The 72,089-nt window shown below is 36.1% G+C and overlaps 2 long non-coding RNA genes and 1 other non-coding gene across 61 annotated transcripts; 2 read left to right on the forward strand and 1 right to left on the reverse strand.

The window, feature by feature from the left end:
• Positions 1 to 11,578: 11,578 nt before the first annotated feature.
• LOC124460637 lies at positions 11,579 to 15,132 on the forward strand. Its single transcript, XR_006954590.1, has 3 exons — positions 11,579 to 12,180; positions 12,265 to 12,476; positions 14,952 to 15,132. It is a non-coding gene; the product is annotated as an uncharacterized LOC124460637 (long non-coding RNA).
• A 23,047-nt stretch (positions 15,133 to 38,179) lies between these two features.
• LOC111519700 lies at positions 38,180 to 53,202 on the reverse strand. 50 transcript variants are annotated; one of them, XR_006954536.1, is made up of 67 exons: positions 53,071 to 53,202; positions 52,862 to 53,006; positions 52,742 to 52,795; positions 52,542 to 52,677; positions 52,005 to 52,154; positions 51,805 to 51,948; positions 51,199 to 51,348; positions 50,999 to 51,142; positions 50,799 to 50,934; positions 50,599 to 50,742; positions 50,400 to 50,535; positions 50,194 to 50,343; positions 49,994 to 50,137; positions 49,792 to 49,929; positions 49,583 to 49,727; positions 49,463 to 49,516; positions 49,263 to 49,406; positions 49,061 to 49,198; positions 48,863 to 48,996; positions 48,460 to 48,609; positions 48,260 to 48,403; positions 48,060 to 48,195; positions 47,860 to 47,995; positions 47,654 to 47,803; positions 47,325 to 47,589; positions 47,125 to 47,268; positions 46,926 to 47,061; positions 46,720 to 46,869; positions 46,520 to 46,663; positions 46,318 to 46,455; positions 45,989 to 46,253; positions 45,789 to 45,932; positions 45,587 to 45,724; positions 45,389 to 45,522; positions 45,189 to 45,332; positions 44,989 to 45,124; positions 44,789 to 44,924; positions 44,583 to 44,732; positions 44,254 to 44,449; positions 44,054 to 44,197; positions 43,854 to 43,989; positions 43,652 to 43,789; positions 43,452 to 43,587; positions 43,049 to 43,198; positions 42,849 to 42,992; positions 42,649 to 42,784; positions 42,449 to 42,584; positions 42,243 to 42,392; positions 42,043 to 42,186; positions 41,843 to 41,978; positions 41,637 to 41,786; positions 41,437 to 41,580; positions 41,238 to 41,373; positions 41,032 to 41,181; positions 40,835 to 40,968; positions 40,635 to 40,778; positions 40,438 to 40,571; positions 40,238 to 40,381; positions 40,035 to 40,181; positions 39,835 to 39,970; positions 39,629 to 39,778; positions 39,429 to 39,564; positions 39,223 to 39,372; positions 39,022 to 39,159; positions 38,822 to 38,965; positions 38,500 to 38,757; positions 38,180 to 38,444 (listed from the first exon to the last, which is right to left on the reverse strand). It is a non-coding gene; the product is annotated as an uncharacterized LOC111519700 (transcript). The 50 variants fall into 50 exon arrangements; XR_006954537.1 differs by having other exon boundaries at positions 47,325 to 47,378; positions 47,445 to 47,589; positions 49,463 to 49,727; XR_006954534.1 differs by having other exon boundaries at positions 45,989 to 46,042; positions 46,109 to 46,253; positions 49,463 to 49,727.
• An 11,960-nt stretch (positions 53,203 to 65,162) lies between these two features.
• Positions 65,163 to 67,186, forward strand: LOC111518962. 10 transcript variants are annotated; one of them, XR_006954511.1, is made up of 9 exons: positions 65,163 to 65,235; positions 65,306 to 65,444; positions 65,501 to 65,644; positions 65,709 to 65,974; positions 66,031 to 66,174; positions 66,239 to 66,504; positions 66,569 to 66,734; positions 66,812 to 66,827; positions 66,883 to 67,186. It is a non-coding gene; the product is annotated as an uncharacterized LOC111518962 (long non-coding RNA). The 10 variants fall into 10 exon arrangements; XR_002724174.2 differs by having other exon boundaries at positions 66,239 to 66,383; positions 66,451 to 66,504; positions 66,569 to 66,827; XR_002724173.2 differs by having other exon boundaries at positions 65,709 to 65,853; positions 65,921 to 65,974; positions 66,569 to 66,827.
• The last annotated feature ends 4,903 nt before the right edge of the window (positions 67,187 to 72,089 follow it).

Consider the following 72,089-nt stretch of genomic DNA (forward strand, 5'->3'; position numbering starts at 1 on the left):
ATGTTAGATGACGTTGCGAGCGCCACAAATTGCGGCAAAATGCATTTTTTCTTTTACATTTTACGGCAATTTTTTTCCTCCTTTGGTGTTTTTTTTTGTTTTTTTTTTTTTTGAGGGCAGAGGCAGATGCAGGACTATAAAGAGAGATGCAATCTCAAGTGGTTATCTCTCAGTACTTGCACCCCGAGGACTCGAGGGACTAGGCGCAGAAGCTGGAGCAGGACTAGGAGCTGGAACCAGAGAACCCAAAGCAAAGTCAACATCAAAGTTCACGCCGACAAAGCGTTGAGAGTAAATGTTTAATGAGCGAAGCATGTAGTTTGTTAAAGGAAAATGTAGGAGTAAAGGATCAGAGGAGCAAGCACAACTCCTTCAAAAGCCCAGGCGCAAGCCAATTAAAACAAAAGCCAAAAAACAAATGCACTTGAAGCACCAGGCAAGCCATCAGTGGAGGAAGGGGGAGGAAGCTGAAGCAGAAAGGGTTGGCAAACTGGGAGCACGTTTGACAGTGTCAAAGGCGAGCCTACCACGTGAAGTGTTTGGCAACATTGTTGGGTAGCTGTGCACCCACCGTACCACCCACACACCGCCACCAGCACCACCACCACAACCATTGCTTACCCCTTACTCCACGGAGTACGCACTCCAAGCAACAGTTCTTCTCTTCTTTGAAGTCAAAAGGATTTCCTTTTCCTTTTTTTTTTTTGTCCCCTCGTACCAAAAAGGAACGGCTCGACCATGGACTGAGGCACAAGGCACAGTAAATTAGCTACACTTGATGACAAATAGAAGGGAGTGACGATGGTCAGCTGGGAAGGGGTGAACTGCAATAATGCCAGAAAGTGACAGCTGCTTAATGTCAAAGTCGGTAATGCAAAGGAAACGGTAAGAGGCTATCCAAGAAGTAGGAATAAACTAATGGGATAAGAGTTAACATATTTTCTTTTTTTAATATAAATTTCTTGGATATTATTTTTGTTTTCACGAGTATTTCTAAATTTTTTCAATACCCTAATTCGGTTGCATTCTATAAATATGTTGTACGATCTTCTAAATATTCTTCGCTTTGAAATTCTATTTCAGTTTTATGTGAATTTTATTTCGAATCAAAAGTAAACCTTTATGGTCCAAGACTTGAAAATTAAAATTTATGAAATAAATAATTGAAATTTGATAGTTTAGGGGGGTTTCAGGTCTAATCAAGGACTTTAGCTCTAAAATTTCGATATACAACAAACGATTTTTCCTCAAAATGTCTGATTTTTCTCCCTAAATGTTTTTTTCTCCCACCAACTTCATAAGCTAGATCCGTTTTGAGTTCTTTTCACCGTAGTTTCATTAGCTCTTGGCATAGGGAACGATGGATACTCTGTTTGTTGTGGTAACATTTCCTCTATTTAATTCAAAATTATGTAAATTGAATCATTAATTTTCAAGATATGCCTAAATATTGACATGAATCTCCAAGGGAAGAAGGTGTTTTTGCCTGTAGAAGGATATTAAGGGATGTCACGACAATTCCGACTATATAGGTTTTTTTGGTTTGTCGAAAGATTCCAAATTCATTAGGTTTTGAATAAAATTGACAATTGTTTCACACTGATCGATTTGTTCAATATAATGAGTAACGTGACGCAAAAAAGTGCTCAAAGTTTTAAGGATAAGATAAATTAGAATTCAAGCAAGAGAACATAAAGTGTTTGAGTTCAAGTCTTGATCAAGTTTTCTTCACACATTTGGTAAATTTTTGGAAAATAAATCTTACCATATTCCTGCCTTAGAATATAAGCCATTAATACACAAATATAGTGAAGAACTGAAATAGAAACACCATGAGAATAGAGATATATTTTGAGCCCTAACTAACATAAATTGTACAAACATGAATAATAATACTTATTTATATTAAACTACTCTACTCTACAAATGCATTTGTTTTATTTGGTATCTATAACAGTTTGTAATGTTCGTGACTTGAGAGTGCTTGTGAATGTGAAGTTGTTTCTTTTACTTAATGGCCAGCCCAATTAACGGCCAAGGGACATTTGTACTTGGAATACTTGCAAGAGTTCTCTAAAGCACAAATTGCAGTTGGCATGAGAAACGAAAATCCAAAAAAAAAAAAGAAACGACAACAACAACAATAATAACAGAAAACAAAAACAATCAAAATTAAAACGCACATGTGATAAATCAAAGGATTTTTGCTGCCTCTAACGAAACGGATGCCACACAATGACTGCCTCTCCTCCATTATGATGAAGTCTCTGTGGCAATTCACTTACCTACCTCTACCTGGGAGCACCATAACTCCACACATACAGAGCAAAGCAAACCAAACTAAACCACACCACACCACACCGCACCACTTCACTTTACTCCACCCCATCTAAACGAAGCCAGTTCCACTTGGCATCGTTTATCCAGCTATTCAGAATGCAACTACCTGTATTTATGGGCCTCGTCCTGGTCCTGGTGAGCATGTTGGGTTTGGGTTTGGGTTTGGGCCTGGGTCCTGGGCTTTTATCTGCCAACGGTAGTTACATTCCATTCATAAATATTTTTCATTCACTTACGACTCTCTCTCTCTCTCTCTATCTCTCTTTCTCTCTCTTTCGCTCTGTCTCTATCCCTCTTTCCCTCTCTTTCTCAATGCATTTTACCTGAAGTTCTGCCATTTGTTAGTGTTGTTATGCCGCGACTCGTTTGGAGTTTCGAGTTCTCCATATTTTTCTTCTTTTTTTTTTTTTGAGTTTTTTGTATTTTTGCATTTTAAGCGTTCCGGGGAAAGGCATCTATGGGACTCTCTATTGTTTGGGGCATATGTTTCGTCATTTTCCCTTTGATCTTTTGCCAAGTGAAAGCGATGGCATCCTTTTTACCAGAGAGTTAGATGATAGTCAAGCTCTCTTCATATTCTCTCTTTGCCTTGTTCAAAGTTAATTGCAAAAAATAAAAACAAAAATAATAATAAATGAAAATATTATATAAGAATATGCCGACTTCTAATTAAAAAAAATATATATACATATTTTTGTGCAATTAAAATGCAAATGTTAAAAAAATAAAACGAGGCCTAGGCCTTGTCAGAACTAATTAGAGCTTGCAATTTATTCGAGGGTTAAAGCAAAATTGAAGGACATGACCCTTCCACCAAGAAAAAAATAAATGAAAACCACAAAGACCCTGAAGTTAATTTGCTTGTGAGTTTTAAAGCATATCAATAGAAAATCAAGAACCTGCTATAATAATAAACTTATCGGATCACGACTAATCACAGTCTAAAAAACATGACATTAGGATGGGAATCCGCTCTACAAACCGCAGACCGTAGAAAATCCAGTTACTGAAATATTTAGAGAGAAGTTTTTGAATACATTTTCGAAAATGTGCTAAAATACAAATAGCAGATAGCTGGAGCTAATATCTGCCGTGCCTTAGTTTATATATTTTAATTTCCTCCGAAGAGAGACGAATAAGAGACGAATTGATAAAAATTTGCCCGAACTATATGTAGATTGTGCATAAGTTAATAACCTACTTTGGCTAAAAGTGCTTCTGACCAAAAATATTTTTTTAATCATTTGATTTTTATGAAATTTAGCGTCAAGTTATTGATAATTGTAACTGACTTCTTAAGTTCTTTCTTAACAAAAGTCACTGCTTTTGACCGATCGTTCTTTTTGGGAGCTATTTAACAAAGTCACCTGATTTTAATAAAATTTTGAACAGTCATTAAACTGAGAAATATTAATTTGTATTGAAATGATTGAAAGAATACCAAAGTTATTGACAAAAGTCGTTGTTAGTTACGTTGCCGTTTTTATGGACGGACTTAGAATTTAATTTTCGCTTAGAAAATTTAGTCATTTTTTTGTTAGACTAAGAATTCATTTAATTTGGACGACCACTTGGAAGACTCACTAGTTAGGGATATAAGGAGATGAAAAAAGCTTAAGATTCTTCCAAATATTATTATCCCCAGCTGTCCCCTGCCTGAATCCGTACATGATAGGAGCTATATGATTTTCTTGTCTGATCCAACTGAATCCGCGACACAGAAAACTTGCAATTTATTGAAAATGGCATAGAAAATTTCAGCGTTGATCAGACATTGCATTGAAACAGACCGGACAGACCAATAGATAGAAATGGCTATATGAACTGGTCTTGTGTGCTGATTAAGAATCAAGCATATACATATATCCTTTACATGGTCGAAGATGAAAAATTAATATAGCCTTTAAGAAAGGGTATGAAAAGTGGTCTAAGTTTGCATTGTTTTACTCATCTCCAAAGTGAGGCCTATCACTCATGTAGATTAGATATTATATTATTTTCATGATCTTGATTCCGATTCCAAAAATATTTGAATATTAAAAATAAAGAATTCGGAAACGAAATATTTGAACATATTTCAATATTTTCAAAGTGAATGGAAAACTGAATTTGGCATTAGAATTTACTTAAATATTATTGTTACACAGAAAACGAATATTCAATTTAATTTTCTATTTTATTTTTATTTCATGTGGGTTTAGTGTTAGTGTTTCTGCAAATTATACGTACATACATACATATGTATGTATGTATGTATTCGTTTTAAATGAAAATTGGCACAAAGACCATAAAATATTGAATTGAAATCAAGGCAAATTATGTTAATTCTGCTAGCAAAGCCTAGGGATTTTCCAATCTATTATACATAAATCCATCTACCCACCTCCTATTCTCTCTCTCTCTCTCTTTCTCTCTCTACTAAAACAGACTAATCACATTTTAAGCCATAGTGTTTTTTGTTTTTAACCGATTTCCCACACACACACACACACACACAGAGCGAAAGAGATAAACTCATCGGTAAAGCCAAAACGCTTTTTAGCTTATGCAATGAAATATTTTTGTATTGCCTTCAATTTTTTTTTTTAACTTGTACTTTAAATACTCGAGATGCTAATAGAACATTAATGAGATGGCGCAGGCTTACTAAATCATTTATGCAGACCTTATAAATTTTCATTAAAGTTTAATAAAATCTCGTTGGCTCAACGTTGGCAACGTTGGCAGCAACATCAGCAGATGTTGAGAGAGTTCTTTGGCGCAAGGATTTTTGGCCCAGGAGCTGATGTTGTTGAGATTGAGGTTCCTGTTGTTCTGCTGTTGTGTCTGTCAGTGATTATGTAAATATTTCAACACAAATTAAAATCAAAATTAAAATTACAAAAAGCTGCCACAGGCTGCCACATGTTGTTGTTGGTTGTTGGTGGAACCATTCGCCCTCACTTCTCTCAATGCTTTGCGCCTCGTCCTTGCCTTAACCGTCACTTGATACTTTTTGCTTAGGAGGAGCCTTAACTATATACATACATATACACTTTGCCTCATCACCCTCGGCCATGTGTGTCTTATGGGAAATTTAAATAAAGTCAGCAGGCAATTTATTTGCATTAACATGTGTCTGTCTATGCACACACACATACACCCCTATGTTTGTGTGCGTGTGTTTGAGTGTGTGTATTTCCTGTCTGTGTCAATGCAAATTTTCTGCGCCTGCTGTCAGTTTTGTCGCTGGTCGCTTCATTGAATAAAATTGTTTAAAAATTGCATTGAGTGGGGCCCATTTTGACCAATTTCTGATTTATTGCCCAGCCTGTCGACAGCCGCCCCCAAAAAAGTATGCTATGCTTTTTATTTTCTGAGTGAGTGAGTCAGTGTGTATTCGTGTGTTGCCTCTTCCATGCATTTCCCACTATAAATCAAACAACACAATTTTGTTGTTGTTGTTGCTGTCCTTGTTATTGTAGTTGTCAATGTTGTTGCAGCACTTTTATTGTATGCACATCCCGACGAGCTATGTTTAATCATTAACAGTTTTTTTTTTTTTGTTGTTTGTACTTTACTTCTCCAAATTTTTTTATATGTGTTGTCATACAATTTTTATTGTTATTAATTAATCAGTGGAAATTGTTGGCGAACAAATCGAAAATTCATTTCATTTCCAACATAATTGCACATGTCAATACTCTATGATTTTATCGTCAAACAATCTTAATACGAGGTCTTAATTAAATCATTTCTGTTTTAAGAGGACAACTTTCTTTTCTGTAAATGTATTACCTACTACATATATAACTAAGAGTCCGATCATGGGCATTTGGAATTTGTAATATATAAGAAAGAATTGCATTTACATATATTTCTGATCTAAGAATAACAAGCCAAGCCAATGGCCTTTTGTCCGTCTGCTTCAATGAATCTCGCGCCCTCAATTAAAAAGTTATTGGTATGAAGATTGCCTTTAATCCTTTGGCACACAGGAGTGCGTTGAGGCACTTATCGGTAATTTATTAAACTATTAATACTGAGCCATTTTTTAATCATTTGAGTAATTAATTTAAGTTAAGAATTTACAATTGTCTATTCCAAACATAAGTAAATTTCCAAATTTGTGAATCTTTAATTTAAAGACGTGTTTGGAATATTCTGATATCCAGGATACATAAAAACTGACAAGACTTTGAGGCTAAATGCTAAGTAAAGGACTTGAGTTGGCTAGATCAGATCAGCCAACATGTTTTTGCTTTTTATGTTTTCAGGTTTTGGGTTTTTCTTTTTTTTTGTTTTTTCAATTTTTGGTTGAAACCAATCTACATATACCTAACTCACATAGAAGCAATCAGAAAAAACAGTTTCGATGAGAAAAACATATTTCTTTGCTACTAAATTTGTCATTAAGATTGTTAAACATGTGAAAAAATGGTTGGTTATCTCGAGGTCAGTTTTTCAGTTTCGTTTAATGAGAAAATTGAAAGAAAAAACTGAATAATATAAAATAAATGTCTTGTCTGTCCGTATAGACAAGACATTATATATATACATAGGTCTCACCTGGTAAGGGTTTTCCACAGCTCATTTGTCGTTTTGCAAACTGTTTTCAAATTTCAATGAAAATGGATCAATACGATTTGCCAAACTACAAAAATTGTAATTTTATGCTTGTGAATCACTAATGTATTTACATATATAGAATAATCTAATGGCAAGAAACGGTGAAAAACGATTCGCAAAGTTAATGTTTTTTCAGAATTTTCAACATAAATTTTTGGTTAGTTTGCCTTTTTTCAGTCTGTAAAAGTTATATCACAATTTACAATATATTTTAAAATCAAACATCAAACAATTTGATTTTTAAAAAAATTTCATCTTAGATCTCATTTATGAAAAAATCATGATATATCACAATTTTTTATAAATTTTGTGAAAAAAAATTTAGTTCTTGAGACTTTAATAGAGATTGACAATATTCTAACTTGAAAATAAAGACATGAATTTTACAATTTTTTGAAGAAATACCCAAATTAGAGCTTCTATATTGGAATATTGGCTTTTTTTGTCTCGCCCGCAAAGATAACTTTATTATTAGAGTAAATTACAATATTCCAATTCAAAATCAATGAATTAAAAGCATTGAAATAAGATATCACTTTCAAAAATCGCAAAAAAATTTGCCTTAAGTACAAAGAAAAGATTTTAAAAGAATTTGGAGGATTTTTTAAGTGAAATTTTTGCCATTTTACTATATTTCAATAAATGAATGAATATTGAATTACTTTTCAGTGACCATGCAACATTCTAACAACGCTCTGATCCTTAGCAATTCCTAATCCTGCACTGCTGATTTCCCTCACCAAAATAAAAAGCTTGAAAAGAGCATTAAAACTCCTTAGTTGGATTCTTGTGATATTTTATTTTACTAGTACTGTGATTAAAATTCCATAAAACATTACTTAAAGAATGATGAGCGAAAGATTTATTATGAGAGCGTTTTTAAGTTAACTGGCCCCTTATAAAAGTGCACATACTCCAGTTTCTGTGCTCTGTTATTAATATGCAGGTCCGTATATACACAATTTTTATATATGTATGTAAGTATAAATAAAATCTGACTTTCAATTGTCATTTCGCCTACATATGACGGCTTATATGTATGTACGTATGTATGTATATATATTTATACATCTGTGTGTGTCGACATTGAAAGCGCTAAAGTAAACACTTCGTTCAGCTGATGTATGTATGTGCATATAAACACATTGTTTATTGTTTATAATTTTTGTAATTTTTAATTAAATATCTCGTCATTATGTTGTCTCTCAATCTACCTCTCCCACTACTCTCATTTATTGTGTACTTGGTTATTGTTGTTGCTGTTAATGTATTTTTGTTTAATTAAAACCTCTAGAACTGATGGCTCACTTAGCCAAGTGAGGAGCTGTTGCCCCTCATCAGTTTCAATTTGGTGACAAATAAAGCGTTTCCTTTCATCAAGATGAAATTGCATACATCATGAGTGAAATAGGGAGAGAAGAGAGATTGTGTGTGTGTTTGTATGTGTGTGCGGGACCATTCCAACTTTCAACTTGACAAATGTCAAATGACATTTAACGGCATTTGCACAAATCATTTGCGATTAAACAAATGAAATGTGGGTGGGGATGTCCCTTGAACTAAACGAATATGAAATGTTTGAGAATGAAGGAATTTAGGTAGGGGAAGGCATGATTGAGAGTCCACTTCCCATTCGGAGGCACTTTATTTAGATTCTTGTTTACCTCGAATAATAAAGAAAACCAGAGAGCCAAGAGCTATACCCTTACTCGACCGCTGGGAGAAGCTCTCTTACTTAGTCATTTGATTTGGCTTCATCAGCAAATACTGCAATTATACAAAAAATGTGAAATTCGAATTCAAAAATAACCAAATAAATCGATTGGGAATGACAAATTAATCAAGTTATGGGCCACAAGCAATATACCCGTTTGTATAGAGTATAAACATAAAATATCTTGCAAGCTGCTTTCAATTCACTTCAGAAGCGCCTCATAAAAATGGCAAATTGAGTGCCGCCCCCGTTGAGTCGGACAGACAGACATACTACAGCTAGCACCTCCAATTTTCAACCCAACCCCTTAGCCCACCCAACTCCACCCCACCCCTCCACACTCTGGGTTAGTTGTTTTTCTATTCATTTTCTTTTTTAACTAATTGCCAAAACACGCATACGCATGCCATAATTTTTGGCTCATAGTCCACTCGGGTGGCAGCAGGTAAACAAATGCCTCTTTACCCATAAAATAGCGTGTGGTATAGAAGAAAAAGAAACCAAACACATACATATATATATATAGATGTATGTACAAACATATATCCTACAGATACGTGTATCCAGATACCAAAATTCCTAAAGAATTCACTCACCCACCCACTCAGTCACTCATTCATTCAATCGCTGACTTCTGGCAGCAGCTGCAGAGGCAGAAGCAGAAGCAGAACCAGCGGGGGGAAAACAACATTTTTCTAATTGCAATGAAAACACATTTCCATGCACTGCAGGTGTTCCACGAAAATTGCATGGATGAAATTAATTGTTGGAAAAATATTGTGCCACTGGCGATTGATACATGAGGATAGGCAAAATATAAATACAATAGATAAATGACTTAAGTGTAGATGATGTTAGACTGAATAGATAATGACGTAGATCTAGACGTACTCGGATGACTAATAAAAATTACAAATAAAGTACAGGCCAAAGGTATTGGCCAGGTATAGTCAGTCAGTCAGTTTTCCTCTTTCATAAACTTTATGAGAAATTGCAAAATTTTCCATAGAAAGCAATAATAAAGTTTAGGTAAATAGGAAATAAAGGCGCTTCCGGTTAAGGGTTCAAAGAACAAAAATCTATCATAATTTGATCAAGAAATATATAGTTTATTAATTGTTTTTCAAGCCTGCATAGTGCAAGCGAAGCAACACGTTTAACCACATGGTATTTTCACCCCTCCGCCAAACCAGAAATTGCATCATAACATTTGTCAAAATTTTGGTCCCCCTTTATGCCATCGAATCACTAGAGAAGCCACTTGGGGGCTGACCATCATATCACCGCACACACACACACACAGACACACAGTTGGAGACCGGCCGGCCGGCAGCGTCAGTTTCTTGTATCTTGGTCTTCAACTGCCATTAGCAATATACACTTAACACCCCCCAATGGCTAACCCCCAAATATTGTCAGGACTTCAGCAACCACTGTTGAGGATAGCACGCTTTTGTTTTTATATACTAACAGGAGAGTTAAACGCCAAAGAGAGCGGGAGACAGAATAAGAGAGAAATTGAGAGAGAGAAATTTCTTACACAATATCTGGAAAGCCGACAATTTTATACCTCATATGGAGTGAAAATTTCTTTCTAATCCAATTCAGCAAACGAATTTAAGTTGTTTTAACCTAAATATTTGACAAATTATATAATTAAATGTAATAAAAGTTCTAAAAAGTTTTCAGAAGAAACAAAACGTTAAGACATTGTTGTTTAGGTCATATATATTTTTTTTAGGTCATATACTTTCTGAAAATGTTAAAAGGATTTGTCTTTGCAATAATAACAAGTAATTATAATCAGTGGCGGATTCTCGGGGCTGTGAAATGATTGAAATTACGCGCCCTAAACCAGTTTACCTCTAAAATTGTTCAAATATAAATAAGAATTGAATGATGAAAATTCTTTTCTCAAAATGACAGATTTCTATCCCGAATTGATTGAAATTATGAGCTGGATCCGGCAATGTAATAATAAAGCAAAAGACGCTTTAAAATGTCCTACACTATGGAAATTTGTCAGTAAAAATAAAATAAAATACCGTCAAATACTAAAATTTGCGCCCTAAAGTGCATACTTGCATAAGAAATGGATAATTTAAACATTCTTTTGTTTAAACTTTAAAGAATTCTTGAATGTACTGTACATAAGAATTACTTCTTTAAGAAATGTTTTGCAGTAAGGATCTTTACTCAGCAACATGATATAGTAAAAGCTCAAACTATTAAATTCTTTAAATGGGTGTTGCATAACTTAAGGGTTAATTTACTTCCAAATGAAATATAAAGATTGGCTACTGAATACTCAACAAAATGTGCTTAAAGGATTCATGCAAATTATTTGTGTTTATCTCATATTATTTATATATAATTACCATTTTACCTTTTGTAAAATAAATTGTTGTGAATTTAATGGATCTAGTCTTATTGTTTCATAAAAAGATTCGTTTCCCGATATGCACACAGTACGAATGAAAAGTGGTTCATATAATTGTGTATATTTTGTTTATTTGCAAATTGCAACGCCCTCATATTCCCTTTTATGGCCAAGTCAAAGGGTATTTCAATTTAGAGAGCACGTGAGACACATGCGCATTAAAAGGATTTCAAAAATAATTTTTGTACTGAATTTATTTAAAATCATTTCAAATCGAACAGATATAAATTAAGTAAGTCATTAATTGAATAAAACAAAAATATTTCCATATGGAATGTAATGTAAAATTTGCATTTAAGCCGCCTCTTTTCGTCACAATTTCAAATGTAACGTACTTTCGGCGCTACGTTTTGCGAGTATACGTTACGTTATAACGTTTCGCAAGCTTTTCCGCTCTCCGTAATGCATGGCTTACGCTCTTTTACTCTCTTTTTGGCTTTGTGTGCGTGTGCGAGTGTGTGCGTTGTGTTGTGTTTTGTGTTAAGACGCGCGCGCGAGGGTGGACGCCGTTTTGGACGCTTGGAAAATTCGCCAGAAAAGTCAGTTAGCAAGTGGAAATCACCGGAAAAACTACATAACGCGGCGACGGCAACGGCAATAACCAACAACGAACCAAAAACCAAATCACATCAAACCAAACAGACATTACAAATTGAGAGCCAAAAGAAAGAAAAAAAAAATCGCAACAGCAGCAAACAAACGCCAGCAGCGACGGCGACGCCGAAGCCGACGCCGACGCTTTTAGCAAACTGATAACATAAAGCGTGCGGTTCATAACAATAACAAAACAGTAACAACAACAACAACAAAAATAGTGAAATAAAAACGCAAGAACAACAAGCGAGAGCGTTTAATTAACGAAGAGAGGAACTGGCAACGTCGCGACATCCCACATCATCCCACATTATCTCACATGCCACAACCGACATACATACATATATATGTATATGCATATGTATAACAGAGTAGTATAAATTGCATTTGCATTGCAATTTCGGCGGCATTTTCGTATCAAACGCCGGCAAAGGAACGTGTAGAAGAAAGAAAGAGAAATCAATAAGCAGAGCAAAACACAACGGTAATAAGCGGTGTCGTCGTTGTTGTTGGTTATTTTTTATGCTTTCATTTCCATCGTTTTTTTTTTTTGTTTTTTTTTTTCAAGTGTTTCGCTCTTTATGTGTGCGTGCGTGAACCTTGTGGGTAAATCGTCGTGTGTGTGTGTTTGAGAGTGTGTATATCTACAATACAAGACGGGCAGCTGTTGATGTGAAAGTGAAGAGGAGAAACAGCAGCAAAGCCAAAGAAGAAAATCATTCAACATTTTTCCTAGCCTGAACTGGTTGGCGAAAAATTGTGAAGTAAACACAAAAGAGAGTGAGCAAGAACAATGGGCGACGATAACAAGTGAGCAGGAGAGAGAGAGATAGACAGAGAGCGATAAAGCGACAGACAGAGATAGCAAGAGACGAGACGCCAAGTTGTTGTTTTTGTCTTTTTGTTTTATTATGTTCAACAACAATAAAAACAAATCCAACTTTTTTGGTTGTCATTTTGAAAATTGCTCGACAAATAAGGATATTCAAGTTATTCATAAAACTATTGCATACATTTATGAGCATTTAGTGAAATTCTTTGTTGTGAATTTTGTTAGTGAATTTCTTTGTTGTTGTTTTCTTTCTTAACAATTTCTTTAAACATTTTTTAGTATTTCTTAGCTAAACTTTTTTCTAGTCGTCTTGGCGAAAATCATTCTCATTCAAATGAATTTTAATTTTTATTAGTTTGATATTTTTTATTTTTCATGATGATTTTAGTTCATGAACTTTAGTTTGAAAAAGTTTTGAACAGTTTTTTATACGTTACAACTGGTTGGATCGAAAATCTTTTGCTTTAATCTATTTATCTATCTATTTAATCTAAATACAAAACAATTAAAGAAATACAATAATTATTTATAGAAAATCAATTTGAAATGTCTCTCCAGGGCATCATTGAAAAAAATTATGCAATTGAACTCTATTAGACATTAGAATAGGACCTTATGTCTAAGTGTCTAATATTTGTATCACATTTGGTTTAAAATCAACTGTTTCGAAAGAGTATCTTTAAGTCGTTGTATTTGTTTAAGCCCAGTTTGAAAGTTGTTTGTTGTTATATGCTAGTGACTCGACGTTTGCTTTAATTTTTTCCCATAAAAGATTTTATTTCTATATATGTATATAAACTAAAAGGTTTTTTTTAAATTTATTTATTTATATAAAATTTCTTTTATTTTTATCTTTCCTTTTTTTGCTGTTGCTTTCTATTCTCTTGGTGTTTTGTTGATGTTGTTGGTGCAAGTGCTTTTTATTCGCATGTTGTCTGCCAGTCAACAACAACTACAACAACAACAACAACATTCAACTTTCTGTCTGCCTTCCCTAATTGAGTTAGTCTGGGGCCCACGCATGGCATGGCAAAGGGTCCGACTAGAGACTGAGGACTTCTTAGCTATAGAAGTTTGTCAAATAACCTAGACGACAAGTCATTACTTTTGTTCTATTGATGGCATTTACTGATAAATTATGAAAACTATTCAAATCGCTTGTCCATTAAAAAGCTGTCAAAGATGCTACCTTTTCTCTCTCTCTCTCTCTCTCTCTCTCTCTCTCTTTCTGACTTGTTTTGTTTTTATCTAGAAGATGATTTCAAATGAAGTCTAAATTTAGTTTGAATAACTATTTTAATACATGCAGTTGTGTTATTCTTGAAGTTAGTTCTTCAGCGAATTATAGGCGACACCTGGCGGTTGTTTTTCTTTGCTACACATAGTTTTCTATATTCTATATTTTTGCTGCCTTATTTATAAATAATTTCTAGAAAATATTCATTCCCAAGTTCAATTTGTTATATTCAAACCATTTAAAGATCAAGATTCCAGATCTTTAATTATTCTTTTAACTTCGAGATATGTTAATAGTATTTTCGAATGTTTGAGCTTTAAATTCGCTTTTGGTTAGCCAAAAACTAAAGCCAAAAAAAAAGCAACAAACTTTACCTTCAAACAATTGTTGCCAAAAACTGTAAAGTTTTTCTTTTTGTTGTTTTTGGTATATTTAAAGTTTTCAAAGTCTTTGTTTTGTTTCTGGTTTTTTCATATCTTGCTTGATTTTTTATTTTGTTGCCAAGAATTGTTGTTATCATTGCCTTTTTTTTAAAGGGTTAACACAGACACAGCAGAACAAGCATGACAAACTTTTTGTTTGTTGTTGTTGCCATACGTAGGCCGTAGGTTTTTCTTTTTTTTTTTTGGCCCCGCCATCTCCCTTGGTTCAGAAATTTTTGGCATTTTTTGTATTAAATTGTCAGTGAAACGAGCTAGCAAGCGAACGCAACTCCATTCTCCTTCTTGGTGGGCATGGCAACAATTCAAAAACGTGAAACTGCCACTAAAACATGCCAAAAATCTGCGCATTTAAAATATTTGCCCCAGAGCCCATTGAGAGGGCGAGACAACCGGGCACCGGGCATTGGGACACACACAAACACACACGCAGATGGTTTTGGCTGGCACTTGGCTGCGATTTGATTTAGTTGTTGTTGGGCCCAGAGTGGAGACACTCCACTACCCCTTTCCTATGTATGTACACCTGCTTCTCTATCCTCTTCTAGTCACTTGTTTTCTGTTGTTCTTTGTTGTTGCCACGTGCATCGTCTGCTGCCTCTTTTCCTATTTTTTTTTTCTATTTACTTTTGTTCCTGCTCTCCTACTCTCTGTGTGCCTTTGCTCTGATTTTCTCCGCCAGTTTTGACTCTTTCGACGGCTTTTGTTTTAATTGTTGTCCTTTACGCCAATCAATATCTTTATAGATCCAACACTACAATAATGTAAAATCAACGAAGCAAAAAAGCAAATGAAAAAAGCACAAACGAAAACCGAAAAAATAATGTAAGAAAAATGCCATAGAGTATATTGTAACCATTCCGTTCCGTAATCGTGCTAATGCAAAACGTATACGACCTTCAAAAAACGTAAAATAATAAATCAAATATATATAAATATAAAATGCAACTTACATATGTACATCTATCTAATCAACAATATACATATGCAATAAATAACATTAACAATTAAAGCGAAAGTGCTACAACGGTAAAGATACAAAAATCAACAAAAGGTAAGTTTACTTTTCATTTTACACTTTTTATTTTAATACGAATTGAAGTTATCCTTTTTTGGCTGCATGTAAAATGTCAAAAAATAAACTCAAGTTTAATTCATTTTGGACCGAGGTATTTGGATTTCTAAGAGGTATCTTAATAATATAATTAAAATAGGCACAGATGGGCTTAGAAAAGCCTTTCACGGTTCTTTGTTTGTAGTTTGTGACATTATTATTTTAAACATTTATAAAGTTTTCTCTCAATTAATGTTGATGACCTTTTTCTAAAAGAAAAGATGTTTTTCCAAGAGTTTATATCTTTAACTTGAAGCTCTTAACTTGGTAATTGTTATTAACAATAATGAAATTGTAAAAAAAAGAAAGATACGACTGTTTTGATCTATGAAAAATGTTGATCACATTAGAAAGGTTAACAAAATTCTCAGAGTTCGAATAGAATTCTTAGAGTTTATAGATGGACCTAAATTAAATAGTAAGGTTAACAAATCTGAGCTTAATGAAATCTGAAATTGTGATATAGAATATTATTGTTATTCTTCATCCTCTGTAATAGATCTGATGAAATGACATATAAGAAGTCTAAACTCTGAAATGTATATAGCTAGCTTTAAGCTAAATATAAGGATACCTTATTTCCTTATCATGAAATGAAATGATATAAAGACTAACTAAAGGAACAACTGGATTTAAGAATTCAAGAACATTCTGAACCAATGATCTTTTAAACATCAATTAAATACCCAAAGTATTTAAATGAGAAAGATGATATGAGAATGAGAATCCATTTCTCTTAAAAGAAAATAAATATTATTGCTCTTGAGAAGATTAAAAACTTGTCCAACGCTTGAGTTTAGATTTTTAGCAATTGTCACTAGTTTTTGTATCGATTTGTATGTTTTTTTTGTGTTTTTCGTTTATTGATGGTTTATCAAGGCTTTGGTCTCTGTTTATTCTTTTTTTTTTTGTGGGGGGGGGGGGGGGGGGGGGGAGGCGGAGGGAAATTGCATTGTACATTGCCATGAAATCATTTCGAGCAAACTCTTTCAGCACTTAACTTCCTCTTAAATTCGTCGTCTCTGTATATGTATACATATATGTATAGGTATAGATTTGGGCATGTTGATTGCCCATGCTTTTGCCTTGCTTTTATTTATTTTTTTCTGCCTGCCTTTTCTGGCCCTGGCCTTCTGTTTATCGACTTCAATTTGCTTTCAAACACTGAACCCGAAACTCAATTGGAAGCTAGACAACAGAGAGGGTGAGGTGATACAAGAAGAGAGAGCGAGAGAAGAGTGAGAGAGAGGGCGAGGACGGGGGTACGAAAGGAGAAAGGAATGGGGCACAGGAGTGTATAATCCCAAACACCATTCAAGGGCAACTTTCACCAGCAGCAACAGCAACAGCAGAAGCTACCCGCCTCCTCCTTGGGTTTCATTTTTCCGCAGCTGCCGCAGTGGTCGGCCACATTGGCAGGACGGCCCAGGACCCATGCGGCCCTTGTCTCCCCCACACAATATCCCCATTTCCCCTCTTATATGCAGGACTCAGACCGAGACCGAGACCCAGAGAGTCCGGACATACATCAAGACCAAGTTCAAATTTCCCACTACCACATCTACTACTTTTACTATTACTACGACTACTGCTGCTGCTGCTGCTGCTGCTTCTTCTTCTCGTCTTTTTTTATGAGTGGCAAAATTGTTGTTATTTTTCCCCAAAAAAAGAAGAAAAGGAAGTCGGAGAGAGAAAAAAAATGAGTAAAAGAAAGAAAAATAAAGCAGGAAAATTTTTGAAAATTCCTGTCAGAAGCCGCCTGGCCTAGCTTGGTAGTAGCCTGGCCTAGCCATGGCAAGGACATGGAGTGAAAACAGTCGTCGCACCTTCCATTCCAACCACCCCCAAAAGGCAACCAGGCAGCCCGGCAGGCAGGCAGGCAGGCAACAAAAGGCGGCACATCCAAGTCCGTCGACCCGGGGCCCACATAACGATGCAGGCAACAACAACAACAACAACAACACCACCCACAACAGCAACATCAACAACGTTTTCAACAATTTCCACATTTTATCTAACCACCCCCGAAGTGTCGACTGTCGACTGCCGACTAAAGGGAAAATCCTGGGAGCGTAATAAAAACACATACACAGAGAGACCTAAAAGAGAGAAAGAATGAGAGAATAGAGTAACAGAGAAAGAATGAGAAAGAGAGAAACACACACACACACGCACTCATCGACAGAGTGATAGAGTGATAGAGAGTTTTCTTTTTTTTTTAAGGAGGTGAACGCTTGTGGGGGGCGGGGAATAGACGCTGCTGCCAGACATAACCTTGGCAAAAAGGGTGGCAGGCGGTAGTGAAGAAAAAGTCACAACTTTGTTGTGACGTTTGAAATTTCATAGAAAAAGCTCAGATATTTAAAACTAATGTTTGCCTTTTTTGTCCTCTCGTCCTCATTGTCCTACGTCCTAGACTATACGAAGGAGTTTTAATGTTGTCGAGATTTTTGGCAAGGTTTATTATACTTACGAATGAGGACTTTTTGGAGACTTTATGAATTGTTTGGAACAATGATTTTAAAACAAGTCCATCTGAATGAGCTACGAATGTCAAGACTCTTATCTCATTGCCTGATTTTTTCTTATACATAGTTCAAATTCAATTTTATTTTTGTATTAGTTAGCTATAGCCTAGTAGAGCAACTTAAACTTAAGAGCTCTTAAAGCATTTGATCACAAAAATCTATAATCAATAATACAAATATCAATAATGCCATTAGCATAAACTCTTGTCAAATTGTAATTTTTTAAACTGTTGAACAAATTACAAAATGTTAGACAAGGACATGTGGTTTAGTTTAACAAGGATTAAACTCGAGCTTTAGAATATTGCATCCTTAAAAAAGTCTAAATAAATATTACTTGTTCCCTTAAACAATAGTTGTAATTCAAGATATTTTTATGAAATATATCGGGTTAGTGTCCTTAAATGAAAACCAAAACAGAGTATAGCAAAATTTCAAGGTCAGTAACAAAGCAAACCAGCAAAACTAATCAGATGCATAAGGAATTCCTTCCTTCGGTTAATATCAGATAATCTGCCTGGTATCAGCAATTATTGGTGAGATTTTTGCTGAATAAAAACTAGATAAAACACAAAAAAAATAATATAAAAATAAATAAAATAATATGAAAATAAATAGTTGATCAGTTTTCGAATATATCACAGTTCTAGATTTGGCCAAATGTTGACAAAATACATGTTCTTTACATTCGGTTGCTATTTTTTGATCATAAAGTGTAAGAAAACTTATGTAAATAAATATTAAATGGTATAATGGTAGCTGTTAGCAAATATTTTTGAGAAAATCTAATGAAAAAAGATATTTCGATGTGAAGTTAGGTATCTTGATAAATTTTATATTCTTGAATATCCTAAAAACAAAAGCTCAACCACAAAAACTTAGACCATTTTTTGAATAATCGCCCTCAAATTACCCTTGAAATGAATATCAGAACATCGCTGCATTTTGGTTTAGATTTAGATTTAGATAAAAAAAAACTATTGTTTCTAGAAAAAAGTCTAATCTGTTTTTGTATTTTATCCCAATTAACAACAGAAATAAGAAAAATAATTGCGGTGGGGGTCCAAAAGAGAAATGCCCAATCCCTGGACCATTCCTTTGGATCTGTCTCTGTTTTAATGCAAAATTGTTACAAATTATTTACTTCGCTTTTCATTTGTTAGATTCACCTTTAGTTTCTTTCAAAACTTTATTGTCAGTGATTAAATGAAGTGAAAAATGTAGATAAATCTTTTACTTATAAATCACTAATTGTTAATTTTTGAAAAATAAAAACGTCTGTTGAAGAGTTGCAGTTTATTAATTCTAAAGGGCTCAAAAGCAAAAACTCATTGGACCTCATCATTATCACCTCAAGGATCCGTCCCTTCCATAGATGTAGGTGGGTATTATTAGTTAAACTGTATATACCAAATGGAATTACAAAAACATAAACTTTAAAATATGGCGAAAACGAATTTTTATGTAATTTTGTGGTAGACATTTTCTAAATTGTAATTACTAGCAATTACTTTCAATGATTTTCTAACTTTCGCAATCTTTTAGAGAATTTTTGATTAGATATTGATTGATTTAAAGAGTATTAAAATATCGGTGCGTCTTCTTGATATATTATTGTATTTTGTTTACGTCCTCACGAGTTAACTTATTGTTGTTTCTGTCTTTTCCCCACTTGTTTGACTTGCTTGTTTGTTGTTTCGTCTTTCTTTTCTCTTTTGTTTTTGTTTAATTCCTTTATTTTACTTGCGTTTTTACTGCAGAAGAAGAAATCTTTACACACCTGACAGAAATACCAAAACGTGTTTTAACTTTTTTTTTTACACTTTTTTGCAATTTTAAACAATTTTTCTCTCTTGGTCTCCAAAGATTTCTAACCCTTGTAAACCAAAAGGGATGAGTCTCAAAAAAAAAAAAAACCCAAAACACGAGAAAATTGTTTTTCTTTTCTGGCTCTCTTTGGGGTTTATTTATTTTTTTTGCCTCTTGCTTTAATTTCGACAATTTTTCTTTTTTCCAGCCAGAAGAAGAAAAATCGAGTTGTCGTCCAACCGAAAAGAAAAAGAAGAAAAAACACAGCAACAACAATAACAACAACAACAACAAAATAGAAGGAAAATTGGGGGTTGTTTGTTGCCTTTTTGCCTGTTTATGCGCTACGCGTTTTTCCTAAGATTGACTTTGACATTAGCCCCAAATGTTTGTGTGTGTGTGTGTGAGAGTGTGTGTGTGTGTTTGTGGGTGCTTTCGCCACGCTTCGTCGTCATCGTTGTCGTGTGTTGTTGCTGTTGTTGGTTTGTCCGCCATGTTGTTTTATTTTAGCACATTTACGTCATAATGGCATTTCCTTCCGCTACTTTTTCCTTGCCTGCCTTTGACTTTTCCTCTTTTCCTTTTTGGCTTGGAGCTTACGCATTTTCCTTTCCTTAATTTTCATTGTGTGTGTGCTTTTGAGAAAATTTATCTTAGTCGCTGCTTAAATTTTTGTTGTTGTTGTGCCGTCTTCTTTTATTCTATTTTCCTTTCTTTATATTGTTGTTTATTTAATTTGATTTCATTTTGATTTTTATTAGTTTTTCATGTATTGTTGTTGCTGCCGCTGCCTTTGCTTGTTGTAGTTGTTGCTACTGCTGTTGGCCTATTTTCTTTTGCCTGCCTTTGCTTCCCTTAGAAGTAATTTAAGTTTCATCTGAACCTCATCCCCTCTCGCTCTATGCAGACCGCATTGACAGCATTGACAATGATTGATTACCCCCCAAGAGAGAAATGGGCAAACGGTTTATGGGCTACCACAAAAGTTCAAGCCACCCCCAACTCCTGTCCCTGCCCCTTTACCCCTTCCCTTTTCAATTTCTACTCCCCACCTGTTTCCACGCACACACACACACACACACACACACAAACAAACAGACGCACATTATCAGGAGGAAAAAAATATTTCATTATCTTTTTGCTCGTTAGTTTTTCACTCCCTCTCATTCTGTCTCTAGTCTCCCTTACCCCAATCCTCAGCCCACCTCACCCCATTCAGGTTAATTGTAATTACACGTTGATAGTCGCACGATTAGATTCAATTTGTGGGACTCCAGCTTTAGACTCAAGTAATCTGATTTTGTTCTTCATTCTTGGCTTTTATTATTTCTATTTTTTTTTTTAGTTTATTTTTGTAATTTGTTTCCTTTCTTAGTTGATTTTGTAATTTTACTTGTACCTTAAATTAAAGTCAACTTGACTTGTTTCTCTCTCGCCGATAAGAAACCAACAAAAACGAACAAAAGGCATGAAGGCAGTTTCTGATTGGGTTAGGCAACCTGACGACATCCGAGTTGAGATTTATGAAGAGGCACTCATTGAATTGTGCCATAGAATTCGGTTTGGTGACAGTTAGTTGAGATTTACGATGATGTTAAATGTTTATATATATATATATATATATATATATGTACATATGTATACATGGATAGTTTATATATATATATTTGGTTTGGTACGGTTTAGTTTTTGGGTGACAAATGACGCTTTTTAATGATAACAATATATGGAAACTTTGGATAAAGTTGTACACCGGAAAAATAAAGTTGGCTATAGACTTTTTCACTTCTTTGATTGATTTGGCTTAATTAATTCAATTTTTTTTCATGATTTGTTTAAAACAATTTAAAGGTTTACCTTACAACGATTTAAAGTCATAACAATTAAGATTAGAAATGCAATGTTATTAGGGTTAATTTAAGATATTTCAATTAGAAAAGTAAGTAAATCAAATATAGAATAGCATACCTTTTTATTAGAAAGTGATTTGGCGGTATTTAAAAAATTGAGCTGTAATACTTGTGACATTCCGGTACTGAAATATTTTTAGGAACTCTTTGGATTCTTGTCAAAAATTAACTCAATTTTTTTAGCTTTTCCGCTTATGTTGGTTTGCCTTGTAACGAAAATTTGCCTTTTCTTTGTGTCCTTTCCTTAATCCAGGCCTAGAAATAGTTAAAAGTAAAAACTAAAAACTTATAATTTGAAGTTCTTCAATATTCAATATGCTAAAAACTGAATAATAAAGATATAAATGTTTGATTGCTTTGGTACCCCAAAAACAAAGAAATAATGTCTATGTTTCGATTCCTTTTTTCGTTCTGTTTTTGTATGCACTTGCAACACTGTGGCAAATACTCTTGTAGGAGCCTGACTTTGGGGGAAGAAAAGTGACAAGTACAAATAAGAAGTGCTGTGCTTCACATTTCGAAGGGGCCTCTCTTCCCTTAGAGCCTTCATTAATTCAGTGTTACCACTCATTATCATCCCCAAATTCTCATAATTTGCCACATTTACTTGTGTGTGCGTGTGTGTGTGTGTGACTCCTACGATACATCTGACACCCATCTGTTCATCTGTGTTTTTTTTTTCGGGGGGGAATTCAACGGGAACCCATGCCAACTTACGACGTGTGAACGCGATTTATTTTGTCCCTTTTCTTTTTTCCTCGTTGCCATATCCCTATCGCTTTATCCCCGAGTATTTCAGTTGACAATCTTTATTAATCAATTAAACTGATGTAGGAGGTAATTGTGTGTCTTCTTTCTGCTCTCGATGCTGTAAGTAATTAAATTAAAATGCAAGCATGTGTTTTTTTTTTGTTGCCTTTTTCTTCCTTTGCCTTTCTTTTGCCTCTCATCCTGACCATCAGCAGCAGCAGCATCCGCTATAGGGATAGAGCGAAACCCTGAGGGATTTACCCGCAGACAGTTGACAAAAGCGTTGACAGCTACCGAGAGAGAGATAGAGAGAAAACGCTTGACAACGGCATTTAATCAATCAATTTTGAACGGTAATCAAGCGGGCAAGCTTAAACTAAAGTAGGGGATGAATTTTAGTAGTAAGAATTTGGATTTGATTGATTGGTTTCTGCTTGCCTGGCTCAATGGATAACCATAGCCTAGCTTGCTGGACCAAAACAACGCAAAAGCATTTCACTTTAATTTCAAATTATAAATATGCAAGACAAAATGGAAACAGAAACAGGAAAAAAAGGCAGCTGGCGATACAAGTGATTAAGTGATTAGCAGCGTGTTTCCTGCTTTTACTTTAATTAATTTTTTGCCCCCCACTCTTTGCTTTTGCAGTTAAATCCCAAATGAATACAATGAAATTTTTACATCACTAAAATTATCTTTACATATCGTTTCATAGTAAGTTTGCAAGTTGCTTTATAATTTCCTCATAAAAATCATCATAAAATTAACATAGGAAACCTGAATACAAGCGACATTATCATCATTATCATCATCATCATGATCTTCATTGGATGAATTCATTTGTAAGCCAAATAGACAATTAATTACTAAACGTATAACCAAACACACATACATTCATATACAATAACAATAAAATAAATTAATAAGCATTTTATGGCAGTTATGAAATTATGTTTTCGACTTGCAAGGAAAAACTTTTCCAAACGCATAAATTTTGATCAAAAGACGAAAGTAACAAATCAAGAAAGAAACAAAAAAATAATAACAAATAAGTGAAGAAGAGATAATAAAAACAACTAAAGTTTTCATAATTATGATTTATATTTTGATATATGTAAAAGTATATATGCATATCTATATATTTTCTAGGTGCCAAATGAATAAAACTTCTTTACTGTCTGTTCGTAGACAAGAAATTATGCCAACTTAACAGCAACTATTTCTATACTCTTTAATAATCAGCAAGGTAGCTAAATATATTCATTAACAAATGTTTTATTAATTAGCATTCCAAAAGCCTTTTCTAGCTCTCGTTCGCTCTTTCTTTCCACATACAAATGAGAGGACACTCGATTTTTCTTCATTCTTAAAACTTTTGTTGTAGAGCATTCAGAAGTCGTGTTTGCACCTCACAATTGTACAACGTACTGCCGCTTATCAACATTTTTGCATTCAAACTTGATGAAAATAAACAGCAACAAATTTTTACACTGTTCCGTCGGCTTTTTTTCTTTCTTTTCTTTTATTTAGTCTTTGATAGTTTGCCAGACTGAACAACAAAAACAAAAACAAAAACCAAAAAAAAAAAGGAAAGGAAGGGGGAGCAGCCAGCTTGATTGGAATTTGTTTGAGTATATGTATATATATAAAAAATCCAAACCAAATTGGCGCTCAGGTTGACAGATCAAAAGAGTTTTGCCGACGATGAAAAATACTAAAGTGTTAGATGACAAATCGCCGACTTCCCTCTGCATATATATATTATTTATGTAGATTTTGTCTTTCATAACCTTAAACCTTCGAGCGATTTTTTGATCGCTGTTTAAACTGTTTTGATTGCTCTTTGTCATCGTTTTTTTTTGGTTTCGTTTACGGTCTCGGTTTTTTGGGTTTCTAGTTTCGGCATTTTATTTTTTTTTTTTTTTGTTAAGCTTTTTAATTAAAAAGTGTGAAACAAATTATTAAAATTTTTCTTTATTTTTGTGACAAATCGGCCTGCCTACTGATGATGATGATGATGATGATATGCAACGGCTGTTGGGCATTTATATTAACATATAATCTGTATGTATATAGGAGAGAAAGATTTACATTGGCCTTTTTGTTTCGCCCCTCTGATTGATATTTGTAATTAATCTGGCCAACAGTAGCGGCAGCAGCTGGCCGTAAAAATTGTAAAATTGCAATTGAGAGAAAACATAAAGCACTCAACTGTCATACACATACGACTGGAGGCTATGTCAACAATTTTTGGCCAAGAAATAGCAAATATATGATAAATGGCCTACCATATGATAAATGCCTGAAACTAGACAAAAAGAAAGAGAGGGAAAGACCTATAAATTAAACCTTAAGAAAAAACGATTTGTTAAATAGATTTGTCAATTATCAAACGCAGGTTTTCAAAAAACATAACTTAAAACTTAATGTTATATCGGTTTAGGATTTTGGGTTGATTCAGCAGAATCTCTGACTCATGAAAGGTCTCAAGAGTGTTTTGCGAATTCTTAAACAACTTTCAAATTAAATTTTCTAAAATTGAGCCTAATATTATTCGTAAGATATCTAGAAGTTCGATAGAGTCCTAAAATATTATAAAATTCGCCAGGAATTGTACTAAAAGGTAAGAAGTTAAAGTCCTTGAAATTTAAAGGCAAATAATTGAACTGACAAAGTATTCGATAGAGTTATTTCTCTTATTGAGGTAAATAACGTTTGAAATTTTTTCTCAGATTTCTACATAAAGAAGAGCATACTTTTTGGGGCTGAAAAAATTGAATATTTGAATAAAAATGTAGACAAATTTGCCAGAAAAATCAAAGAATTTCTACAGATGTATTCAAGAATGGATTCTTTCTCCACAAATTCCGTTGAGATTCCCATCGAAAGATCGGATGTTGCGCACTCTATGTATATAAGAAGAGAAAAAAAGAGTTAATTACCAAAATTATTCAGTTCCAACATGCTATGGAATGGTTTGTACTCCCATTTAATAAACGAAGATTTCCTTATAATTATTGACCATGCAAAATGAACTTGTTCATGGTATATTAAAAGTAAGAAGTGCCAACGTTGACAGCTCGTTCAACAGCTACAAACACTGAAATACAGTGAATACAGATGAAGAAGAGGGAGTATCTACCCTCAAGAAGAAGTAAAAGCAACGGTGTGGGGTGGAGGGTGGAGTGTGGAGGGGAGAACAGCATTCAGTATGCCGGCACCTCAAAATGGCAAAAATACGTAGTCAAAAAAGTGCAGTATCAAGAGCGAGAGCCAAAAAGGGGCGACATTTGCTGCCAAAAATTATTGCAATAGTCGGAGAGGTTGCCATGCCATGCCATGCCATGCCATGTGTGTTTCTGCTGGCTGTGTGGCTCAGTGTGTTTCTGCTGTTGATGCTTCTAGTGCCCACCGTTGTCCTTCTCCCTCATCATCAAGTCAACGTTATTGCCACAAAATGTTGCGTTGCCGCACCAACTGGTGCGCCTTCTTGTGCCTTTTGCCCTTGCCTTTGCCTGCGTTAGAGTAGTTGTCGCACTTCATTTGAAACTTCATTACATGACGCCAGCGTCATCATCGTTGTCTCTCCAAAGAGTCCAATGTCGGTCTGTCTGTCTATGTGGTGTGTGTGTCCATGTGTGAGTGCGTGTGTGTGTGTGTGTGTGTGTGTGTGTGTGTTTCAACAGCCGTTGCCAAGTGGGCAAAAGGAGTAGATACGGGAAGGTGGACGAATCAGAAACAGAAACAGTTGAAATCCACGTCTCTGCATAATTGAAAAATTATTTTTATGGAAATTTCTCTCATACTCACACTCTCCTACTCTACTCTCCCTCTCTCTCCCTCTCTCTCTGTGTCATACAGAGAAAAACTTGAAAATTTAATAAACTTTTTACGCACCATTTATAAAAATAATAATCGTAATAAAAATCAACCGCGAAACATCAAAAGTCAATTTTGTGTATATTTTAAAAACTTTTAATGCACACACACAAAACGGTAGAGACACAGAGTGAGAGAGAAAGAGAGAGAGAGTGAGAGGGAGGAGTAGAGAAGGGAAGGGAGTGCCGAATGGTTGGCATGTTGTGGTGGAACGACTATGGAGCAAAGGGAAGGGGGTTATACTGCTGAAAGGACATTGCAGGACATAAATGTGGCAATTTTACGCTTTTGCGGCGTTAAATTTTAATAACGGGGCAATTCAGGCAAAACGAAACAAAATGGCCGTTTGGATAAAATGTTTTACAAGTTTACACCCCAACAAAGTCGTGATTTCAATAAATATCCAAACTAGAAACATTAAATATATGATAACTCCATTTGCCAGTTATAAATAGAGAGTTAACTTTACAATTTGTTAATTTCTTTTAAGACTGAAGCTTTATTTATTTAAAGTTAAATAAATAAGTTTGGCCAAGAATATGTTGAAAATACTAATTTTTTATTTCTGATTTTTAATTCTATGTAGAGACTTTTACATAAATATTCATTTTAACTGTTTAGGCTATGGAGAAATTTTTATTGTTAATATCATTTGCAAATCGTAAAATTTGATGAACATGAAAACGTTTTAAAATTCATTTTTGGATGGCCTAAAACTCATCCGTCCGCTGTCCATCAGATTCTGTCTATCAAATTGTTCGTTTATCAGTTTGTTTTGGTGTCTGGCTAATAGTCGTGCGGCTCGTTGTTGGTTTTTTGGCCAATTATGAAAATGACAGTTGCCATTCTCGCGCAACGAGTTCACATTTAATCCTCTATATATAGTATTTTACTCCTCTGCCACTGTTAGAACCAGGACCTAAATGTGATTAGCATAAAAAAAAGGAAACAAAACGAAGAGAAAAACTCTGACAGCAGCAACCAAAATTAGTTTGATTTACATAACCCATAAAAATGTATACACTACTACATATATATATAAATATGTAGTAAATGTGTATGTGCATGTGTCTATATGTCTACAGATTAATGTTGACCAATTTTATAGATAAATTTTCAATAAATTTTATTTGAATTCAAGTGGCATTTTATTTATTTATTATGCTGTTGAACATCCAAAATGGAATTAAAAATGCTTTAAGTGAAAAAGCCAAAAACATACAATAATATGTCAGAGTTTTTTTTTATGGAAAATTTATTTGCATACAAATAAAATGCACTACAATAAATGTAAATACATATATGTATATATGTAGGTATTGAGTACAAAGCAAGAAAACGAATGTTTTTCCAATTTTTCAAGTGGCTGTCAGCGAACCACTTGAAAGAATATGCACAGTATGAAAAAAACAAAACACAAAAATACAAAGAAAGAGAGAAAGATAGAGAAAAATAAAACAAAATATACATACAAATATCAACAAAACAAAACAAAAATAACAAAAGTGTAATTAAAGACATGTCAAGTGTACTAAAGATTGTGGGAAGATGTCGAAAGAGTTATTCGAGAGACTAACTTATTTTGGGTATATCAAGAAAGAAGAAAAATAAGCTCTGACTAAAACTATATGCTAATTTAAGTCGAATGAATTAGCCACATCAAGTATGTAAACGAAATTTGCAATTTATGGCAGATCTTAGTACATATGCATTTTGGTTACTGAGAAATCGGAAATTTTTTAACCAAATCGTACCACTTTGGAAAAATATCGTACCCGCCCGTATCTCTACACAGGATAAAGTACCCATAATGTACTATTTGAATTTAGTTTTCCAAGTTGATTTGTTTTAGCCCATTCAGTAGGTATTACAAATAGATTGAATTACAAGCTCTGGGGGTTCTTACTGCTCATTTTTATTACCTAAGCATAAGTTACTTAAAGTTACTTAAAGCCGAATCGAGATCAATCTTCAAAAGAAGATTATTTCAAAGGCAGCAAAAAGAGGTGAAACAGATGTATAGTTACATAATTCATGAACCACCAAGTTTTATCATCAGCAGACTTTGCTTTAGGATTGCAATGACCAACATAACATATTTTCAACGCTTAAACTACTTGGGAATTGCAACTAAGTACAGCAATACTCCTTGAAGTCGCTTTAAAACTGGTTTTTGTCTATTGTGATTAGTTCTTTCCTTCAACAAAAAACAGTCATGACTTTTTCTGAAAAAATATTCCAAGTTCTTCAGTTCTTCTCCATTCAAATACCCATAAAAGGTTTGCTACGAATCGTTGTAAAATTTTACATTAAGTCAAAAAAAAGTACAAAAAAAGCTGAGCTATACTAAACATTGATATTATTTGTTGCTGCCCTTTTAGTGTAGGGTATAGTAAATAGGTATGTAAAGAATAGTTGTGTTTTTTATACCATACACCCATAGGGTGAAATGGTATATTAAAGTCGCCAAAATGTATGTAACAGGCAGAAGGAAGCATCTCCGACCCCACAAAGTATATATATTCTTGATCAGGATCAACAACCGAGTCGATCTAGCCATGTCCGTCTGTCCGTCCGTCCGTCTGTCCGTATGAACACCTAGATCTCGGAGACTGTAAGAGCTAGAGCCACCAAATTTGGTATGTAGACTCGTGTAGTATGTAGAGTGATCAAGTTTATTTCAAATTTTTGCCACGCCCCTTTCCGCCCCCGCAATTTAAAAAAAGCGTTTATCTCAAAAACTATTCCAACTAGAGACACCATATTTGGTATGTATATTCGCTTAGTAAATGCACACATTTTGTATGTATAAAAATTTTGCCACGCCCTTTTCCGCCCCCGTAATTTGAAAAACTTGATTATCTCCCGTATTTTTTTACCTTATGCAATCAAATTTGGCACACTTAAATTTAATACTAATATCTAGCAAACTACCAAATTTGATCAAAATCGGACAAAAAACAGTTGAGTTATGCATATAAACGTTTTTCCATAAGGCCGGAGTTGGCCGTTGGCTGGTGGGGGCGCTAGGGTGCTCGTATGATTGCGTGAGCGAGATACTAAGATATGCTTGTAAGAAGCATGTGAAAATGCATTTGTTTAATAAAGTTGAAATATTTGCTTTACTGGTGTATGGTATACCTAAGTCGGCGAGACGACTTACTTACTTCATTTTTTACTTTTTTCTGTCATTTCTTCTATGACAACTCATTTTCCGTTTCTTTTTTTAATGATATATCCCACAAGTCTTGGCGTCTCAATTTCAACTTAATTATATTTCATTCCCTTGGCGTTATAAATTCAAAAAAAAAAAAAAATAAAAAATAAAAAAGCCTCTTAAAAAATTATCGCCAACATTTCGGTTTTTGTGTATTTTATTTCTGTGTGTTCTCCTCTCTCTGTCTCGCTCTCTCTATATCTGTCTCTACTCTTGCCCACGCAAATGAGAAATTGAACAAGGCATGACAAAATTGAGCCGCTGTCAATTGATCTGCCTTTGCCTCCTTCATCTCCATCTCCACCTCTGCCTCTGGGCCAGACTTCTCAATTGTAATTGGAAACTCTATACATAGAGGGAGAGAAGGCGTTGAAATTATAGAATGACGAGGTCGATCACAAACGTGAGAGGGCGCTAAAGCTTCGGCTTAAGAAACGCAATGGAAAAAAAACAAAAAATTACAAAAACAAAAAAGAACCTCACCCATTCAGTGGGATGGAAGTGAACTAGTTGTAGTTGAGATATTGGGAGCCTGGCCTGGATAGTAATGTAAACACCACGACCAGAAAGGTGTGTAAATAATGCGTAAAAATAATAACACACCGATACACACCAACACACTACAGAGAAAACATAATTTCCCGGCTTAAGTGTCGGTGGATACGTTGGGGAGCTTATAATTAAGTAGAGTCTGTGTTGAAATTGACTGGCTATTGCTTTTATTTATTTTGGAATTGAGGAGTTGGGGTGGGGAGGGCCTTCAAAATTTACAAAAAATGCACAATTCAATTAAATTTTTCCCCAATTACTTTATTTTGACACAGAGTGAAACCAGTTTTGGCTCTCAGAACGTGTCAAACAAGTTGCAAAAATTGACCAAATTCAAATGCTAAAATAAACTGCAATTGAATGTTGATTTTTGGAATAAACTACTTACACTTGAAGAATAATCTTAAAAACTAATAAGAATAGAAACTAAGTTCATGATAAGTATAATTAGTCAATATAATAATGTTAAAATATTTTGGGCCCAAAATCAAATTGTTTGTTTATAGAGATTCCCCCAGATGAGTTGTAATGTAATGATCTAATTTTTTGTTTGGCTAAGTGTATTTTGGCCTATGGGGCACTGTTTCTGGCAGCAGCAAGCAGCAAGTGGCAAATGATGTTAATGACAAATGAGACAAGCCAACTGATGACCCACTTGGCCAGTTTTGGCCTCTTGTCACGCCACTTGAATGCAAAACTTGACAGGCGGAGAGAAACACTTGACCAAAAGTTGTGATATGTGATATGTCTCCCGCATAGTTGATGCTGGCTGAGATGGATGGCTTGCTGGGAAACGAAAGCCTTACAGCAAAATAAAAACGAAATAAACTAAATAAAACAAGAAAGAAATGAAATATTACAAAAGATTCCACTATTAAATGAACCAAATATGTGTAGGCTAACCATCTGTTTGTGGTTCTATTCAACAAAAATAATAATTTATTTCTATCTACTATTCCAATTATTTCTTAAACCAAATAAATTGTTTAATATTTTTTTAAGAGATACCTTTTCCCAATTTAAAGAAAGATTTAAGAAATTGAGAGTGTTCATTGAATAAAAATAAATCACTTGATTTCACTCTGAATTATTTTCCTGGAAGTAATAGTTTGTTCTTCCAACTCTTTATTTGCAAAATTAGGGCTTTGCTTTGCTTTCATACACTTAAACTTGAAGGTCAACCACGAATCTCATTTACTTATCCTTCTTATTCTACTTACTTGCCTCCTCTCCTATCAGTGCTTTCAAATCATAAGCCATTAAAGGCGACAGTATCCATTATAATACACAATAGTGTCATTGGCCCTGGCAAAAATGGACCATAAGGGGGGTTGTGGTGCTTAAAAAGGAAGTCAAGCCAAGCCTAGTTGTATAATGCTGTGCGCCTTCATTTTCCCTAACGCAAAAAAAAAGAGGCAAAGAGAAGAGAAAAAAAAAAAATGGCCACAAAAAATGTGAAATATTTAAGGCAAAGTGTCACATAAAAATGACTTATCTGCTTGTATCAAGTGGCGGGTTGGGAAATGGTTTTGCCCGTTTAGAGACGCCTCGACTCTAGTGCCACGCGCTAGGAAAATTGTCAAAGTGCTGGCGGTGGCGATGGCAATGGTGGTGGTGGTGGTGTCAGTGGTGGTGAAGGAGGCACTTGGGCGACAGCAAAGAAGATTGCCCTGCAGCCAAAACACTGCGTTGCGTTCGTTGGTTCCTTCGTTGGTTGGTTCGTTCGTTTTGGTCGCCGGTCGTCATTTTATCTTTATGCCAAATCCAGTTGGGATTAATTGGTGGAGGCCAGAGATATATCCAAAAGGAGAAACACAAGATACGGAACAGGGAAAGCAAGAGAAAGAGATGCGACAAGATTTCAAGAGTGTGTAATTTAATAATGTGAGGCAGGCCCCATCTCTCCAATGAGTCAACGCGAAACGTTATCATTCATTGCCTACCGCTATTGTTATGGCCTACAGGGTAGTCTAGCAGCATATAATTTCTTTATTTTACTAAACTAGGTCATGCCTACATACATGTATGTTACTTCCTACAGGGTATACATTGGGTCGAGATATTGTATTGTGATCATGTTGTTGCTATTATTTTGCAGTACGTCCGTTTTTGTCATTCATTCATTGAAGTGGCTCGCTCAATTTGCGTTGCTCTTGCTTAAATCGCATTAAATTGGGCGCCTGCCTCAATGCTGTGTCAGCATACAATTTGCAAGCACTGTGTACACACACACACACACACATACATATATATATATTTCTCTCTCTTTTTATATATATCCGCCTCTAAATTGAGTTTTAGTGCATGTTTACCCACGCAAATTGCTCGACTGACTTTGCCATAAATCTAACTAAGTACGATTGAAAGAGGATTTTGGGATGGGGTGGGGGGAAGTCGAAGGGGAGATGATTGTAGGCGGGGTAGATCAACTCATATGCGAACAGTTGCCAAGTTGGATTTTGTTTTTTATGCAAAATAAATTATAAGTATTATGTACTTGACTATTTATTGCTGACAATGGCGTTGTAGATAGATAGATAGATAGATAGACGGATAGACACAGAGCGACTAATGGAGGCTAGTGTGCGGAGGGGTAAGGGAAGAGAAAAGCTAAAAAAAAGTGGAGCAACTGCAACGACGCAACAGCGCAACGGCACAAGCGCCTTTTAATTACCATTTATTGCAACTGAGAGCAATCAATCGTTTGACTATGGCGACAGACTCTAACTAAACTCGTCTAAAAAGTGTAATTAGTTGAAACCAGAAACCAAATGATGGCTGAAGGGGGGGAGTGTAAAATAAAAGACGGCGAGGGTGCGGAGTACTCGCTGGTGTAGTTATAATGTGTAAGAGCCTAAAGCTGCCCCGATTGGATCTGCGTTTCAAGTAAATGTGTTTGGTGTGGTAAATCAAATATTATATTGACACTAAAATTGCTCTATTTTTAATACTCTTGAGAAATGTCTTATTATTTCAATTTCATTCAAAATCAAATTTAACATAGTTTTAACCAAGGAGATTATTTTACTTGCTTGCCTTATCAAAAACAGAAAAACTTGGAACGTAAACTCGTCTTAGTGTTTCAGAAAACATTGGAAAAGATTTAGTTTCCTTATATTTCTTAGAAACTCCCAAAATGTCTTAAAATGAGATTAAAGACTGATGTAGTTTAGGTTAATTAAGTGATTAAGTTGGGCTTTAGAATTTGGTTTACGTTTTAAATTGAAATTAAATGTTATCAGTTTTCCTACATTATTCACTCATTGTGTAATATACATATTAATTCTATAGCAAAGGCCTTTGCTTACAAGTTTAGTTTACGATTTACAATTTATAATTTCTATTCCCCTCTTTAGATCATAGAGTATCTGGTTGTCATTGTTATTCAGTCTGAATAGAATGTATACAATTCTTTTTTTTTTTCATAATGCTAAACTATGCTTTTTGCTATTATTCGACAGGCAGGCAAAACTAATTAAATTAGCTCACAAATAAGGCTAAGGCTGGTATACTTTTCTTTTGATGTACTTTCCTTTTTCAACTTTTATTAGGGCTAATTAAAAGAATATTCTTTTTTTTTTATATCATTTTTTTTCTTCTTCTCCTTTTTGCCGGCTCTTCAGCCTTTTTCAACTAAAAACTAAGTAGTAGTTGGACGTTATATCATCTTTGTCCCATGACAATAATAATGATGATGATAATTATGTTAATGATGAGATGGGAAAGTTTCCATTACATTTTGAAAATGTGAAATGCAAATGGATTTCTATGTCAATTGAGATGACTTGATAACTGGGTGAAACGAAGCCCACCCATATCATGCTTCAATGGGATTCCATCACAAGTCGCTTGTCAATGCACTTGACTTATTTTTCCCTGCTGCTGTTCACTGAATGAGCCAGTGGGTGGGCGTATAAGTGAGTGAATGTGCTCGGTATTGATGCTGTTGCTAGTGCTGCTGGTGCCTGAGAATGTAAAATTGTTTACAACTATTTTGCATACAAATTGCTTTGAACGAAATAAAAAAAAAAATAATAGAGACAGGAGAGAGAGAGAGGGAGGGAAAAAATGCATAGAAACTGAAATACAAATGGAATTGAGTGAAGCAAAAGTGTTAATGATCACAATATGTCATTGTCAGCGACAGATGGGAGACTTCGCATACATTATAGTCGCATTCTTGTATCCACAATTGGGGATGAAATCAATAAGCCTCACTGTTTGTGACGAATTAAACTCAATTGAATTGATAAGGTTGAATGGTATGGGTCCACATGCAATTGCTAGAGACCACCCACAGTTCCTTTGGTCAGCTCGTAAATAACTCGTGAAGAAACCAAATCAAAGGCACCCAAACCTTTTCACTACGTGACTACGTTTTTAGCTCTCTATACTTCACTTTGCTTTGGCAAAAGAGAGGAAAAATTTGCATGTAACAGTAAAATAAAATTTAATTACGCTTGTCGCCTGTCAGTCCTCATTAAGGATACCAAGACAAGGACTTTAGTAGCACAACAACAACAAAAACAACAACAACAACAGCAGCAGCACCAACTTCAACAAAATGAATGAGAATTGCTGGACGAATTACACGAATTCAATTAAGAGGATACCAGAGTGGACGTCAACATGGACGTGAAACTGGAAGTGGAAGTGGACGCGGACAGGTGTGAGGATTTAGATTTTTAGCAGAAAGCAGAAAGAAAGCTTAGACAATGAATTAAATGGCTACTATATGCAAAGGCAAAGGCAGAAAAAAAAAAAAATAACAGAAGAAACTTTTCCCCAAACGAAAAGTAATAAAGGAAATGGAAAAACCAGAAGAAAAAACACACAGACAAAAAAAAATTTCACGCAAAGCTGAACTGAGCTGGGCCATGGATAAATAACATTTATGGTCAACAAAAAAAAAAAAAATAGCCAGAAAAAACTTGGTAATTAAAGCTTTAATTGAAACTGCGTCAATAGGGATAATAGGAAACAAGTTCCTTAGTTTCCTATCGAAAATGGGAATAGGAAAAGGATATGGTGAAAGGAGATGGAGTCAAAACTAAAGTAGACCAGAACATCCTGCGAACTACTTTGGCTTAGCAGGAAAATCAAACGAAATGAAAGACAACAATGAATTATGAAGGATAATACTGCAAGAAATTGAGAAAGCGAAAAAAAATTATGAAAGTTGAGTTACAAAAAAGAAAACAAGAAATAAAGATTCAACTATAATATGATCCAAATAGATATGATACAAATAGAATTAAGAAACCAAATAATAAAAGAAGAAAATAATTTAAAAAACTGAAAAGAAAACTAAAAAAGAAAAACTCTCTAAAAAGCTTAAAGATTATAAGGCGTGGAGAGTAAATTGTATAGATATATATGCATAAGAACACGGGAAAGAAAGAATGACTAGAATGAGTATTAATAATCAGAAGTCGATACTGCACTTACAAACAAATATTAATTATAGAAACAAAGTAATTAACTTACAGCTAACTAGCTGATAGCTAAATTACATGTCAGTATATACATACTAAATTGAACATTGGTTGGTACATAGAAAACAAATTAGTGAAAACTAAAGTCTAACAACAACAATGAAAGTTTATCAAACATTAAGGAAAACATGAAAAGACTATCAAATGATTTTCCTATCTTTCAAAGTTATGCCAGCCAGTTGATTAGTCTTAGAAACTAAACTCATTTTATCTACATATATTATTATTAGCTCAAAGCTCAAGCTCAAGCTCATCTCCATGTCGATTAATTATGAATATACATAGATCAGTCAAGTAGTTTTCTCGAGAACTATTCTCTCTGTAGACATACAATCTATTGGTTCACAGCTGCCTGTCGTTAGGGTAGAAGAGTGTCCTCTGCTTATTAACTGAAACAAAATTCTATTGCTTAAGCATTCTTATGAATTGATAAACATTTGCTCAACTTTTACGTTGCGAGCAACCCAGAAAACGACAAAAAACAAAAAAAGAAGAGGAAAAGGTCCTTGTCCCAGCGACGACAACAGCTGCAAGAGCTTGAGTCCAAAATGAGTTATAGCAATAGCAACAACAGCAGCAACAACTGGCAAACTTTTGCATTATTTTATGAAATTTTTGTTAAACAAATTTGTTGCTGTAAGTGTAAACAAGAAGAGTGTGAGAGTGAGTGTAGATGTGTGTGTGTGTGTGTGTAAGGGAGGGGGTACGGCGGGGGTCTGTAGAAAGTTGCGCAGTTTTCTGTCACCCAAGAGCACACCTGAGAGCAGAATGGGCAGATAGCACACGAGAGTCTCGTCCTCTTGCCTGTAAATATGGTATTATAACTTTTTTTTTTTTTTGTTTTTCATCCACGGCATAATTTATGCGCACTTTATGCAAATTTTTTCTATAAACCAACCAGCTTGAAAGAGGGAGCGATGGATGAATAGATGGTGCGGGGGAGAAATGCGTGTATGTTGTTGCTCCTCAAAAATGTAAACTGTAAGCGGGTTTTGTGCCTTTTAAAACAGATATTCAACATGAGCAAAGTATGTATGTATGTATGTGTATATGGACGGTTGACGTGAGTGTAGTAGTGTAGTAGGGGTGGCGGGGGTGAGGTGTGAGGTGAGTGAGGTAAACGTAAATGCCAGTAATTATACATTTTTGCGGAAAACTTTTCCCGGTTGCCAGATTCGCTTCTCTACAATATTTCGGTTCGGTTTCGGTTTGGTTTTGGTTCTTCAATCCCAGGCAAGCGCTTATTTTTAATGAAAAAAGTTACCAAGGGAAGGGAGGGGGCGGTAGGCATCAATCGCCCGCCCATTTGTTAGTCAGTTAGTCAGGCTCGTGCTCTGGCAAGTTCTAATTGATTTTTAGATTGATATGCAAAGCAGCACCAACACCACCAGCAGCAGCCAGATCCTTACCAAAAAAAAAAAAAAATAAAAAATAAAAAAAAAACAACAAACTTTGGCCTTCCGGAACATTTTGTTGACAAAAAGTTTGTCCCATGTTCGCAGAGGCGTGGAAACAGGCATATAAAATTTCAATTAAAATGGCAAAATGAAATGCTAATGACCATTTGATATGCAACTAATTTGCAATATCCATATTTCTTCTGCATCCCTTTCTCTCTCCCCGTTTCTCTTGATTTTGGATTTAATTATGTAAAAAAGTTGAATTTATGTCTTTACTAAATCTATGACATTTATGACAGAGAACTTTATTTTTAACAATATTTAGCAAATTTTTTATTTATATTTTTTTTTTTTTTTGTAACTTGTTCATACAATTTTTTGCTAATGGCAATCCATTTGGAACATGAAAAATAACTTGATGGCAAAATAAATTATAAAATTGTTTTTAAATTTTATTTATTTAAAGTATCACTTCTCTTAAACAGAAAATCCTTTAATAGATTACTCAGTTACAGTAAAAGCTTTGTTTAGTTTAGTTAGATTTGGAATATAAATTCAAATTTTGTTTTTACACCCTTGCACTATCCATGTTTGTTAGTTTTGTATACCTAGTTTTGATAGTACCAAGTTTGATCAAGATCGGATAGCTTTATCATATAAACAGTGACTTTTATGAATAACTCCGATACTTTGGACGTCATTGTCATAAAAATTTACATTTGCCAGTCCAGTATTCCTATTAATGACTGCGCCAAATGTTATCAAGATCGGATAGCTTTATCATACAGCTCCCATAGGAACGATCGGTCGATAACATTAACTTTAATCAATAACAACGGTACTCTTTACACGATTGCCATAAAATTAAATATTTTTCAATTTATTAAAAGCTGCTAATAACTGTGCCGTATTTGATCACAATCTGATGACTATATTATTAGCTGCCACACAAACTTATGATGAAAAGGCATCTTACATGCACCGCATTGCCACAGCCTTAGCTTGTAGGATGTTCTTTATATGACAAAACCTTTACGTTGACGCCTATAGGGAAGGCGAGATTACCAAAAAAGAACTTGCAAGCGTATACAAACTTCGGTGCGTCCTTGTAGTTTCTGATTAAATAGTAATGAATATGCAGAATCACAATTTTACAGTACCTACTATTTTAAAAGAAACTTGAAATTTTACCCAAAAGTTAATAAGAAACATCTGAAGATCTTCTGAGTATCAATTGATTTACGGCGAACAATGCCTTAAGTGCGTGGCGTGAAATATATTTAGGATTGGCAGTCGACGAAACGGAAAAAAAAACAGATCTTGTGGAGCTTTGCAGTATGTTTTTCATATTTTTGTGAAATATTACATAAATGGAAGGAAAATAATCGGTAGTGCAACTAAGCCAGGTTGGAGGAATACTTTAGGATCCGCCGAAGACAAAAAGTAAGTCTTTCGCCAAAACAGCAGGAGTAGTCCCAGATAGACAATGATATTCCATCGGGAGCCACCATCCAAATATTTATATATCGGGAGCCGCATGGCCGACAGTTGATGAAAGAATATCGCGAATGACCTTAAGTAAGCTCAGCTATAAGAATTGAACACAATTATTTTCCACTCAAAATTATTTTGGTGTATATTACCTTATATTACAAATTTCTTTAATAAAAATATTCCTTATTTGAATCTATCTATTGAAAAGATATAAGTGTTGAACTTTGCAATGTGTTTCGTGTTCGATTTATACGTAGAAGAGCAACAAACAGGTTCTGCTGCCAATGGCCTTTAATAGTCCCTTACCATGCCGCGAGGGCATTAAGAGGACACTGATCAGATCAAGACGCGTGCGGGAGAAAAGCCATATAAATTTCCACAGGAACAACATTAATAAGGAATATTTCCTATTGAAAATAAATAAAGAAATGTTGAATTTTGTAATGTGTTCCGTGTTCGATATATACGTACAAGAGCAACGAGCAGGTTCTGCCGCCAATAGCCTTCAACATTCAACTACATTGGCTAGACTCTGGAATCGACATTTGATCAAGACGCGTACGGGAGAAAAGCCATATAAATTTCAACAGGACCAAGATTAAAAAGGAATATTTTCTATTGAAGAGAAGTGTTGAATTTTGTAATGTGTTTCGTGTTCGATTTATACATACGAGAGCAACGAACAGGTTCTGCCGCCAATAGCCTTCAACAGACTACTACATTGGCTGAAGATCCATACGGGAGAGGAGCCAATTACAGGAAAATACATTATTTGTTTCAACAGGACTAACATTAATAAGGAATATTTCCTATTGAAAAGAAATAAGAAGTGTTGAACTTTGTAATGTGTTCCGTGTTCGATATATACGTACAAGAGCAACGAACAGGTTCTGCTGCCAATAGCCTTTAATAGTCCACTACCATGCCGCGAGGGCATTGAGTGGACACTGATCAGATCAAGACGCGTACGGGAGAAAAGCCATATAAATTTCCACAGGACCAACATTAAAAAGGAATATTTTCTATTGAAGAGAAGTGTTGAATTTTGTAATGTGTTCCGTGTTCGATTTATACGTACAACAGCAACGAACAGGTTCTGTCGCCAACAGCCTTCAACAGACTACTACATTGGCTGAAGATCCATACGGGAGGGAGGAGCCAATTACAGGAAAATACCATATTTCAACATGCCTAATATTAATAAGGAATATTTCCTATTGAAAAGAAATAAAGAAATGTTGAATTTTGTAATGTGTTCCGTGTTCGATATATACGTACAAGAGCAACGAACAGGTTCTGCTGCCAATAGCCTTTAATAGTCCACTACCATGCCGCGAGGGCATTGAGTGGACACTGATCAGATCAAGACGCGTACGGGAGAAAAGCCATATAAATTTCCACAGGACCAACATTAAAAAGGAATATTTTCTATTGAAGAGAAGTGTTGAATTTTGTAATGTGTTCCGTGTTCGATTTATACGTACAACAGCAACGAACAGGTTCTGTCGCCAACAGCCTTCAACAGACTACTACATTGGCTGAAGATCCATACGGGAGGGAGGAGCCAATTACAGGAAAATACCATATTTCAACATGCCTAATATTAATAAGGAATATTTCCTATTGAAAAGAAATAAAGAAATGTTGAATTTTGTAATGTGTTCCGTGTTCGATATATACGTACAAGAGCAACGAACAGGTTCTGCTGCCAATAGCCTTTAATAGTCCACTACCATGCCGCGAGGGCATTGAGTGGACACTGAGATTAAGACGCGTACGGGAGAAAAGCCATATAAATTTCCACAGGACCAACATTAAAAAGGAATATTTTCTATTGAAGAGAAGTGTTGAATTTTGTAATGTGTTCCGTGTTCGATTTATACGTACGAGAGCAACGAACAGGTTCTGCCGCCAATAGCCTTCAACAGTCAACTACATTGGATAGACTCAGGGATCGACATCTGATCAAGACGCGTACGGGAGAAAAGCCATATAAATTTCCACAGGACCAACATTAAAAAGCAATATTTTCTATTGAAGAGAAGTGTTGAATTTTGTAATGTGTTCCGTGTTCGATTTATACGTACAACAGCAACGAACAGGTTCTGCTGCCAATGGCCTTTAATAGTCTACTACATTGGCTGAAGATCCATACGGGAGAGGAGCCAATTACAGAAAAATACCATAGTTTAACATGCCTAATATTAATAAGGAATATTTCCTATTGAAAAGAAATAAGAAGTGTTGAACTTTGTAATGTGTTCCGTGTTCGATTTATACGTACAAGAGCAACGAACAGGTTCTGCCGCCAATAGCCTTCAACAGTCAACTACATTGGCTAGACTTTGGGATCGATATCTGATCAAGACGCGTACGGGAGAAAAGCCATATAAATTTCCACAGGACCAACATTAAAAAGGAATATTTTCTATTGAAGAGAAGTGTTGAATTTTGTAATGTGTTCCGTGTTCGATTTATACGTACAACAGCAACGAACAGGTTCTGCTGCCAATGGCCTTTAATAGTCTACTACATTGGCTGAAGATCCATACGGGAGAGGAGCCAATTACAGAAAAATACCATAGTTTAACATGCCTAATATTAATAAGGAATATTTCCTATTGAAAAGAAATAAGAAGTGTTGAACTTTGTAATGTGTTCCGTGTTCGATATATACGTACAAGAGCAACGAACAGGTTCTGCTGCCAATAGCCTTTAATAGTCCACTACCATGCCGCGAGGGCATTGAGTGGACACTGATCAGATCAAGACGCGTACGGGAGAAAAGCCATATAAATTTCCACAGGACCAACATTAAAAAGGAATATTTTCTATTGAAGAGAAGTGTTGAATTTTGTAATGTGTTCCGTGTTCGATTTATACGTACGAGAGCAACGAACAGGTTCTGTCGCCAATGGCCTTTAATAGTCTACTACATTGGCTGAAGATCCATACGGGAGGGAGGAGCCAATTACAGGAAAATACCATATTTTAACATGCCTAATATTAATAAGGAATATTTCCTATTGAAAAGAAATAAGAAGTGTTGAACTTTGTAATGTGTTCCGTGTTCGATTTATACGTACAAGAGCAACGAACAGGTTCTGCCGCCAATAGCCTTCAACAGTCAACTACATTGGCTAGACTTTGGGATCGATATCTGATCAAGACGCGTACGGGAGAAAAGCCATATAAATTTCCACAGGACCAACATTAAAAAGGAATATTTTCTATTGAAGAGAAGTGTTGAATTTTGTAATGTGTTCCGTGTTCGATTTATACGTACAACAGCAACGAACAGGTTCTGCTGCCAATAGCCTTTAATAGTTCACTACCATGCCGCGAGGGCATTGAGTGGACACTGATCAGATCAAGACGCGTACGGGAGAAAAGCCATATAAATTTCCACAGGACCAACATTAAAAAGGAATATTTTCTATTGAAGAGAAGTGTTGAATTTTGTAATGTGTTCCGTGTTCGATTTATACGTACGAGAGCAACGAACAGGTTCTGTCGCCAATGGCCTTCAACAGACTACTACATTGGCTGAAGATCCATACGGGCGGGAGGAGCCAATTACAGGAAAATACCATATTTCAACATGCCTAATATTAATAAGGAATATTTCCTATTGAAAAGAAATAAAGAAATGTTGAATTTTGTAATGTGTTCCGTGTTCGATTTATACGTACGAGAGCAACGAACAGGTTCTGCATCCAATAGCCTTCAACAGTCAACTACATTGGATAGACTCAGGGATCGACATCTGATCAAGACGCGTACGGGAGAAAAGCCATATAAATTTCCACAGGACCAACATTAAAAAGCAATATTTTCTATTGAAGAGAAGTGTTGAATTTTGTAATGTGTTCCGTGTTCGATTTATACGTACAACAGCAACGAACAGGTTCTGCTGCCAATAGCCTTTAATAGTCCACTACCATGCCGCGAGGGCATTGAGTGGACACTGATCAGATCAAGACGCGTACGGGAGAAAAGCCATATAAATTTCCACAGGACCAACATTAAAAAGGAATATTTTCTATTGAAGAGAAGTGTTGAATTTTGTAATGTGTTCCGTGTTCGATTTATACGTACAACAGCAACGAACAGGTTCTGTCGCCAACAGCCTTCAACAGACTACTACATTGGCTGAATATCCATACGGGAGGGAGGAGCCAATTACAGGAAAATACCATATTTCAACATGCCTAATATTAATAAGGAATATTTCCTATTGAAAAGAAATAAAGAAATGTTGAATTTTGTAATGTGTTCCGTGTTCGATTTATACGTACAACAGCAACGAACAGGTTCTGTCGCCAACAGCCTTCAACAGACTACTACATTGGCTGAAGATCCATACGGGCGGGAGGAGCCAATTACAGGAAAATACCATATTTCAACATGCCTAATATTAATAAGGAATATTTCCTATTGAAAAGAAATAAAGAAATGTTGAATTTTGTAATGTGTTCCGTGTTCGATTTATACGTACGAGAGCAACGAACAGGTTCTGCCGCCAATAGCCTTCAACAGTCAACTACATTGGATAGACTCAGGGATCGACATCTGATCAAGACGCGTACGGGAGAAAAGCCATATAAATTTCCACAGGACCAACATTAAAAAGGAATATTTTCTATTGAAGAGAAGTGTTGAATTTTGTAATGTGTTCCGTGTTCGATTTATACGTACAACAGCAACGAACAGGTTCTGCTGCCAATAGCCTTTAATAGTCCACTACCATGCCGCGAGGGCATTGAGTGGACACTGATCAGATCAAGACGCGTACGGGAGAAAAGCCATATAAATTTCCACAGGACCAACATTAAAAAGGAATATTTTCTATTGAAGAGAAGTGTTGAATTTTGTAATGTGTTCCGTGTTCGATTTATACGTACAACAGCAACGAATAGGTTCTGTCGCCAACAGCCTTCAACAGACTACTACATTGGCTGAAGATCCATACGGGAGAGGAGCCAATTACAGAAAAATACCATAGTTTAACATGCCTAATATTAATAAGGAATATTTCCTATTGAAAAGAAATAAGAAGTGTTGAACTTTGTAATGTGTTCCGTGTTCGATTTATACGTACAACAGCAACGAACAGGTTCTGTCGCCAACAGCCTTCAACAGACTACTACATTGGCTGAAGATCCATACGGGAGGGAGGAGCCAATTACAGGAAAATACCATATTTCAACATGCCTAACACTAATAAGGAATATTTCCTATTGAAAAGAAATAAAGAAATGTTGAATTTTGTAATGTGTTCCGTGTTCGATATATACGTACAAGAGCAACGAACAGGTTCTGCCGCCAATAGCCTTCAATAGTCCACTACATTGGCTGAAGATCCATACGGGAGAGGAGCCAATTACAGAAAAATACATTATTTGTTTCAACAGGACTAACATTAATAAGGAATATTTCCTATTGAAAAGAAATAAAGAAATGTTGAATTTTGTAATGTGTTCCGTGTTCGATTTATACGTACAACAGCAACGAACAGGTTCTGTCGCCAACAGCCTTCAACAGACTACTACATTGGCTGAAGATCCATACGGGCGGGAGGAGCCAATTACAGGAAAATACCATATTTCAACATGCCTAATATTAATAAGGAATATTTCCTATTGAAAAGAAATAAAGAAATGTTGAACTTTGTAATGTGTTCCGTGTTCGATTTATACGTACGAGAGCAACGAACAGGTTCTGCCGCCAATAGCCTTCAACATTCAACTACATTGGCTAGACTCTGGGATCGACATTTGATCAAGACGCGTGCGGGAGAAAAGCCATATAAATTTCCACAGGACCAACATTAAAAAGGAATATTTTCTATTGAAGAGAAGTGTTGAATTTTGTAATGTGTTCCGTGTTCGATTTATACGTACGAGAGCAACGAACAGGTTCTGCCGCCAATAGCCTCCAACAGTCCACTACATTGGCTGAAGATCCATACGGGAGAGGAGCCAATTACAGGAAAATACATTATTTGTTTCAACAGGACTAACATTAATAAGGAAAATCACATGTCGACGATTCTTCTCCCAGGATACAACACACTGGTCAATCACATCAAGAGCCATTCTGGAGGGAGGAGCCAATTACAGGAAAATACATTATTTCAACAGGACTAATATTAATAAGGAATATTTCCTATTGAAAAGAAATAAAGAAATGTTGAATTTTGTAATGTGTTCCGTGTTCGATATATACGTACAAGAGCAACGAACAGGTTCTGCTGCCAATAGCCTTTAATAGTCCACTACCATGCCGCGAGGGCATTGAGTGGACACTGATCAGATCAAGACGCGTACGGGAGAAAAGCCATATAAATTTCCACAGGACCAACATTAAAAAGGAATATTTTCTATTGAAGAGAAGTGTTGAATTTTGTAATGTGTTCCGTGTTCGATTTATACGTACAACAGCAACGAACAGGTTCTGTCGCCAACAGCCTTCAACAGACTACTACATTGGCTGAAGATCCATACGGGAGGGAGGAGCCAATTACAGGAAAATACCATATTTCAACATGCCTAATATTAATAAGGAATATTTCCTATTGAAAAGAAATAAAGAAATGTTGAATTTTGTAATGTGTTCCGTGTTCGATTTATACGTACAACAGCAACGAACAGGTTCTGTCGCCAACAGCCTTCAACAGACTACTACATTGGCTGAAGATCCATACGGGCGGGAGGAGCCAATTACAGGAAAATACCATATTTCAACATGCCTAATATTAATAAGGAATATTTCCTATTGAAAAGAAATAAAGAAATGTTGAATTTTGTAATGTGTTCCGTGTTCGATTTATACGTACGAGAGCAACGAACAGGTTCTGCCGCCAATAGCCTTCAACAGTCAACTACATTGGATAGACTCAGGGATCGACATCTGATCAAGACGCGTACGGGAGAAAAGCCATATAAATTTCCACAGGACCAACATTAAAAAGCAATATTTTCTATTGAAGAGAAGTGTTGAATTTTGTAATGTGTTCCGTGTTCGATTTATACGTACAACAGCAACGAACAGGTTCTGTCGCCAACAGCCTTCAACAGACTACTACATTGGCTGAAGATCCATACGGGAGAGGAGCCAATTACAGAAAAATACCATATTTCAACATGCCTAACACTAATAAGGAATATTTCCTATTGAAAAGAAATAAAGAAATGTTGAATTTTGTAATGTGTTCCGTGTTCGATATATACGTACAAGAGCAACGAACAGGTTCTGCCGCCAATAGCCTTCAATAGTCCACTACATTGGCTGAAGATCCATACGGGAGAGGAGCCAATTACAGAAAAATACATTATTTGTTTCAACAGGACTAACATTAATAAGGAATATTTCCTATTGAAAAGAAATAAAGAAATGTTGAACTTTGTAATGTGTTCCGTGTTCGATTTATACGTACGAGAGCAACGAACAGGTTCTGCCGCCAATAGCCTTCAACATTCAACTACATTGGCTAGACTCTGGGATCGACATTTGATCAAGACGCGTGCGGGAGAAAAGCCATATAAATTTCCACAGGACCAACATTAAAAAGGAATATTTTCTATTGAAGAGAAGTGTTGAATTTTGTAATGTGTTCCGTGTTCGATTTATACGTACGAGAGCAACGAACAGGTTCTGCCGCCAATAGCCTCCAACAGTCCACTACATTGGCTGAAGATCCATACGGGAGAGGAGCCAATTACAGGAAAATACATTATTTGTTTCAACAGGACTAACATTAATAAGGAAAATCACATGTCGACGATTCTTCTCCCAGGATACAACACACTGGTCAATCACATCAAGAGCCATTCTGGAGGGAGGAGCCAATTACAGGAAAATACATTATTTCAACAGGACTAATATTAATAAGGAATATTTCCTATTGAAAAGAAATAAAGAAATGTTGAATTTTGTAATGTGTTCCGTGTTCGATATATACGTACAAGAGCAACGAACAGTTTCTGCCGCCAATAGCCTTCAATAGTCCACTACATTGGCTGAAGATCCATACGGGAGAGGAGCCAATTACAGAAAAATACATTATTTGTTTCAACACGACTAACATTAATAAGGAATATTTCCTATTGAAAAGAAATAAAGAAATGTTGAACTTTGTAATGTGTTCCGTGTTCGATTTATACGTACGAGAGCAACGAACAGGTTCTGCCGCCAATAGCCTTCAACATTCAACTACATTGGCTAGACTCTGGGATCGACATTTGATCAAGACGCGTGCGGGAGAAAAGCCATATAAATTTCCACAGGACCAACATTAAAAAGGAATATTTTCTATTGAAGAGAAGTGTTGAATTTTGTAATGTGTTCCGTGTTCGATTTATACGTACAACAGCAACGAACAGGTTCTGCTGCCAATAGCCTTTAATAGTCCACTACCATGCCGCGAGGGCATTGAGTGGACACTGATCAGATCAAGACGCGTACGGGAGAAAAGCCATATAAATTTCCACAGGACCAACATTAAAAAGGAATATTTTCTATTGAAGAGAAGTGTTGAATTTTGTAATGTGTTCCGTGTTCGATTTATACGTACAACAGCAACGAACAGGTTCTGTCGCCAATGGCCTTTAATAGTCTACTACATTGGCTGAAGATCCATACGGGAGGGAGGAGCCAATTACAGGAAAATACCATATTTTAACATGCCTAATATTAATAAGGAATATTTCCTATTGAAAAGAAATAAGAAGTGTTGAACTTTGTAATGTGTTCCGTGTTCGATTTATACGTACAAGAGCAACGAACAGGTTCTGCCGCCAATAGCCTTCAACAGTCAACTACATTGGCTAGACTTTGGGATCGATATCTGATCAAGACGCGTACGGGAGAAAAGCCATATAAATTTCCACAGGACCAACATTAAAAAGGAATATTTTCTATTGAAGAGAAGTGTTGAATTTTGTAATGTGTTCCGTGTTCGATTTATACGTACGAGAGCAACGAACAGGTTCTGCCGCCAATAGCCTCCAACAGTCCACTACATTGGCTGAAGATCCATACGGGAGAGGAGCCAATTACAGGAAAATACATTATTTGTTTCAACAGGACTAACATTAATAAGGAAAATCACATGTCGACGATTCTTCTCCCAGGATACAACACACTGGTCAATCACATCAAGAGCCATTCTGGAGGGAGGAGCCAATTACAGGAAAATACATTATTTCAACAGGACTAATATTAATAAGGAATATTTCCTATTGAAAAGAAATAAAGAAATGTTGAATTTTGTAATGTGTTCCGTGTTCGATATATACGTACAAGAGCAACGAACAGGTTCTGCTGCCAATAGCCTTTAATAGTCCACTACCATGCCGCGAGGGCATTGAGTGGACACTGATCAGATCAAGACGCGTACGGGAGAAAAGCCATATAAATTTCCACAGGACCAACATTAAAAAGGAATATTTTCTATTGAAGAGAAGTGTTGAATTTTGTAATGTGTTCCGTGTTCGATTTATACGTACAACAGCAACGAACAGGTTCTGTCGCCAACAGCCTTCAACAGACTACTACATTGGCTGAAGATCCATACGGGAGGGAGGAGCCAATTACAGGAAAATACCATATTTCAACATGCCTAATATTAATAAGGAATATTTCCTATTGAAAAGAAATAAAGAAATGTTGAATTTTGTAATGTGTTCCGTGTTCGATTTATACGTACAACAGCAACGAACAGGTTCTGTCGCCAACAGCCTTCAACAGACTACTACATTGGCTGAAGATCCATACGGGCGGGAGGAGCCAATTACAGGAAAATACCATATTTCAACATGCCTAATATTAATAAGGAATATTTCCTATTGAAAAGAAATAAAGAAATGTTGAATTTTGTAATGTGTTCCGTGTTCGATTTATACGTACGAGAGCAACGAACAGGTTCTGCCGCCAATAGCCTTCAACAGTCAACTACATTGGATAGACTCAGGGATCGACATCTGATCAAGACGCGTACGGGAGAAAAGCCATATAAATTTCCACAGGACCAACATTAAAAAGCAATATTTTCTATTGAAGAGAAGTGTTGAATTTTGTAATGTGTTCCGTGTTCGATTTATACGTACAACAGCAACGAACAGGTTCTGCTGCCAATAGCCTTTAATAGTCCACTACCATGCCGCGAGGGCATTGAGTGGACACTGATCAGATCAAGACGCGTACGGGAGAAAAGCCATATAAATTTCCACAGGACCAACATTAAAAAGGAATATTTTCTATTGAAGAGAAGTGTTGAATTTTGTAATGTGTTCCGTGTTCGATTTATACGTACAACAGCAACGAATAGGTTCTGTCGCCAACAGCCTTCAACAGACTACTACATTGGCTGAAGATCCATACGGGAGAGGAGCCAATTACAGAAAAATACCATAGTTTAACATGCCTAATATTAATAAGGAATATTTCCTATTGAAAAGAAATAAGAAGTGTTGAACTTTGTAATGTGTTCCGTGTTCGATTTATACGTACAACAGCAACGAACAGGTTCTGTCGCCAACAGCCTTCAACAGACTACTACATTGGCTGAAGATCCATACGGGAGAGGAGCCAATTACAGAAAAATACCATATTTCAACATGCCTAACACTAATAAGGAATATTTCCTATTGAAAAGAAATAAAGAAATGTTGAATTTTGTAATGTGTTCCGTGTTCGATATATACGTACAAGAGCAACGAACAGGTTCTGCCGCCAATAGCCTTCAATAGTCCACTACATTGGCTGAAGATCCATACGGGAGAGGAGCCAATTACAGAAAAATACATTATTTGTTTCAACAGGACTAACATTAATAAGGAATATTTCCTATTGAAAAGAAATAAAGAAATGTTGAACTTTGTAATGTGTTCCGTGTTCGATTTATACGTACGAGAGCAACGAACAGGTTCTGCCGCCAATAGCCTTCAACATTCAACTACATTGGCTAGACTCTGGGATCGACATTTGATCAAGACGCGTGCGGGAGAAAAGCCATATAAATTTCCACAGGACCAACATTAAAAAGGAATATTTTCTATTGAAGAGAAGTGTTGAATTTTGTAATGTGTTCCGTGTTCGATTTATACGTACGAGAGCAACGAACAGGTTCTGCCGCCAATAGCCTCCAACAGTCCACTACATTGGCTGAAGATCCATACGGGAGAGGAGCCAATTACAGGAAAATACATTATTTGTTTCAACAGGACTAACATTAATAAGGAAAATCACATGTCGACGATTCTTCTCCCAGGATACAACACACTGGTCAATCACATCAAGAGCCATTCTGGAGGGAGGAGCCAATTACAGGAAAATACATTATTTCAACAGGACTAATATTAATAAGGAATATTTCCTATTGAAAAGAAATAAAGAAATGTTGAATTTTGTAATGTGTTCCGTGTTCGATATATACGTACAAGAGCAACGAACAGTTTCTGCCGCCAATAGCCTTCAATAGTCCACTACATTGGCTGAAGATCCATACGGGAGAGGAGCCAATTACAGAAAAATACATTATTTGTTTCAACAGGACTAACATTAATAAGGAATATTTCCTATTGAAAAGAAATAAAGAAATGTTGAACTTTGTAATGTGTTCCGTGTTCGATTTATACGTACGAGAGCAACGAACAGGTTCTGCCGCCAATAGCCTTCAACATTCAACTACATTGGCTAGACTCTGGGATCGACATTTGATCAAGACGCGTGCGGGAGAAAAGCCATATAAATTTCCACAGGACCAACATTAAAAAGGAATATTTTCTATTGAAGAGAAGTGTTGAATTTTGTAATGTGTTCCGTGTTCGATTTATACGTACAACAGCAACGAACAGGTTCTGCTGCCAATAGCCTTTAATAGTCCACTACCATGCCGCGAGGGCATTGAGTGGACACTGATCAGATCAAGACGCGTACGGGAGAAAAGCCATATAAATTTCCACAGGACCAACATTAAAAAGGAATATTTTCTATTGAAGAGAAGTGTTGAATTTTGTAATGTGTTCCGTGTTCGATTTATACGTACAACAGCAACGAACAGGTTCTGTCGCCAATGGCCTTTAATAGTCTACTACATTGGCTGAAGATCCATACGGGAGGGAGGAGCCAATTACAGGAAAATACCATATTTTAACATGCCTAATATTAATAAGGAATATTTCCTATTGAAAAGAAATAAGAAGTGTTGAACTTTGTAATGTGTTCCGTGTTCGATTTATACGTACAAGAGCAACGAACAGGTTCTGCCGCCAATAGCCTTCAACAGTCAACTACATTGGCTAGACTTTGGGATCGATATCTGATCAAGACGCGTACGGGAGAAAAGCCATATAAATTTCCACAGGACCAACATTAAAAAGGAATATTTTCTATTGAAGAGAAGTGTTGAATTTTGTAATGTGTTCCGTGTTCGATTTATACGTACAACAGCAACGAACAGGTTCTGTCGCCAACAGCCTTCAACAGACTACTACATTGGCTGAAGATCCATACGGGCGGGAGGAGCCAATTACAGGAAAATACCATATTTCAACATGCCTAATATTAATAAGGAATATTTCCTATTGAAAAGAAATAAAGAAATGTTGAATTTTGTAATGTGTTCCGTGTTCGATTTATACGTACGAGAGCAACGAACAGGTTCTGCCGCCAATAGCCTTCAACAGTCAACTACATTGGATAGACTCAGGGATCGACATCTGATCAAGACGCGTACGGGAGAAAAGCCATATAAATTTCCACAGGACCAACATTAAAAAGCAATATTTTCTATTGAAGAGAAGTGTTGAATTTTGTAATGTGTTCCATGTTCGATTTATACGTACAACAGCAACGAACAGGTTCTGCTGCCAATAGCCTTTAATAGTCCACTACCATGCCGCGAGGGCATTGAGTGGACACTGATCAGATCAAGACGCGTACGGGAGAAAAGCCATATAAATTTCCACAGGACCAACATTAAAAAGGAATATTTTCTATTGAAGAGAAGTGTTGAATTTTGTAATGTGTTCCGTGTTCGATTTATACGTACAACAGCAACGAACAGGTTCTGTCGCCAACAGCCTTCAACAGACTACTACATTGGCTGAAGATCCATACGGGAGGGAGGAGCCAATTACAGGAAAATACCATATTTCAACATGCCTAATATTAATAAGGAATATTTCCTATTGAAAAGAAATAAAGAAATGTTGAATTTTGTAATGTGTTCCGTGTTCGATTTATACGTACAACAGCAACGAACAGGTTCTGTCGCCAACAGCCTTCAACAGACTACTACATTGGCTGAAGATCCATACGGGCGGAAGGAGCCAATTACAGGAAAATACCATATTTCAACATGCCTAATATTAATAAGGAATATTTCCTATTGAAAAGAAATAAAGAAATGTTGAATTTTGTAATGTGTTCCGTGTTCGATTTATACGTACGAGAGCAACGAACAGGTTCTGCCGCCAATAGCCTTCAACAGTCAACTACATTGGATAGACTCAGGGATCGACATCTGATCAAGACGCGTACGGGAGAAAAGCCATATAAATTTCCACAGGACCAACATTAAAAAGCAATATTTTCTATTGAAGAGAAGTGTTGAATTTTGTAATGTGTTCCGTGTTCGATTTATACGTACAACAGCAACGAACAGGTTCTGCTGCCAATAGCCTTTAATAGTCCACTACCATGCCGCGAGGGCATTGAGTGGACACTGATCAGATCAAGACGCGTACGGGAGAAAAGCCATATAAATTTCCACAGGACCAACATTAAAAAGGAATATTTTCTATTGAAGAGAAGTGTTGAATTTTGTAATGTGTTCCGTGTTCGATTTATACGTACGAGAGCAACGAACAGGTTCTGTCGCCAATGGCCTTTAATAGTCTACTACATTGGCTGAAGATCCATACGGGAGGGAGGAGCCAATTACAGGAAAATACATTATTTGTTTCAACAGGACTAACATTAATAAGGAAAATCACATGTCGACGATTCTTCTCCCAGGATACAACACACTGGTCAATCACATCAAGAGCTATTCTGGAGGGAGGAGCCAATTACAGGAAAATACATTATTTCAACAGGACTAATATTAATAAGGAATATTTCCTATTGAAAAGAAATAAAGAAATGTTGAATTTTGTAATGTGTTCCGTGTTCGATTTATACGTACAACAGCAACGAACAGGTTCTGTCGCCAACAGCCTTCAACAGACTACTACATTGGCTGAAGATCCATACGGGAGGGAGAAGCCAATTACAGGAAAATACCATATTTCAACATGCCTAATATTAATAAGGAATATTTCCTATTGAAAAGAAATAAAGAAATGTTGAATTTTGTAATGTGTTCCGTGTTCGATATATACGTACAAGAGCAACGAACAGGTTCTGCCGCCAATAGCCTTCAATAGTCGACTACATTGGCTGAAGATCCATACGGGAGAGGAGCCAATTACAGAAAAATACATTATTTGTTTCAACAGGACTAACATTAATAAGGAAAATCACATGTCGACGATTCTTCTCCCAGGATACAACACACTGGTCAATCACATCAAGAGCCATTCTGGAGGGAGGAGCCAATTACAGGAAAATACATTATTTCAACAGGACTAATATTAATAAGGAATATTTCCTATTGAAAAGAAATAAAGAAATGTTGAATTTTGTAATGTGTTCCGTGTTCGATATATACGTACAAGAGCAACGAACAGGTTCTGCCGCCAATAGCCTTCAATAGTCCACTACATTGGCTGAAGATCCATACGGGAGAGGAGCCAATTACAGAAAAATACATTATTTGTTTCAACAGGACTAACATTAATAAGGAATATTTCCTATTGAGAACAAATAAAGATGTGTCGAATTTTGTAATGTTTCTTATGTTCGATTTATACGTACGAAAGCAGCATTCAGGATTCCAGGTCGTATTTTTATTCATTTTAATTTAAACTTGTTTTTTTTTAAACTTTTTTTGCACTTTTGTTTTTTTGTTTATTTTATATTATTGAACTGACTACTTCGAGCTCCAGTTGAGGAATGAAATTATAGGAAACAATAATTCCTACTATGGCAATTTGGCGAAAGTTAAATTGGCAATGCCTCCTAGATTACTTTTTGTTAAATTTTCAATGGTTGCTAGATTATAAAATTCTGACGATAGGCTATGTATCTTTTGCATTGTTCAATACTGAAAAAATCACGAGGTAAATATTTACTTAAGTTAATCGGGCCTAAACTACATAAATTTGGTATCAAACGCTGCCAGAGCAGCCGAATATTCCCTAATTCCCTAATTCTTGCCAACACTGAAATCTAGCTGTAGCCGATTTTTTCACTTTTCAACACTGAAATCTCGAGTAGCTTAAGTAAATACAGTGAAACCTCGATATAACGAATCTGAGGGGGATCGCAAAATTATTCGTTATATCTATTGATTCGCTATAGGTACTGAAATGTAAAACCTTAGTCCTTTCAAGGGACTTAACAAAAAATTCGTTATATTGGGTTTTTCGTTATAACGAAGTTCGTTATATCGAGGTTTCACTGTATTTACCATTCTTAAGATTCAAATGCATTTGGTCGTCAGATGAAACTCGTTTAAACTCATTAGTTCATAATAGTCATAGAAGATTATAATAGTTACTAAATTTAACTAAGAAGGTTTTTAATAATAATCTAAAATTATTATTTATATTTTTGACGTCAACCAATATGTCTATCAGTCTGTCTCGTTGCCAAAACTGTCTCTAATATGGAACACACACCTCGTCGCAACCCTTTTTGAATTTACCCGCACCAATTTCCAAAAGAAAAACTTATTCTACGTGGCAACCAAAACAAACGCCCAGACACCCTTTTACGATTCGCACCAGCTGCACTTTAACTAAACTCTAATGCAAAATTCATGGTCAGGCATGGCAATGGGCAAAAAAAAAAACTTACTCACAGAGAGAAGAATAGCCAGAGAGTCCTTTTTCGCTAGTCCGTGCATTTTTAACCTGCACCCAAAACCAGGGAGCCAGGGTTTAGTACGGCAAAAATGACCAGCAACCAGACCGCAACAACTAAACCCCAGTCCAAACCAAACCAAACCAAAAGAAAAAAAAAACATAGCACTAACTTCAATTGGAAGGCAGCTTTATAAACATTTCATGGAGTATCGTCCGCAAAACGTTCAAGTGAGCAACAACTTGGGACGAAAAAAAGTGGCAGACGCCATTTTACTTTACAAAAAAAAAAAAAAAAAAAAAATCATCCATAAATTTGTTTCTTTTTGTTTCCCACCAATTTGGTTAAAATTTATTAGAATGATTTCGAATCATAATCATTTCAACTTATGAGGTTTTCGATAGTGAAAAGTTTATTTTTTACACAGTTTTAAATGTCCAGACGAATTTTCAGGGAGCGAGAGAGAGAGATAAAGAGTGAGAGGGACGGAAGAGAAGAAAAGAAAAAAAAAACTAACCGCAAATTAGCTTATTTGGCATTTTTACAGTCATTTCATTTAATTTACACAAACAAATTTGCGCCTGGCCAGACAAACAGACAATGGCGAGCCAACGAAGCGCGCTCCGTTCACAACCATAAAAGTAATGAAGCTGTTTAGGCGTCTCTAAGTAGTCGTCGGAAGTCGTCGTCAGCGTCGTCTGTGGCTCCTCCATGTCTTGTGTCAGCAGGAAAAAAGGTCTCCACATCCTCCACATCATATCCACCGCAGTTGCTTGCCCTCAGCTCCCTTCTAATGTCACTTGGACTATGTAGTGCTACTACTACTGCTGGTGCTGGTGGTGCTGCCGCTGCTGCTGAGTGGGTGGTTTGAATGGGTGGTCGGATGATGTTTTCTGGCATAGCATTTCGCATTAGTTTCTGCCTTCTGCGTTCATTCAAAATTCATGAAGTTGGGCTTGGAAGTTGGCGCCAGAAAATGGCTCCTTCGGTTTATTGTTTGGTTGGTTTGGGCAAAGAACACACACACACACATACACATAAAGGCAGAGAACCATGGAGAAAGGAGAGAAGTTGGGGAGTGAGAGTCAGGCTTTGAAAGAGCTTTTCACATAACGCGATATTGTTAAACAAAATTACCGTAAAACTGAAATGCAGGCAATTGGCAAACCCACCTTTTGGCCTCGACTTTTCTTTTCTTTCTTTTTTTTTGTCGTTTTATGGGTATTAAGTGATTTATTCCTCCTCTTTATTCCAATTAGTGTATGTATGTGTGTGTGTGTGTCTGCTATGAAAATGCTTGGATGGAAAGCGCGTTTTCTCTTCTCTTTTCTCCTTCTATTATGTCCAAGTGGCTAAGTTGTCTTTTGTTGAAAAGACTCGCAACGAATTTTCCTTGACTCTGAAACAGTTTTGCATTAAATCATTGCCCATTGCCGTGACTTGGCGTCACCTGTACAGAATTCTCTCTAGTAGCAATCTAGTTAACAGTGCTGTGAATCAATTGAACTAGAAGTTCATTCCATAACCAGATAAGAAATAATATTACAATATAATATTCATTGCAACAAGAAGATAGGAAACACAAGAAATAATGCTTAAAAAACGAATTCTCGAAGCAAACATTGTTAATGGACAATTTTTAAATTATAATGCTTAAGAAAAGTTATAAATTTATTAAAAATAATGACAGCTTTTACAGTCTATTGCATACTTTACTAAATTGTAGGAAGTGGACTGAATTTAAACTAAAATCGGGAGCTTAGTTATGAATATATTAAATAAATTGTTTAAAATTAAACGCCTTAGTGTGTTTAACACACAAGTTTCACAGGGAGTAGAGAAATCTTACATGTGTCTTTATTTATTTATTCTGTGTACTTATGACAGTCGAAAAACACGTAATGATAAAGCAAAAAATATTTCAAAATTGATTTGGCCAGACATTTGGAAAAGGGAAATTGCATCTTGTTCAATTTCACTGACATTCAAATAAAAGGTTACGAATCTTTGCCTGCTGCCATCGTCATCATCATCAGCAGCAGCAGCACAGACTTGTTGGTTCATTTTTTCACTTTCAGCCACGCTAAACGTCTTTTACTTGCCATATTTTGCTGTTTCTTTAGCCAACTTCTTTTTAATGAAATCCACTTTCATATGTAATTTTGCCATCAAAAGAGAGAAGAAGCAGGACCACGACCAGACAGGTTCTAAGTCGGGGAATAAGGGAGTCCTTGTCGACGATGTCGAATGATTTCCTGTTACGCCCAAAGACAAAAGTCCTCGTTGACGACGACGATGACGACGACGACGACGACGGCGACGGCTATGGCGATGAGGACGTCGCTTTTTTGCTTTGTGTCTGGCCATAATTTTTCCTACTCCATGGAGAGAATGAGCTGCCAGCTCGAACCTGCAAGCTCCAAGCTAAAAGCGACGAGCTACCTACCTACCAGCAAAAGACGACTTTGCCGCAAAGTTAAGCAAAACTTTGTTATTTGTTTTAAGTGGCAGGTTGTGAGCGACTCTGAGGGTTGTTTTTCGGGGTCCTGCCTCGTCCTGGTTTCGCTCAACAGTTCATAAAGTTAATTTTGCCACAGAAATTATGTTAAAACGATATATGAGCTAGGAGCAAGCGACCATCTTTCCTTTCCCCACTATTTCTCTCTCTCTCTCTCTCTATCTATCTATCTGAGTATGTGTGTGTGTGTGTGTGTGTGTGTATGGGAACTGCAACAGAAGTTATTGGGAAATTGGAAGGTTAAGGAACTTTTAGATAAAACTTTACCCCCAAACAACATTGCGTATGCGTAATTAGTGTCTGTGCCTACTCCAGGTGGAAGTTTCGTTTTTTTGTTTCTATTTTGTTTCTTTTTGTTGTTGATGTTGTGTGTTTCTTGGTTATTTATGGAAATTAAAGTGGAGTTTTGCCCTTATTGAACTGTCAACCTTAAGCCAAATAAATTGCAGCCGCCACAGCTAGGCCAAAAGGCAATATCTAAACGAAAACCATGCCAGAACCAAGTTAAACCGAAAACCGAAAAAGAAAACTATTTGGAAAAGTTGAGATTTCTTTATTTGCTCTCTGCAGAGAAATCAAAGCACAAGAGAACTTTTGATTATAACAAATGTTTTGCGGCTAGTATGAGAGAGCATAGCAGCGAAAGGGGGCGTGAAGAGGAGGCAGAAATGACAGTTGATAATAAATCTTTCTGGTCAGTCTGCGCCATTAGGATTGTCCCGGGACTTGACCAACAATAAAACTAAAAAAAAAAAATAAATAAAACATAAAATAACCGCAAAAAAATGAAGCAAAAATAAAAATGTAATTTCTGTTTGGCACGAAAAGTTTTATATGTCTGTCTGTCTGACGGGGAAAATGATACAAACAGAACTTCTCTCATATGAATATAAAAAATAGGGCATCATTTAGGAATAATTGGCAATGAAGTCTCTCTACACACATTAATATACATATATCACTTTGGATGTATACAAGTTAAATAGGATCGATTGCCTAAAAGAGTGTTTTGGTTTGATTACTTCGAATGGAATTTTTCGTAAAGAGCTAAGAGTGTAAATAGAAAGAAATGGAGTTTTAGTCCTTGCACAATGTTATGCAAAATTAAAAATTTATTTTTTGAAACAAAAGAGCATTTGTTGTTCGCTTTATGATTGGACATGGCTGATTTTGGCCCTCTTCGATCATTCACTTTTATTTATTTCAATAAAGGGAAATATTCTTCAGCATTTTTTCTTCTTCTTGTTAGTTGTTCTGTTCCTTTTGCCTTCTCCCATTTTATTTTATTTTTGCCCGTCCAGTGTATGAAAAAGTTTTCTGTCGTCGTCAATGGTAGAGAGACTCTTTTCATTAGGCACTCGAAGCAAAGTTGAAGCAAAGTTCTGGCAAGTATTTGGTCAATGGGCATGTGACATGGGCAGCATAGGATAGGATGAGACAGGACTAAACTGAACTGTACTGGACAGGACAGGACAGGACAGGATAGAGTAGGACAGGATAGGACAGGACATTCCACAAGTCCTTGTAATAGCATGTGTTTTGTCAGCCTCGGTCTTCTGACTCTCTTCATACAACTTTTTCCACTAACAAACATTTTTGTTCTTCTTGTTTTTCCAGACTTTTGTTCAGACGGAAGCCTTTAAGCTAGCATTACAAACAGGAACAAAACGGTAAGTGTCAAAAATGCCTGATCCTTTGGGCCTCACTCGCCTCACTCCTCCACTCCAGCACTCTTTCTTAAATTATTTCTTTTCTCCTTCACCGTTCATACACTTTTAGAGTGACATTTGCCAGAGCGCCTAATTGTAGGCAATTAATTTCTGGCACATCAAAGTAAAAAGTGAAGAAAATTCTTCCATTTACACACGCACACACACATACACAAAGCAAATGCAGCTGGTGTCGGTATACCTATATGTATATATTTTTTGGGGGTTGGAACCGCGACTCAGGGGGTAACCGCACCTTTTAACCCTTTGACGTGCCATTTGTTTAGGACACCCAACCGGAAACTCTAATGTGATGGACAAACAGAGAGTTCGTCCTACACTGGACTCGTCTCTCCTAAAGACCTGAGACAGAGAAAGAAAGAGAAGCGGAAAGAGTGAGAGATAGACAGAGGAAAAAAGCAATTTGCCTAGCATTGCCGGGTCGTTAAGTAATAATGAACCAGAAAGTAGCAAGAAGCATATTAGATAGACCATGATGGCGTATACGCAATATCTATGAGATAGCAATACGATCTAGTTATGGTAGCGTGACTCACGAATCAAATGGGTATATGAAAAGTATAGAGAACTGTAACGATTTCGCACTTCTCTAGTTTCGGGACCTTAGTTTTTTGGTCTCGTTTGCTCGGACTTGGCCGCAAGTTATGAGCCCTAAGCCAAGCAGGTCAAAGGGTGTGATGGCCAGAAATAAAATATTTATGAATTGCAGGACGAGAGAAATTGGGGAGCGATTTAATTGCATTACACGATATCTAGACTCGATAAGTCCTAGAGTAAGCCTGCTATCATTCTCTCTCTCTCTCTCTATTTCTCCCGTGTGTGTTTGAACCCCCACGAAAAGAAGCATGTGTGTACAGGGGTTGAGTTTCTGAAGGCGGGGGGGCAAAATTGGAATTGGATGAGGGGAGACGCTTCGACTGGAATTGGAATTGGTTCTGGCTTTTTGGGTAATTGTGGCTACAGGGCAAAAGGCATTACAAGTGTAGAACCTGCTAAGAAATGTGTATGTGTATGTCAGAGGGTCGTGTGCTTGGGATCAGAGAGGGAGAGAGTGAGGGGGGATGGATGGATGGTTGATATCAGTCAAACCCGTAGGCCATTGCGGCGAAAATTTGCGAAATCAATCGTGTGGAAATTGTACAAAATGGCTTTTCGAAACAGTAAATCAGTAAAGAAGAGAGAGAGAGAGAGAGAGAGAGAGAGCGGAAGTGGCACTGAGTTTGACAAAGAAACTGACAGCCGAAACAGATGAGCGAAATGCTTTAGCAAAAACCCAAAAGAAGCAACAAGAAAAAACCGATCAGAAGACAAGAAAACGAAAGAGTCCAAAAGTTTTAAACAATCATTAACAACGAGAAAGATGGGAAGAAACAATATCAAAAAATGGGAAATGGCGGCACATAATGAAGAAAGAAAAAGGCGAAAAGGCATAGCCTACAAACACATACACACATATCAGCTAAAATAAGATGTGAAAGACAAATGAAAAAGGCGAAAGAATAAAGTAAGCAACAACAACATTTACTTGATCAATAATAAAACGTTAGCAAATACAAGTCGAAAATGTCACAAAATTTGTGTGTTTGTTCCTTTCTCTTTCATCTTCATCTTCGTAAAACCATTCGCTGTTTATTTTTATTCCAATTTCAATGCCTTTTACTCCGGTTCCCTCCCTTTTGTCCCCTCCGCTTCCTTCTTGTCTTTCTCTAATTTCTCTTTCAGCTTATTTTTATTTATTTGCTCTTCACTTTTGTTTGTTATATCTGCCATTAAATTCTATTTCAACACATTCACATGCAAATCGCAGTTGCCTATTCTTCACTTTCTTTCATTCCCCCTCCCCGCAACAACAATCCCATCCTCGCCCTGTGTTGTCTAGTGTCTATGTGTGTGTATGTGTGTGTGTGTGTGTATCTTCTTCCTCTGCGTTAATGTGCTCAATTGTTTGTTTGCCTCGTGCCGCATCTTGGTGACTTTGCTCTTATCCCCTCCCCCCCTTCGTATTCCTTCTTAGAAAACCGCCCTTTCTTCTGCATTCACTCGCATTGTCAACGCTGTGAAAATTAATCAAAAAAAAAAAAAAAAAATGAGAGAGAGAATAAAAAAAACAACAACAAACTTTTGCCAACAACATTTTCAATTGACAATTTAAACTTTTATCTCGCAAGACATTTTACATAAAAGTTTTGTGTTAAATTTTTTGTTTTTCTTTCTCAACTAAAAATGAAAAATGCGGCCTCATCTTCCTGAAGTAGGCAGAGCGAGCCGAGGCACCGCTCAGAGAGGCTATCAAAACTTTTGACGCCCAACTTAGATCGCTCTCTAAAAAGATGGTGCGTAGCACGGCAAAGATGTTCGGTCCTGCCCTTTTTGTACGCCTTCCTCTGGCGTTCCCTCTCTGCCCCTTTGCCATTTATTGCTACTCCTGTTCTTGATGATAGCCGACTGCTTAGGCTTAGTGTTCAGAAATAGAGTTGAAACAATCCAACGAAGGGATGTTATACACAGAAATTCTGTGCGCAGTCCAATAAATTGGCTATGTGGCGTATACGTAATGTGTTAGATGAAACCTAAACCCAGGCATTATGTGAAAGGTTCTTAATAATATTTCAAAAATGCTTCCTGCATTTAATATATACATATGTATATGTATATGTATATAAATACACACTTAAATACATAACGCACACTAACAATGTTTATGCGTGGCCCAAAAACTAACGAACTATCGAATGACTTGGTTGAATATACAAACTTAAGTTAGTCTAAAGCTATTCTCTTTTAAAACTGAATCTGAAACGAAATGGCAATTTTCGAAGGTTATTTTTAAGCTCAAGCTTATTGGGTTGGTTTATTTTTGTGTAGTGTAGATTTCCCAATGACATAACTCACAGACTTGTCCACGCATAAACCCCATTTGAAAAACACGCACACAAATGATTTTCTACACTCATCCTCGTATTTATTTGCATTTTACAAGACAACAAGTAAAACACACATAAATACGAGAAAGCTGAAAAGTAGGAGCCCAGAGGAGTCAGAAATCGGCATAGGATAACATTAAGGTGATGGTGAAGAAGGAGAAGGAGAAAAAGTAGAAGAAAAATAAGGAGGAGTAGCAGTAGCAAGGCCAGGAACAGAAACAGAAACAGAAGCTGTGAAGCAGGAGTTAAAACGCCTCTCGCCTCTCGCTTCTCTGAAACATGACAACAAGGCGCAAAATTATGCACAGAGTTGCCATATTCCATTGCCATATCCATCTCCATCTCCATCTCTTTTACTCTTTCTCTCACACATTCTCATGTTTCTGTCACTGTCACTATCTCTATCTCACTCTCTGCTGGCAAATGTGCTTTACTCCTTCTGGGTGAAATCCCAGCAGCGTTAGCGATGTCAGCGATGCTGTTGTTGATGTGTGTGACAGCCCAAGCAACAAGGTGGGATGAAACCAGAAACACAAGCATAAACAGAGACATGCAACCCCACCATATACTCAAACACATACACACATTCACAACAATCCCCATAGCCCCACAGCAGTAGCCCCCTTAGCATCCAGAAGACAGGGGGCAAAATTCAATATGGCGTCAGGGTTGTTGCTAACTTCTGACGGATGACTGCCGGCTGGCTAAAAAAAAAAAAAAAACCATACAGAAAACAGGAAAAAAGAAATAAATAAATAGAACGAGAGAGAGAAAAAGAGAAACTGAAACAATTTAGTTATACTACAATTGGGAAAGACTCTAACCTCATGTGCGTAGACTATTGAGGGTAACTTTTTTGCCAAGGCCACATCCAAGTGAAAAGATTTTTTTGGCCATTCAAAAGAAAAAGTAGAAATATCATTTGGCTAATTGACTAACTGACTGGCTGTCAATGATTACATAAAGATGAAGGCTTTTGTTTTTAACTTTGTCAACATTTTTTATTGAAATTCTTAAAACATTCTTGTAGAAACTCTTGCCATGGCATTTCTAGTCTACTTTACTCAATTGCTCCATCTTTTGATTACGTTGCTGATGATTTTGCCTCTTTTCGTTTTGATTGTCAATGCTGTCGATTGTTTTCTGTTGCTGTGTGTGTGTGTGTGTGTGTGTGTGTGTAAACATCATTTAAAATTTCTGTGCTGAATCAGATTTAGTTTGATTTCGCTTTGAGCATTACAAGTTTTGCAGGATTTTTCGGTGGGTGGTTAAAACTTTGAACATAAATTGCTTATCGCGTATACGGTTAAGAGAAAATTTTTGGTTTCTCTCTCCCACTCTCTCTCTCTCTCTTGCTTACTCTGTCTATCTCGCCTTCTAGTTGTATAATACAATAATTTTCATTTATGTTTTACGGCACAAAGTTTGCGCCTGTAATCCAATTTACCTAACAACAATTACGGGAAAAAGGCGAGCGCAAATTATGTATTATAATTTATGTTAATTACTCAATTACATTTGAGCCCCCGAAGCAGGCAGCGGCACCTTTAGTTCCCCGCTTCCAATCCCCCCCTCTCTTACTTGTTTCCCATGCCCATCCTCCAGCACCAAGACCAACACCCTACCCCAACCCTCTCCTTCCACATGCCACCCAACCCATTTGCCTTCTCCCAATTATAAATTCCAAACACAAATGCGTCTCATTAATAAATATGAAACGTCAATGGGTGGATATCAGGGGTAGTGGGTAGAGGGTATCGGGTAGTGCTTCTAAGGCTTGCGGATGGCGCGACACTATCGGACGGGTGGTCGGTTGGACGGTTGGTTGGACGCCAGGTTGGGTCTATGGGGTGTATGGGGCGTGCCACAAAGATTACGCAAGAAATCAATATTCAAGTGGGACAGCCCAAAATACAAAAAAAAAAAAAAAAAAAAAAAAAATGAAAGGGGTTGGAGAGTTTCAAGCCAAAAAAATATTTCTGTACTTTCTAAACTAAAGATGATAACGTGTCACTTTAATTCAAACTTGAAGAAAAACCAACTATAATACTTAGGACAAATTTTGAAGAAGGATCTAAGCCTTTAGTTTCTAGTTTTTATACAAGGTAGGTCACTTAAGTTATGACTTATGTTGTCTTAGATTATAACAAGCAAACATATTTCCTAGTAGAGTTCACGTGACTCACGCACTCATCTCTAAATGGGTAAATCTTCAACTTTTAACCTGAGTATGCTCTTAAATTTAAATAAATTACACACGTTCGACTTCTAAAGGAGTTCGACCAACTTTTAGCTTGTTTTCTTTATTTCCTAAACTTCATACCTACATACATATATACATACAAATACATATACTATATATATGTATATTTTGGGGGTTGACATACGAGCCAGTAATTTTTCAAGGGCAAACTTCTTCAAAAACTCCACCAAGGTGTGGGTGTGCTATGTCGTGTGTGTGTGTGTGTGTGTGTGTGTTAGAGACTTTCCCGTAAAGCAATTTCCTCTGCCATCGTATGGTTTTGGTGTTTTTTTTCCTTCTGTTCCTGTTCCATTTTCATGCCATTGCCAGGCCTCGTGGAAAGATTAATGAGTTTTTTTGACAGCGAAAAATTAGGCAAAATGTGATTTAAGGGTTGCTTGGGCCTGGCCTGGCCCCTGGCTTTTGGTTTTGGCGTGGCCCAGAGATAAGCTTCCAAAATAAGAAGACGACGGCGTCGACGAAGTAGGCATTGACGATGGCGATGGCAAAGAAGATGGCGATTGAGGGAGGAGGGAGAGAAGGGAATTGAACTAGGAAGAATGAGAGCGAAAAGCTGCCGGCAATTTATTTTATTGTACAATAGTTATAGAGCACGGCAGAAAACACGGCAACTATTTATTTGATGATGTATTTTTATTACAAAAGAATTTATTATGTGAAATGGATTTCATTTAGTTACATACCCACACACACACACACACATGCATATATATCTATTTATTTATATATAGTATGTATATAAGTATACTTTTTCTTGTTTTTTTTTGCTTCTTCTCATCCGTAAATTGAAAAACCATATGGCCGAAAAGCTTTTGGAATTTACCAAATATATTTATGACTGCGTGCATCTTGAGTGTTCGTGTGTGTGTGTGTGTTTGCGTGTGTGTTTGGTGTCTTATATTTCTCTCCTACTTTTGACGATATTCATTTGAAATTTTTGGTTTGCCGCAGTAAATGGATTATAGAATTTGTATAATTGAAATTGATATATTTTAGTATGCATTTAGTCTAAATCTTTGATACTGCTGGCATCAATCGGCCTAAATCGATTTTATTTAATACTATAATAAGATCTTCAGATGTTTCGTATTAACTTTAAGGTGAACTATATATTTTTCTCCTCTAAAATAGTACTGAAAATAATGACTCTGCATAACTAAATGTGTTTCGGTTCAGTGTTGAACAATGCAAAAGATACATAGCCTATCGTCAGAATTTTATAATCTAGCAACCATTGAAAATTTAACAAAAAGTAATCTAGTAGGCATTGCCAATTTAACTTTCGCCAAATTGCCATAGTAGGAGTTATTGTTTCCTATAATTTCATTCCTCAATTGGAGCTCGAAGTAGTCAGTTCAATAATATAAAATAAACAAAAAAAAACAAAAGTGCAAAAAAAGTGCAAAAAAAGTTTAAAAATAAACAAGTTTAAATTAAAATGAATAAAAATACGACCTAGAATCCTGAATGCTGCTTTCGTACGTATAAATCGAACATTTTCTTATGTTACATTACAAAATTCGACAAATCTTTATTTGTTCTCAATAGGAAATATTCCTTATTAATGTTAGTCCTGTTGAAACAAATAATGTATTTTCCTGTAATTGACTTTTCCTCCCGTATGGATCTTCAGCCAATGTAGTGGACTGTTGGAGGCTATTGGCGGCAGAACCTGTTCGTTGCTCTTGTACGTATATATCGAACACGGAACACATTACAAAATTCAACATCTCTCTTCAATAGAAAATATTCCTTTTTAATCTTGGTCCTGTTGAAATTTATATGGCTTTTATCCCGTACGCGTCTTGATCAAATGTCGATTCCAGAGTCTAGCCAATGTAGTTGAATGTTGAAGGCTATTGGCGGCAGAACCTGTTCGTTGCTCTTGTACGTATAAATCGAACACGGAACACATTACAAAGTTCAACATTTCTTTATTTCTTTTCAATAGGAAATATTCCTTATTAATGTTAGTCCTGTTGAAACAATGTATTTTCCTGTAATTGGCTCCTCCCTCCCGTATGGATCTTGATGCGATTGACCAGTGTGTTGTATCCTGGGAGAAGAATCGTCGACATGTGATTTTCCTTATTAATGTTAGTCCTGTTGAAACAAATAATGTATTTTCCTGTAATTGACTTTTCCTCCCGTATGGATCTTCAGCCAATGTAGTGCACTGTTGGAGGCTATTGGCGGCAGAACCTGTTCGTTGCTCTCGTATGTATAAATCGAACACGAAACACATTACAAAATTCAACACTTCTCTTCAATAGAAAATATTCCTTTTTAATCTTGGTCCTGTTGAAATTTATATGGCTTTTATCCCGTACGCGTCTTGATCAAATGTCGATTCCAGAGTCTAGCCAATGTAGTTGAATGTTGAAGGCTATTGGCGGCAGAACCTGCTCGTTGCTCTCGTACGTATAAATCGAACACGGAACACATTACAAAGTTCAACATTTCTTTATTTCTTTTCAATAGGAAATATTCCTTATTAATGTTAGTCCTGTTGAAATAATGTATTTTCCTGTAATTGGCTCCTCCCTCCCGTATGGATCTTGATGCGATTGACCAGTGTGTTGTATCCTGGGAGAAGAATCGTCGACATGTGATTTTCCTTATTAATGTTAGTCCTGTTGAAACAAATAATGTATTTTCCTGTAATTGACTTTTCCTCCCGTATGGATCTTCAGCCAATGTAGTGGACTGTTGGAGGCTATTGGCGGCAGAACCTGCTCGTTGCTCTCGTACGTATAAATCGAACACGGAACACATTACTAAGTTCAACATTTCTTTATTTATTTTCAATAGGAAATATTCCTTATTAATGTTAGTCCTGTTGAAATAATGTATTTTCCTGTAATTGGCTCCTCCCTCCCGTATGGATCTTGTGGTTGACTAGTGTCCTCTTAATGCCCTCGCGGCATGGTAAGGGACTATTAAAGTCCATTGGCAGCAGAACCTGTTTGTTGCTCTTGTACGTATAAATCGAACACAGAACACATTGCAAAGTTCAACACATATCTTTTCAATAGAAAATATTCCTTATTAAAGAAATTTGTAATTTAAGGTAATATACACCAAAATAATTTTGAGTGGAAAATAATTGTGTTCAATTCTTATAGCTGAGCTTACTTAAGGTCATTCGCGATATTCTTTCATCAACTGGCGGCCATGCGGCTCCCGATATATAAATATTTGGATGGTTGCTCCCAATGGAATATCATTGTCACCTGGGACTACTCCTTCTGTTTTGGCGAAAGACTTACTTTTTGTCTTCGGCGGATCCTAAAGTATTCCTCCAACCTGGCTTAGCTGCACTACCGATTATTTTCCTTCCATTTATGTAATATTTCACAAAAATATGAAAAACATACAGCAAAGCTCCACAAGATCACAAAAATATGAAAAACATACTGCAAAACTCCACAAGATCTGTTTTTTTCCTTTTCGTCGACTGCCAATTTTAAATATTTTTCACGCCACGCACTTCACGCAAACTTCCGTTTGTCTTTTCACAACCCTTTTCTTGGCTTCTACTTGGTCTCTGGCTTTTTGCTCATTTTCATCTGTGCCAAGAAGGGAAACCGTTGACAGCTTAATAGCTGCTGCTCAAATATTTAAAGATGGAAAACACACACACGCACACAAAGAATGTAAATAAAAATCGAAATAAAAATGAATGAGCTCATGGTTCATACATACATACATATGCATAAGTAGATATATGTACATATATGTAATTATTTGATTTACATGCCAGCATTTCCATTTGCTCATTTACCTATTTTGCCTTCCCCTTTCAACATTTTTGCCATTCTGCCAAATGAAATTGTTTGTCAACGCTTTAATTTTTCCACATTTGATGCAAATGATTTAATAAGCTATACAAAATGCGAATGACGATGGAAAAGTATTTTAAAAATTTGTATAAATATTCCATTTCCCTTCTAAAATAATCATCATCATCATCGCCATCATCGTCACCGTCATCAACAACATTTTGTTTTGTTGATGAGATTGTGCAATTAATCAAGAGGCAAAATTTTGAAATTTCCTAAGCGTTTTGGTATATTAAGAATATATGTATATATTTATGTCTATATACATATGTACATATGTATGTATGTATATATAGATTGGTCGATCGTTTGATTAGGCGGCTGGTCCATTTGCTGAGTGCCTTTAGATCAAAGTGAATACAAATATATTGCAATCAATTTTTGTTACTAATGAGCTAAATTTGATTTTATTGACTTGTGTGTGTGTGTGTGTGTGAGGGAAAACGTTTTCAGAAAATGTTTTCATATGATGGAGAAGCATATTAAGCATGAGTAATATTTAAATTACAATAGTTTTGAAACATAGTTTTAATTCTTAAGCATTAATTCGCAGAGATCACTTAAAAATTTTAAAACTACGTAAACTATTTGACTTATTTTGTATGGATTACTACAAATGCTTTAAAAATTTTAGTTGACAATTAATTCGAGTAACTGAAAATTGGGCATACATCTATCCCACACAGTGTGTTTTCCCCAAAGTAGGAAATTTATTTGGTTGTTTTGGTTATTTTATTTTTTTTCTTGAGAAAGTACAAAATATTTCATTCCTTCGCCTTTTTATATATTCCCCACTGACTCTGACTCTGTCTCTAATGTCTATGACCCTGTTCTGCCAAGTTGTTTTCTCTTTATTCTTTTCTTGGTGTTTTTTGCGCGTTCTTCTTTCATTTCTAATTTAACGCCCCGCGATCCCAACAGCGCATCCCCTAGTAATAACAGCTTGTAAACATGTCAGTCCCTAACTCGCTGGTGGCTTCCATATTTCTGCTGCATTCGCTGCTTTCACTCACTCTCACGCCTGCCCTCTCCCTCTCTTTATCTTTCGCTTTTGGCCATTTCTCTTTCTTGTTGGCCAAAAATTAATAAATTAACTTCCTTGTGCCATAAATCATTTTTCTTTGCCACGCCAACTGCGAACATTTTGCGCCATTAACCAAAACGTTTCGTTTCGTTCCTTTTTGCGGTACTTTTCACTTACCCTTAACCGAAAGAAGAAAGAAGAAGCCCCACACAAAACCACCGAACCTTACCGCCGATTTCTCCATAACCTCCTACCCCAACATCATTATCATCATCATCGCCATCATCCCCATCATCATCATCATCATCATCATCATCATCGTCCTCCACATTCCAGGCATTGCATAATCATTGTGGTGTTACAGCTGCTGTTCTACTTGGGTAGGCCTAGTTGGAAAATTGCCATATACCTACCCCCTATCACCTACCCCATACCCCACCACCACCGCCACTCACTACCTGACCCAATCATAATTTGTGCTTTACATAAATTAATGACCATACTGGTTTTTCCGGCTTGGAAGGGGCAGGACTCTGTTTTTGATTTCGTGAGGAAACCAACAAAAATTTCGCACATAAATTGTGAAAAATTAGGTGGAAAGAGTATGACGAGAAGGAGGGAACCAAAAAATGGTTACAAGATAGAAAATTGTTACTTTAAAATAAAACAGAAATGTAATTTATGGTTAGAATTTAGAGAAAAATGTGTCTAAAATTATAGGGCAGCTGAAAAGTTTTATCAATATGATATTGGGAATTCCTTAAAATATGAACATATCCATTGATGCACACGTTTCGCATTTTGATGGCTTGAATACTTTATTTATTCTGTGTACATAGTTTTTTTTAAAGCTCACTGAAGATGATGTCGTTCTACCATAATAGATTATGGAAATTCAAAGAATATGTATTAGGGTTTAACCCTATTGTTGGATTAAATCTTTTTAGATAGATTTATCTCATCATATTCCATGGATGCTTGAACTCTAACCAACTATGAGGATGATGATGTGTGTACTATTTTCTTTACTATGCCATTTTCAACCTCATTTTCGTCTCTCTCCATCGTTCTCTTTCGCTTTCTGTTTCTCTCTATGCCGCATCCCTTCTGTTATTTACACAGTCTTCGTGTGTTTTATGGCATGTTCTCTCTGTGTATATGGGAACGGAAAGGTTTTTTGGGAGTAAGGGTAACTAAAGATTTATGGGCCTCAGCTTGGGGTTTTGGGTGCCACTGCTGCTGCTGCTGCTGCTGCTGCTGTTGATGTTGGGTACTGGGTGCTTGGTTATTGAAGCTTTAATTTAACCCTACATGGCCATTTAGCTTTAATCGTAGTTTGCCCAGTTAAATGTCTCAATAAAAGTAAAAGGCAAAAGCTCATTGTTCCTCCTACTCCAACTCGAATCAATATTTACGACTTTATTATGACTTATGTGTGATTTGGATTACTGCTTTTAATTGCATTTGACGCCTTCGAGACTACATATATGTGTATAAATGTCCCCCCTTACACACACACACACACACACACACACACACTCTTACATCGTAAAAATCAACGGTCATAAATGCAGAGCCATGAAAATTATAACAAATGAAAGAGAAGCAGTCAATGAATGAGTGAGTGAGCGAGAGAAATCATAATAAAAATGCATTCATAAACATGAAAATAAATTACGATGCAACTGAGAAGGAGAAAGAGATAGAGAACGATAGAGAGAGAGTGAGAATGAATGAGAAAGGGGAGAAAAGAGTTAGGTAAAGAGGGAGCATTCTAAGCGCGAGTCTATTAAAAGCGCATAAAAATAACTTTCTGTTTTTACGAGATTCAAGTCCAGGTCGGTCTATTGGTCGGTCGACACCCGGGGCTAAAGACCCTCATCATCGTCTGGTGTATGTACAGAGAATCTAGAAAGTAGAATCCGGCCCCCTGTTTTTGTGCATTTTGCTGGGTTAATTAAATGACGCCAGTTGCCAGTCCGGGTCGACTCACGCCGTACACGTGTTTGCAATTGTCCTAAAATGCGTCGGGTGATATTGTACGACGGGTCGGCTGTGGGGGGATAAATGAGGAATGCATTTTCGGGTGCTTTTACGCTACATGTTTTTGTATGTGAGTTGAACCATTGGATAAACCATGTAATGATGCCTGGGAATTAGAGACATCAGCTAAACGGGGCGGAGCGAAAAAAGCCATGGAGGCTCTTTAATGGTTTGTAAATAGATTAGATAGACAATTTTTGGGCCATTAAAAGCGCGATAGATCCGACAGACAGACTAATGCAATTGATTAGAGAAAACTTTGTATTTATATGGGGACTATTATTAATTTGTTGACATTTTCTGATTAATATTAATTGTAGCCTTTTTATAAAGAGATTATTATCTACACAATTGATTCAAATTAAGGATAAGGATGTATAAGAGATTTACTTTGTTTTTGCCGAAAAGAATAGACCTATTCTTTACATACTCTTTCTCTCTCTCTCTCTCTTTCTCTCTCTCTCTCTCTTTCTCTCTATCTATCTCTCTCTCTCTCTCTCTTTGGCAATGATTCTGTTGATTTATTCTTTCCTTCAATTTAATTTTTTGTTTTTTGCTCGGTGTGTAGTGAACAATTTTCTATATATTCCTTCTGCCTAACATCACTTAGTAACTTCTACTAATGTTGTACAATTCTAAACTTAAATCCTTACACGAAGAGAATTTAATGGAGTTTAAGTTTTTCCTCTGACTTTATAAAGAGATTATAAGTATTTTATTGCCAAGATTTTTTTTAATAGTCCTTTTCATTTAATTTATTTTGTTGGGGGAATTCTTTTTGTTAGCGCATTTCCTGTAGAATTCTTCTGTTGTTGTTTGACCTTTCTTACTTTGATTGGTCTCCTGTTTACCATTTCTGTTAACAATTTAATTAAAATTCCTTAATTAGATAGTTACTTGCTAAACATTGCATTCCAGCAACATTGTCAACCACCGCCAATGGTCCACCCCCTGAGCTATTGCCATCCCCAGATTGACCATATGCCTCCTCCAATGATGCATTGTAGTTACTTGACAGCTGTCAATCTGTCTGCCCGCGCTGTCCCATGTCCGTTTGTGCATTCTGCACTGGGCAGCATTGGGCTGACTGTGTCCACAGTTGTTGACCACATGCCCAGCCGTCATAATTGATGAATTTATGGCATTTCTTGGAACCAGCACGAGTTCGAAACTTCGGGAATGCATTGCGCGCTACTCGAATTATTTTCTTCTGTTTTTTTCGTTTTGTTTTGTTTCTTTTGTTTGTTTGTATTCTAGTTGTTTGTCCAATTGCTTTGACTTCACTTCAACTCGTTTTGTATTTTACTTTGTTTTGACTGAAGGCAAACGTGCGAATTGCTCAATTCCTGCAACGTTGAAGTCGGCTTTTTCCATTGACCGCAACATAAAGGCTAAAAAACTATAAGAATCTGAATCCCCATCG

This window comes from Drosophila willistoni (genome assembly GCF_018902025.1).
Source record: "Drosophila willistoni isolate 14030-0811.24 chromosome XR unlocalized genomic scaffold, UCI_dwil_1.1 Seg143, whole genome shotgun sequence".
Lineage (NCBI taxonomy): Eukaryota > Metazoa > Arthropoda > Insecta > Diptera > Drosophilidae > Drosophila > Drosophila willistoni.